The sequence below is a fragment of the Glycine soja genome, chromosome 4 (assembly GCF_004193775.1).
Source record: "Glycine soja cultivar W05 chromosome 4, ASM419377v2, whole genome shotgun sequence".
NCBI lineage: Eukaryota > Viridiplantae > Streptophyta > Magnoliopsida > Fabales > Fabaceae > Glycine > Glycine soja.
Window position 1 is genome coordinate 11257380 of NC_041005.1, and position 69183 is coordinate 11326562.

At 34.6% G+C, this 69183-nt stretch overlaps 4 protein-coding genes and 2 long non-coding RNA genes across 10 annotated transcripts; 5 read left to right on the forward strand and 1 right to left on the reverse strand.

Annotated features, from left to right (window-relative positions):
• The first annotated feature begins 6652 nt into the window (after positions 1–6652).
• LOC114409322 (mitochondrial import inner membrane translocase subunit TIM44-2) lies at positions 6653–18446 on the forward strand. The gene is made up of 14 exons (XM_028372737.1): positions 6653–6884; positions 6957–7057; positions 7264–7347; positions 7449–7524; positions 7954–7998; positions 8078–8482; positions 8565–8633; positions 8874–8938; positions 10392–10460; positions 10562–10634; positions 11488–11592; positions 12366–12437; positions 12546–12608; positions 18073–18446. The coding sequence occupies exons 1-14, from the start codon at positions 6822–6824 to the stop codon at positions 18202–18204; spliced, it is 1422 nt and encodes a 473-aa protein (XP_028228538.1). The 5' UTR covers positions 6653–6821; the 3' UTR covers positions 18205–18446.
• A 1321-nt stretch (positions 18447–19767) lies between these two features.
• On the forward strand, positions 19768–21342 carry LOC114408114. The gene is made up of 4 exons (XR_003665816.1): positions 19768–20070; positions 20168–20232; positions 20467–20525; positions 20906–21342. It is a non-coding gene; the product is annotated as an uncharacterized LOC114408114 (long non-coding RNA).
• Positions 21343–24622: 3280 nt separating this feature from the next.
• Positions 24623–26700, forward strand: LOC114408115. The gene is made up of 3 exons (XR_003665817.1): positions 24623–24991; positions 25934–26271; positions 26345–26700. It is a non-coding gene; the product is annotated as an uncharacterized LOC114408115 (long non-coding RNA).
• Positions 26701–28895: 2195 nt separating this feature from the next.
• Positions 28896–32318, forward strand: LOC114408116 (transcription factor MYB35-like). Of its 2 annotated transcripts, XM_028371225.1 has the most exons (7): positions 28896–29022; positions 29257–29506; positions 29728–30142; positions 30285–30414; positions 30887–31020; positions 31108–31163; positions 31989–32318. In XM_028371225.1, exons 3-7 carry the CDS (start codon positions 30106–30108, stop codon positions 32034–32036), a joined length of 405 nt encoding a protein of 134 aa, XP_028227026.1. In that variant the 5' UTR covers positions 28896–29022; positions 29257–29506; positions 29728–30105; the 3' UTR covers positions 32037–32318. The 2 variants fall into 2 exon arrangements, with proteins under 2 accessions (XP_028227026.1, XP_028227025.1); XM_028371224.1 differs by having other exon boundaries at positions 30887–31163.
• Positions 32319–35117: 2799 nt separating this feature from the next.
• Positions 35118–51064, forward strand: LOC114409323 (hydroxypyruvate reductase). Of its 4 annotated transcripts, none has more exons than XM_028372741.1 (11): positions 35118–35249; positions 35465–35554; positions 35791–35924; positions 36859–37003; positions 37149–37276; positions 38122–38193; positions 38838–38967; positions 39061–39167; positions 39616–39657; positions 50305–50517; positions 50725–51064. In XM_028372741.1, the coding sequence occupies exons 3-11, from the start codon at positions 35796–35798 to the stop codon at positions 50791–50793; spliced, it is 1035 nt and encodes a 344-aa protein (XP_028228542.1). In that variant the 5' UTR covers positions 35118–35249; positions 35465–35554; positions 35791–35795; the 3' UTR covers positions 50794–51064. The 4 variants fall into 4 exon arrangements, with proteins under 4 accessions (XP_028228542.1, XP_028228540.1, XP_028228539.1 ...); XM_028372739.1 differs by having other exon boundaries at positions 35119–35249; positions 35786–35924; XM_028372738.1 differs by lacking the exon at positions 35118–35249 and having other exon boundaries at positions 35396–35554; positions 35786–35924.
• A 7087-nt stretch (positions 51065–58151) lies between these two features.
• LOC114409324 lies at positions 58152–62516 on the reverse strand. Its single transcript, XM_028372742.1, has 5 exons — positions 62276–62516; positions 61735–61805; positions 60116–60221; positions 59017–59149; positions 58152–58575 (listed from the first exon to the last, which is right to left on the reverse strand). Exons 1-5 carry the CDS (start codon positions 62350–62352, stop codon positions 58411–58413), a joined length of 552 nt encoding a protein of 183 aa, XP_028228543.1. The 5' UTR covers positions 62353–62516; the 3' UTR covers positions 58152–58410.
• Positions 62517–69183: the final 6667 nt, after the last annotated feature.

Sequence of the window (69183 nt, forward strand, 5' to 3'; positions counted from 1 at the left end):
TGGGAATAGTTGACAAATTCCTTGAATATGCTCAAAAGCATATCAAAAGAAAGGTCAAGAAGGAGCTAAGGAGGAACCATGATATGTGATTGGACAAACGAAAAGAGCTCAAGAGCAGCCAATAGATCAAGAGTCTGGAGTAGCGTCTCAGTAAACTCAGGGGGAGTAAGCTTAAGCCAAGCCAAAACATTCTAAACCTAGCTAGCTTAGACTCAAACTTCCTACCAAAAGAAAAGATCCCATCCACCATCATTTGACCCTAAACCCTTAAACCAATCAAAGAAACCCAAGAAAGAACCATTATCTAACTTCAAACCTTCAGATCCTTAAATAACCTAAAAGAAGAAGGAACCAGACTCTATGTTTGAACCTAAATCATAGCCCCCACCAAAAAGACTAACCATAAAACTCTTTAGAGAAGGATGCTATACAGGAAGAAGTCTGCATCATTGCATATGTGGAAGTCATATCCATGGAAGAACATAAGAAGAAATTGGTTGAAGATGCAAACCTGAAGGCCTTGGCAGGAAAAGTTCTTTGAAGAAATTCAAGAAGATGTTATTTTGGAATCTCTAAAGATCCTATTTGTTGAGGAGGTGCAGATGAAAATAGTTGAAGAGGCAACCATGGTTGATATTGATGGTGAGCCATTGCCTGAGGAAGTAATTGTAGAGTCCAACCAGGCACAGTCTAAACTTAAAGCCAAGCAAGCTGAAATGGAAGGGCTTTAGAGGATTCAGTCTGTTGTTGAGCATGGAGCTAAATTATTCTTTGTAGATGTTGTTGTAAGACACACATGAGTTGAAGTGGCTTTCATCCCTAATGATTTGGACCTAACAAAAAAGGAAGCTCTTGAAGAAGTTATGGTCCAATCTATCATTGAAGTTTTTCTCTATGAGTCTGAGGACAACATCATTGAGATAAACCCTGGTGTTGAACCTGTTAGATTAAGGCCAGTGTCTAAAGCTGATGAAAGACAAGTCGACGTTGATTTGTTTGGAATAATGGATTAAGACAGAATCAAACATTTTGAAGCTATCTTTGGATCACCAACATCTGTTACTATCGCAGATGTACAGACTGGCTTGGAAAGAAGAAAAGTGTTGCAAGCCACTAAAGAACCTATCAGATTGACAAATCTCTTTTCTAAACTTGATTATCCTCTAATGAGGAAAGATCAGTAGCGAACCATTGAGTGGCTTCTTCCTTCAAGGTCTCTGCCTCCACTAGCACTTTCATAGGATGTTCCTACTGAACCTTATATGAATGTCAGATTCTACCCTGGCTTCTAAGGACATAGAGTGTTGGAATGGCAAACCTGCAACAAAGTCTGGAAAGACAAAGTCAACATTAGGACTCATGCTCTTGATCTAGAGATGCAAAAGTTAGAGTTGGAAAGGCTCAATCTTCTTAAGCTCTAGATGGAAGGGTTTTCCAGGTATTAATCCTTATTCTTATCAATATTGGGAAACACTACTTGAAGAAGAAGAGTATGCTCTTGGAGTCTATGGAGAAAAAGTCCACATCTTCAAGACGTTCTCGACAGGCTGTGGCGCCTAATCATAACAATCTAATCTTTCGGCATCTGCCTACAGACCACAAGATATACACCCATTGTGCTAGCGTCTAAAGAAGTAGAGAAGTTGAATATGATGACATGCCATTCTCTACTCCCCTAGATTTACAATAGCTGATGGGTCTTCTATGTAACTTCAATGTTGTTCTTCCATGGTATTGATTTAAGTCTGAAGTTACTTTCTAGAATAAAGAAATCTTATTGAAGGCTTCTAAAGAGAGTATGAACTTTCTAGACTATGAGCAATCAAATTATGGCCCTGAGTTGAGAATGAAGCTATATTCTTACAAATAAGAGATTAGATCAAGGCAAGCTTCCTTTCGTAGAATCCAAAGGCTCAACACTCACATGCCTTTCATATTGGGGGTAAGAATTCTTTTTCCTAACTACTTCAAAGACTCACTTTCAAATAGCAATTGACAAGCCTGTTCTGTATCAAAAGGCCAATTGCTACAAAGGCAATGAGTTGCTAATTGAAGACAATGGAGATGTTGAACTTGTTAGATTTGTTAGAGCTTGACTTGACCATCTGCTCAAACATGAGCTTGAAACTCTCAAACACGAGTTTGAGATCACAAATCTGGATGTATATGCCATGGGAAGTTTCCACAGGCTACAAGAATGTTGTTCTGGTTTGGGAGGAAAAGCCAGCTGTAGATGCCTATCACCATGAAGTTGGGCAATATTATCAGACTCTGAACCACACTTGCTTTACTCAAGAAACTCCCTTCAACATGCTTTACACATGGAAGAGGGAATTTTATGGTGAGTCTAATTGCACCTTATTTTTTTGTGGCGTATTTGCCCTTTTGTAGATTCTTCTTCACATACCATGTGGATCCTATCATTGAAGAAGTTGAATCTGGTGTTGAAGTTTCTTTTGACTCCATGGTTGTTCCAGTATATGATCCTCCACCCTTTCGTTCCTGTGTTTGTCTACTTGAAGTGGAACTAGTCAGAGCGAGGGAAGCCTTTGCTCAAGTCTTGAAGGATCGCGCTCATGTTGAGAAGGAAGTCCATAAATGGTCTTTGATTGGTGACTACTTCTACAAGAAAGCCATTGGATGGAAACCTCATTGTCCTCCAACACCACCTGGTAGCCCTATTCTTTCTTATGATAATGAGGACTCTGGTGATGAGTTTCTTAACGAAGAAGTTGCCAAACAAAAGGGGGCGAAAAAGTAAAAGATTGAATCTCGACATCATTTGAGGGGGAGTGACAAAGTCTAAAGAAAACATTAATTCAGGGGGAGTTCTTGTGGTTATTTCTGCCTTGAAATTTTATTTCGTACTTAGATCATATCTTCTTGATGTGAAATTCTTGATATAAATAAAATAAGATGCTTTTTGGTAATTATTTAAACTTTATCCCAAAGTCTTATGAAGTTGTGTGATCTGTTTATCTTATTTATCCTCTACATTTGATAAGATTGTCTAATGCTTTAATGATATATCTTATAATTTCTGCCTTTATCATTTTTAAATTTGTGTTTGTTTGACATCATAAAATAGGGGGAGATTGTTAAGTCAAAAAGACATTCTGTCTTAAAGACGAATCAAAACCCTTAATTATTTTGATTTGGTGTAAATAAATACAAAGGTTAAAAGTTGCATCTTATGCAAAATCAGCATTTGATATTTGTATTTGATGATTTATCGAAACATGTCTGAGATGTCTGCGTCTAATGTTTCAAACGATAGGAAAATAGACTCATGATCTGATATGACATTTAAGATGACATTTAAGACTTCATTTAATACTGTGTGCTTGAAATTTCTTTTGCAGAAAAATTCTCCTAAGATCCATCAAATCCTATGAAGAATAAATGAAGTCAAGGTTTGAAATTCCTCAATTGCCATCAAAAGAAGAGCTCTATTGTACCATACCTGCTTTGACATAAAGGAAGTGACTATCTATTGTAGTACTCAACACACAAACTTCGAAGAATGGACTCTCTGCATGAGGAAAGGGCATGCATTTAATGCCCCAACAGCCACATTCATTAGATGAAGATCAAGTGAAGAAATCTACCCTTTATGAGACAACGAACAATTAAAGATAAGACTTATATAAACCAAAAGCTTTGAAGAATTAGTGTATCAACCTTGCACGAAAAAACATTCATTATTATTTTCGCAAAAAACTTTCAGTATATTCTTGTAAAGTCAGGATACCTTGAACATATTGACATAAAAAGACAAAGTGTTAATTGTATATTTATCTATAAGACGATTCTAGATTTAGTCTCTGTGCAAACTCGAACTATAAATCTCTTCTGATTTGTTTAAAGCTAACAATAACTTGGTAGGACAAAGAATACTGGGTGTTAATCAAACTTGTGCAAAGCTTGATTTGTAGAGTCATAAGTGATTGTGAAGTCAAGATTTGAAATTCCTCAATTGCCATCAAAAGAAGAGCTCTATTGTACCAGACCTGCTTTGACATAAAGGAAGTGACTATCTATTGTAGTACTCAACACACAAACTTCGAAGAATGGACTCTCTGCATGAGGAAAGGGCATGCATTTAATGCCCCAACAGCCACATTCATTAGATGAAGATCAAGTGAAGAAATCTACCCTTTATGAGACAACGAACAATTAAAGATAAGGCTTATATAAACCAAAAGCTTTGAAGAATTAGTGTATCAACCTTGCACGAAAAAACATTCATTATTGTTTTCGCAAAAAACTTTCAGTATATTCTTGTAAAGTCAGGATACCTTGAACATATTGACATAAAAAGACAAAGTGTTAATTGTATATTTATCTATAAGACGATTCTAGATTTAGTCTCTGTGCAAACTCGAACTATAAATCTCTTCTGATTTGTTTAAAGCTAACAATAACTTGGTAGGACAAAGAATACTGGGTGTTAATCAAACTTGTGCAAAGCTTGATTTGTAGAGTCATAAGTGATTGTGAAGTCAAGATTTGAAATTCCTCAATTGCCATCAAAAGAAGAGCTCTATTGTACCAGACCTGCTTTGACATAAAGGAAGTGACTATCTATTGTAGTACTCAACACACAAACTTCGAAGAATGGACTCTCTGCATGAGGAAAGGGCATGCATTTAATGCCCCAACAGCCACATTCATTAGATGAAGATCAAGTGAAGAAATCTACCCTTTATGAGACAACGAACAATTAAAGATAAGACTTATATAAACCAAAAGCTTTGAAGAATTAGTGTATCAACCTTGCACGAAAAAACATTCATTATTATTTTCGCAAAAAAACTTTCAGTATATTCTTGTAAAGTCAGGATACCTTGAACATATTGACATAAAAAGACAAAGTGTTAATTGTATATTTATCTATAAGACGATTCTAGATTTAGTCTCTGTGCAAACTCGAACTATAAATCTCTTCTGATTTGTTTAAAGCTAACAATAACTTGGTAGGACAAAGAATACTGGGTGTTAATCAAACTTGTGCAAAGCTTGATTTGTAGAGTCATAAGTGATTGTGAAGTCAAGATTTGAAATTCCTCAATTGCCATCAAAAGAAGAGCTCTATTGTACCAGACCTGCTTTGACATAAAGGAAGTGACTATCTATTGTAGTACTCAACACACAAACTTCGAAGAATGGACTCTCTGCATGAGGAAAGGGCATGCATTTAATGCCCCAACAGCCACATTCATTAGATGAAGATCAAGTGAAGAAATCTACCCTTTATGAGACAACGAACAATTAAAGATAAGACTTATATAAACCAAAAGCTTTGAAGAATTAGTGTATCAACCTTGCACGAAAAAACATTCATTATTATTTTCGCAAAAAAACTTTCAGTATATTCTTGTAAAGTCAGGATACCTTGAACATATTGACATAAAAAGACAAAGTGTTAATTGTATATTTATCTATAAGACGATTCTAGATTTAGTCTCTGTGCAAACTCGAACTATAAATCTCTTCTGATTTGTTTAAAGCTAACAATAACTTGGTAGGACAAAGAATACTGGGTGTTAATCAAACTTGTGCAAAGCTTGATTTGTAGAGTCAGAAGTGGTCGTGACACAATACTTGTCACTTATGAGAAGTTAGTGGAATTTAATGTTTTGCCAAAAACTAAATGTAGTCTTAGTGGTAGAAATAAACCAATACAACTCTCTGAGTCTTATTTACTTTCCCTTTGCTTTCAATTGACCTAAGGTTTGAATTTGTTCTTAGTCTTTTGCAAACATCTTGTGCTTAACATGTTTGTTTTCCATCATTTGATTGTGTTTTTCAAAAGATCTATTATCTGTTTTTGCAAAGTTTCTTCACTAGACAAAAACTTAGATTGATTGTGAAAATGCTTTAAAAATTTCTAAAATCAGAATTCAACCTCCCTTTTTGTGATATTTACCTTTACACTGTGAATTATAATTTATGGATTTAGCAAATTACTATTATTATTATTATTTTATTGTTGCAATTTTCTTGATTACGAAGGTTGAATGGGAAATTCATAATGATTGTTCAACAACATGGTGTAAATACCTCTGGTTGGTTTGTTTTCTTTTGTTGTTCCAACCAACTCATTTTTTTTCTTTTGAATAAATACCTATTTTGGTTCTTGAAAGTGTGAGATTGTGACAAATTGATCCCTAAAAGATGTAAAATTCAAATTTAGTCTCTTAATATGTAAAATGTGCAACAAATTTGTCCTATAGTTAAATTTGTGAGATCATTTTGTGATTAACTTGCAATTAAGTTGTATCTTTTGAGGACCAATTTGATGTAAAGTTTAGGAATCAATTTGTAATTAAATTATTCGTAGGACTGTTTTGTCGTACTTTTTGTATATTTGGGACTAAATTTGAATTTTACATTTTAAGGGACCAATTTATCATGGTCTCACACTTTTAGGAACCAAAATGAGTATTTACTGTTTCTTTCATTATTCCATTGCAAGGGAAAGGAAGGGGGTAAGCAAAAATTATTTCTAGAAAGTTATAAGAATATATTAGAAGGATATTTAAGAGAAATGAAAAGAAGAAAGAAATGGGAGGTATATTCATTAGATAGGGGAGGTATATTTATCATTTGCAACCCTAAGCCCAGAGCGCAAGATACAAAGAGTAAGCAAGTACACTATTGATTCTCTTTCTTCTTGCAGCATAGCACAACACAGCAGTTACGCAAGGTCTTTATTTGTTCTTCCTCAAGCACCGGCAACGCAAACGGATGCATTACAAAAAATAAAATGAGATAAGAAATTAAAAGAAGACGACGTTCTCTCTTGGTTTTGATTCCCAATGGCAACGCGAAAGCTGATTCGTGATTTGTTACTCTCCAAACGATCCCTTCTTCACCACCAGGTTCCTTTTATTTCATTTCCTTTTTAACAACAAATTTTATCTCTCTTTTTATATTTATTCATTTATTTACAGGGTTGGAGTAGGAGTAGAAGGTTACCTTTGGTTTGGGAAGATAGGCGTAGATACAGTGTCTTCAATGAGTTCTCTAAGAACATTAAAGGCCAAGCTGTTAGGTATTCATTCCTCTCTCTCTCTCTAAGAAAATTTATTTGGAGATAACAAAATGAAAGAATAGACCTAACCTTTTGTATTTGGAGATAACAAAGCTTGAGCTTCTAACTGTTTATGGATTTCATGGCCTTGTATATTTTGTCTTGTTGATTCTTTCTGAAGGGTGTTACGTTATGCCCTATTTGTTTCTTGTCTTTGATGGTTGCAGAAACCAAGAATTCCAACAGTCTGTCAAGGAGCTGAAAGAAAAAGCAGATGAACTTAAAGGGGTAAAAGAAGAGCTGAAAGAAAGGTAAGTGTGTTACTGATTAATAGGCTGAGACATACCATTATATGTCAAGGCTGGCTCAACACTTCAATGGAGGGCCTAAGATGGTTAAGTGGATAATGCAGAACAAAGCAAAAAACTGAGAAGCTGTACAAACAAGTGGATGAAGCGTGGACAGAAGCTGAAGCTGCTGCAAAGAAGGTATAATCGAAGGTCATCTTCAATTTCTACTCTGGATTAGTAATGGAAATTAGTTATGAGAAAAGGGGGTAAAAAAGAACCTCACTTCTGATGCTCTGTAGTCTTATTGGAAAATGCTATATAAACAACTCTAAGGTGTTCATCACTGCATACCTAGAGTACAAAGTCATTGGAGAGCATGTGTAATTGTGTAGAAGAGTCTAATGCGACCTTACACTCTAGGTACCCATTTAATGGTATAAAAATGTTTTTTTTTTGTTAGGTAAAGTGATGCATACCTTGGATTGCTATTTATCTTTTCATTCTTCCCTTGTTTGTTTGTGCAGCTAAATGCAATTGTTATTAAAGTTGTTGATGGGAACATGGGATCCATATATCTATTTTGAATAAGCTGACATGCTTCCTGGAATTTAATTATACATTTTGCAGGTTTCTTACAATGTTAAAGAGAAGATTTCAGCTGCATCAGAGGAGGTCTGTTTATGATTTACAACTCTGTTGGTGAATATGATTGACCATTGATAGGTTATTGGCATTGCTCTTGTTAAATTAGGTGAAGGAAACTTTTGGGATAGGAAAGCAGGATTCTTCAGGATCAACTGATTCTTCAACAAAACAGGGTGCTGATGCAAATGGAGGAAATCAGACATCACGTGAGGAAGAGAAAAATCAGCAATCTGGGTCTAGTAAGGATGCTGATTCGTTGTTTGGCAAATTTAAATCAACTATTTCCTCTCCAAATGTTTCTGCTGCCTTCCAAAAATTAAAGGATGCAAAGTTAGTTGACATAACCAAAAAAGGTTATGACATAGTAAAAGAGGAGTTAAGTAGTACCCCGACTAAGAGAAAGCGAGTTCCTTTTGCATCAAGTGGTGAAACAAGTACAAGAACAGATCTTGTTGTTATGCCATCTAAACAATCTTGGTGGAGTAAGAAGTTTGATGAGTTCAGGGAGAAGGTAAACTTAGTTGCAGTTCTTTTTTAATTGGATTGTCGGGAAAAGCATTCCATTGAATTATCTTCTCTGCATTTTCATAAAGGTGAAAGGCCATCCAGTATCCAAGCGATTCCTTAAGTATAGTGACCCAGTGAAGACAAAGGGCCAGGAGGTATGTTCTACTCCCGACTCCACTCCTGAGGTTCTTTATTCTACTAAAATAATTATTCCTTTGACTGCACTTTGTTGTATAACAATATGATATATTGTGCAGCTTGCCTCAATTGCATTCATAAATATTAGTGTCCTATGTGATAATTCATGATTGTGAATGGAGGGAATATGTTACATATTTAACTTCTGAGTCACCTTTTGTTTGCATGCTATTTTATATATATATTGGAATTGACAGATAGTAGAGGACTTGCGGGAAAGATATGAGACCAGTGACAGCCCCATTATTCACAAAATACAGGAGTATGTCATTGAGTTTCTCTTTGCACTTATTCTTGTTCTTGGAAATTAGAACTACCAAATGATTGGTTACTGTTAATAGTTACACATGCTGCAATATTTGTCTGGTTATAGCATAGTTGTCAATACCGGCGTAACGGAGTGGAGTGGCCGACCCCAAAAGTGGGATAGCAGGATAGCGGATGGCGGGATGACCGCTTTTCTAATGTGTTTTTTTATACATGTTAAATAATTAATAATATGTATATATATAAGTTCAAAAACAGTAAAATAACTAAAAACATAGTTACTTAAACAAAAGTTACAAAACAAAAAGTTACATTCTCTTTCATGCACTCAATTATCACAAAAGTCCAAAAAAAAAAATCATTCATGATTGTATGATGATAGAGAGCTCATTTTATCATCTAATGTAACCAATTAAATACAAAAAAAGCTCCTGTCATTTTATCATCTAACGTAACCAATTAAAATGTATAAAAATTGAAACCAACAAAAATTGAAAAATTAAACAAAAGTTCCTATATTCATCGGAACTAAGTACAAAAAGATTAAATGAACCACGTACCCTAGAATGGTAATGACATACCCATTTCATCCCAGAAAACAAATAACACACCCATCGAAAAATAATAATAATAGTATAATACACAAATACTTCATTATTTTAAATGCTTCAACATTTCATATTTCTTTTTATCTTTTTTTATCACATTCTGTTTAGGTATCAACTAGCACATTGGATATTCATATAACATTTTTTAAAAAAAATAATAAAATCACACGCATTAATACAGCTAGCACTTCTCACTTGGCATCATTTCATTCAATTTTCACTTCTCATATTGCACGCCTTCCTCACCATACAAAAATTGAAACCAACAGCTCATGGCACCCACAGTCCCACACTGAAAAAAAGGGCAATTAAATAATTAGGAAAACAAAAAATATAGGAAACCTCAAGCAAGGTGGCGGCGCAGCTCTACAGTGTCACAGACTCGCGTGCTCCTGGGCGTGGAGGAGGTGGCGGCGCTCGCCGGTGTCGCAGCGTCACCGGCGTCGCAGCGTCGTTTGGGTCGCAGCCTCGCCGGGGTATCGCAGCAACGCTAGGTCTGGAGAGCAGCAAGGTTTTCGACTTCCAGCAACGCAAGCCCTGACCAGGTAATACCAAAACAAAAATATCAAAAATACCCTCACTTTCCCGCATTAAGTGAGGGCATTTTCGGAATTTCCATGGCTTCACTGTAGCGGCACAAAAATCTGGTCCAAATCCTGCGCCGCTCCGCCGCGATAGTGGCCGCTCCAACCGCGCCGCTATGTCTGTCCCCGTCGCGGATGGGTGCCGCGCCGCTCCGCTCTGCCGCGACGCCCACGATTGACAACATAGGGTTATAGTCTAAATAGTAGTAATGTAAGATGCAAATTTAAGTACTAATTTACCGCACTTCTTTTACAGTATCAATGACAGTATGTTTCAAGAGACAGATGCTGCAATTTCTTACAAGGAAATACGTCAACGGGATCCGTAGGCTTTCATGCCTTTTGTTTTTCTATCTTGGTCTTAGCATTTTATTGTTACTTTAATTGCTAACATCTTTTTTCTTTTATTTTGATTACATGGACCAGTTATTTTTCATTACCAGAATTTGTTGGGGAAGTACAGGAGGCAATAAAACCAGTGCTTAATGCTTACATCAAGGTATAATCATTCCATATTTGAATTTGGCATAAGTTTATAGCCATTAGCCAATACTTATTTAGTATCATGTTGTAACAAATGACACTTGTATCACTTATAATCGCTTTTACATCTCATTGTTAGTTAATCTGTTAGCACCTATCTTTCTTTTAGAACAAATCCTCAGCATCATCGCCAGTTGTAAGTTGTAACTGAAATGAATATTTTCATTCCAAGCCAAGTGTTTAATCTTTACCCTTCCAAAATAAGATAATAGGGTAAACTGGATGATGGTGATGTAAGGTTTGAGCAACAAATATGTATTACAGTTTGAGATCTAAGTTATAGATTATAGATAATTGGGCTATATATATTTTTAATTATAATGTTTGATTTGCTCAATTGATGACAAATTGTAATCATTAGGCAAGAGCCTTTTTTTTAATAATCATTTTGAAAAGGAAAACCTTCAATTAGGTTAAACTATTGGATTTAATGCTATGTTTAGTGAGAATCATTTAGTGAAAAAGAAGGGAAGTGTTGTCATCAAATATTGCTTAAGAAAGAAAACGGTCTGCCTGGTTGGATGTGGGGGGTCCATTAGCATGAAATGGTGGTTTGAGGATTTGGACTTCGGAGATTTGAAGTGTGTAGTTGCAGTCATTAGTTAAAGCTGGAGAAGTTGGCTAATGAAGTGGAAGAAGTTGACCAATTAAATTATAAGTTGTTAAAAAAATTGTTATGTGCATCACTTGTTAATACAAAACCTGATAGCAATGGACAAAGTACTATGTCTAAGATTTGCTCTAAATCTATTAGTTGGTTGAGCAGATGCATTTATGATTTATGAATCAGTTTTTAATTATATATACAGGGAGACGTTGAAACATTAAAGAAGTATTGTAGCCCTGAGCTGATTGAACGTTGTAAAGCAGAGCATAATGCTTACCAAAGTCATGGTATATTCTTTGATAACAAGGTGAGATTCACATTTTTTTGAATCTTTATTGTTTCTTTCTGTTCAATTACATTTTGTTTTGAATGAGGTTGATAGTACCATACCATATTGAGCATGTTAAAGTGTTCCCAAAAAATGTGTTTTCATTTTAACTCAACTTCTTGAGTTCTTGATAGTATATTTGATACGGTTAAGTGAAGAAAAAAAATTCATAAAATGAAATAACCTTGTATCTTCTTTGCTTGAACCAAAATTCAATCCTGATCAACTTGATAAAATATAACATAGGTAACATGGGTTCCGTCTTCCATGTGCAAATGATATAATATAGTTAGCTAATAGCTGTAGCTCAAAATAGAGTGGGAATGTGGGAGTATGGAACAAATATTTTCTATTAATGAAGAGAAACAGGACTGCTCCAAGTGCCATTTAGACAAGTGTAAAACATGTGGTTGTACACTTGTAGTTGTACTACCATTTACTTGTGTATCATGTGTCAAACTTTCACAAGTTATAGACTTGTTATTTTCCAAATGTTTTCTCATTTATCTCCTCTAACATGTGAATGAAATATGAAAGAAAGATTTTCTAAGGTTGGATCATAGTTTTACTCATAAATGATGCAATTCCATTTTACTTTTTTTCTCTCCGAATTTATCTTGGTTAAGCCAGTCTGACATCCTCTTGTGAATCTTACCCAATTATTTATACAGAAAAATATGATTAAGGTGCTTGTACCTACTAGGACTAGGCTATATAGTGTTTTTTATGTATTTAAATATTTAACTCTGCAGATTCTGCATGTATCTGATCTGGAAATAAGAGAGACCAAGATGATGGGCTCATCTCCAGTAATTATTGTAATGGTATGTAAATTATTAGTTCCAGAAGTTCATTGCTAATTTAGAAAATTTATTCTTATGCGGTAGAAATGAAAACTTACATGAATGATTTTGTTAAATGAATTTTCACAGTTTCAAACTCAGCAAATCTATTGTGTACGTGATAGGAATGGGGCAATTACAGAAGGAGGCAAGGTAAATGCTGCGTTTTTAATGGTTTATATTTTTTAATTGCTACAATGTGAAAATGTCATATCAGTAAAAATTTCATGTAGTTTTTAACGTCCTATTTGAGAGAGCGGGTGCCTCTTTATAGTGTTAACTTTCTAATTCCATTAGTTTGCAAATTTTGCCTTCCTTTCCCCTCAATAATCTCAATGTAATTTGTGCCCATTCGTTTCCATGTTGAGCTGTTGATGTTCTGTCACCAGCTCATGCATCTCCTATCTATTAGAAATTATGGAAGGCATGGATCAAGTAAAGATGAATGGTGTATGTATTTTTATTTTTCACATTTAAATAAATATATAGTTATATACTATGGAAATGTTAGAACTCACAGTCACAGTGGTATGAAAAGCAGAAATTCAATATAACAGTGTTATTTAATATGAAAGATAGCAGAAAGCTAGTACAGGAATTTAGAATGACAACCTGAGTGTGTGACTCCTTTTCCAGAGAAATATTTTCCTAAACAACCACCATTCCCCCCTACTCCTTTTTTCTCTCTCCTCACCTCCTTACATACTCCACCCCCTAACAGAATTTGTTAGAATCTCCTATGCCACTTTATGTAACTAACTCGCACTCCCTAATCCTATTTTCTTTCTCCTAGAATAAACTTTCCATATAATGGGCCTATGTGACTCCTCACCAATATGAATATCAGTATGAATATTAGTATTATTCACTGGTGTCCTATCATTACTCCCCCCTGAAGAAACAGCCTTGTCCTCAAGGCTAAGTGCTTGAAATTGACTTTTCAGCAATGCCTCATCTTCCCAGGTAGTATCCTCAGCTGCTCCGCCCTTCCATTTAACCAGCCACTATTTGACTGGCTGCTCTCCTTCAAATATCTCTCTTGAAGCCAACAACTCCTCAGGTTCTTCATTTTCCTCCAACTCCATCTCCAACCCTTCAGGTAAAGATGCCTCTGCAGAATAACTCCCAATTGCCTTCTTCAATTGAGATACATGAAAAACGGGGTGCACCCTAGCTTCGTCTGGCAGTTTCAGTTTATACGACAAGCCCCCACCCTCTCCAAAATTGGGAAAGGTTCAAAGAACCTCGGAGCCAATTTCTGGTTAATCCTCCTAGCTACAGTCATTTGTCTGTGAGGTTGGAGTTTCAAAAACACCCACTCTCCTACCTCGAATGATAGGTATCTTCGTTTCTTGTTAGCGTATTTCCTCATCAACTCTTGAGCATGAGTCAGGTGATGTTTCAACTATTGCAGTGCCTCATCTCTATCCATCAATTCTACTTCCACTGCTTCCACCCTGGTTTCTCCTTGCAAAACTCGAACCAATGTAGGAGGTTTTCTCCCATACACAGACTCAAAAGGAGTCACTCCAGTAGACACATGGAAGGTAGTATAGTACCACAATTCTGCCCACAACACCCAGAATGACCAATTCTTGGGCTGTTCAGATGCAAAACATCGCAAATAAGACTCTAAACACCTATTTACTTCCTCTGTCTGTCCATCCGTCTCGGGATGATACGAAGAGCTCATTTTTAGGACAGTACCCTGCAGTCGAAACAACTTCCAAAACAGGCTGACAAATAGAGGGTCTCGATCACTCATTATTCACTGCTTATCCCATGTAAACGCACTATTTCCTTTGTAAACACTTCAGCCACCTTTCTATCTGTATAGGGATGGCGCAAGGGTATGAAATGAGCATATTTGGATAACCTGTCAACCACCACAAATACTGCTTCAAATCCTTTAGACTTAGGGAGTCCCATGACAAAGTCTAAAGATATATCCTCCCAAATTTGAGCTGGAATTGGGAGTGGCTGCAGCAGACAAGCCGGTGATGATGCTGAATACTTTTGTCCTTGGCAAACGTCACAACTCTTCACAAAGTCCTGAATGGTAGTTTTCTTGCCTACCCAATATAAATTTCCTGCAACAATATAGGAATACAAGAAGATTTGGAGGACAGCACCAACCTATTCTAGTAGAATAACACTCCTTGTTGCAAGCTAAACATCGGCTGTGAAGCTGGATTCTCATGCAAGTCAGCTATCACCTGTTTTAAGAAAGGGTCTCGAAGAACTTCATGCTGTACTTGCTGCTCTTGCATCCAAATTGGAAATGAAGTGATGCTTTTCAAATCACCTTCTTCATATATGCGAGATAATGAATCAGCTGCTTTATTGTCCGGCCCAGGTTTGTAAATGACCTCAAATTGGTAACCCAAGAGTTTAGCTATCCAATTTTGTTGGTCAGCTGTAGTAATCCTTTGTTGCAACAAGTGTCGAAGGCTTTTTTTGATCTGAATACACCACAAATTTTCTACCCTGCAGGGGTCACCAGTGCTGCACTGCCAACACCAACACCATCAATTCCTTCTCATATGCTGACTTGCTTAAATTATTCTCGGACAAGGCCTTGCTGAAATATGCTATTGGTTTCCTGTTTTGCATCAACACAGCTCCTACCCCTCTTCCGGAAGCATCGCATTCAATTTCAAATGGTTGATTAAAATCTGGAAGTGTCAACACAGGTGCTTGAGTCATCACCCCTTTTAGCTCCTCAAAAGCTTTTAATGCTTCTGTTCCTCAATTAAATCCTTCTTTCTTTTCCTTAATTCCGTGAGTGGCTTAGCCCGCATTCCATACCCTGTAATAAATTTTCTATGGTATCCCGTCAAACCCAAAAAAGCCCGTACACCTTGACATTATGAAGTACAAGCCAACTCACAATACTCCTTATTTTTTCTGGATCCACAGCCTCACCTTTTTCTGAAATTACATGATCCAAGTACTCCACTTGCCTTCTACCAAAGGCATTTTTTCTTATTAACCACTAATTTGTTTTCTTGAAGCGCCTTCAGAACTTGTGTTAGATGCTCCATATGTTCCTTCCATCCTTTGCTAAACACTAGAATATCATCAAAAAACACCAATGCAGTTTTCCTTAGGAAAGGTTTGAACACTTGGTTCATGGTAGATTGGAAGGTAGCTGGGGGGGCATTGGTCAACCCAAACGGCATAACCATAAATTCATAATGCCCTTCATGTGTGCGAAAGGCAGTTTTATGCATGTCCTCCTCCTTCACCCGGATTTGATGATACCTTGACTTCAAATCCAAATTAGGGAAATATGTAGCACCATGTAGTTCATCCAAAAGTTCCTCTACCACCGGAATGGGGTATTTGTCAGGTATCGTTACCTTATTCAGCTCCCTATAGTCCACACGCATACGCCACAATGCATCTCTTTTTAACTAATATCATGGGACTAGAAAAAACACTGGAACTATGCCTAATAATTCCCTGCTCCAACATGTTCTGCACTTGTTTCTCAATCTCCCCTTTGTGATGGTAGGGATATCGGTATTGTCAAACCCAGTGCTGTTGCGACTTGAGGCGCGATGAAGTTGTGGCTTGCGCCACTGTCAGCCAACACCTAAACACAACACCCCTTACTTTTCCCTCCAATCACATTGTTGTGGGTCGTTTCATCGTCTTCATACCTTCGGTCAGCCCAAACACTCCCATAATATTACAATCTAGGGTTGCTTCATCTTCGTCGTCTCTTACTTCTATGGCTATCACCTCCCCTTCTGCGATAACCACTTCGTTGTTCCCCAGGATAACTAAGTGAAACTGTTTCTCTGTGCATTGGTGCAGTGGGTGAAATCGCTCTCCACATTGAAAACACAAACCGCAAACCTTACCATCCATCAATTCCGAGTATGGTAAATGTTTAATATCTCTGTTTCGAGGGTTGTTGCCCCTTCCTCCTTCATCTCTTTCTTTTTGCACCGAATTGGAGCTTGAATTAGGGTTCACATTGGATCCAGATTGCATTGTCTGAGTTGGGTCACTACTTAAAGGCCCTGACCTGAAAGTTCCTTTATATGGGCCTGAGTTATAATGTGACCCACTGTCGCTTCTTGCACCAGAAGGAAAATTTGACCTAACACCTCTTTTTCCACCCGATCCAGGATCCAATTCTCGACCTCCCCTCCATTGTATCACACTCCCACTGATATGTGGCATCAAAGAGCCACGCAACTTTGCCTCAACATCTTGCGCTATCCTCATCGCTTGAACACAATTTTTTGGGTTGAAAGTTCTCACTCGCAGTCAAATCTTTGACTTGAGGCCCCTCATGAAATACCTCAAATATTGTTCTGCGAGAAGATGACCCACCTGGGAGGAAACAAACTCAGTCTGTGATATACTTATCAACATCACCCACTTGCTGCAAATCCTTCAGTTCCTCTAATGGATTATCACTCTTCCTCCATATCGTTCAATCAACGACTTCTTCTGTTTAGACCATGTGAGTGCATCCTCAGTCTCACATAACAAGTTGAACCAGTGAATAGCCGAACCCTCCATACTGAGCTTCGCTAACCTCACTTTCATCTCCTCCGATGAACCATGCACCTCAAAATAGGTCTCAGCATGGGTAATCCATCCCACCAGGTCCTCCTTGTCAAATGGTGGAAGCTCCACCTTCTTCGCCGGCATTTTGTATTCTAACACCGATTCTGTACTGAACGATGGTGAGCGGGTCTCATCATTGACACAACAGTCTTGCAATTTGGCGAACTCCGTCATCAAGGAGCGACAAAACTCTTCCATGGACTGCGTCAAGGAGTTCTCCAGCGAATTCATTCTTGCCTCCAACACGTCAACTCTCTCCGTCATTTTTGGTGGCATAGAATCTCCTGAAGTATGCTAGTCGTGTCTCGTATGTATCCAGCAGGTCTCGTATGTATCCAGCAGGTCGGACCAATGTTAGAACTCACAATCAGCGGTATGAAAAGCAGAAATTCAATATAACAATGTTATTTAATATGAAAGATAGCAAAAAGCTAGTACATGAATTTAGAATGACAACCGGAGTCTGTGACTCCTTTTCCTGAGAAATATTCCCCTAAACAGCCACCATTCCCCCCACTATTTTTTTCTCTCTCCTCACCTCCTTACATACTCCACCCCCCAACAGAATTTGTTAGAATCTCCTATGCCACTTCATGTAACTAACTCGCACTCCCTAATCCTATTTTCTTTCTCCTAGAATAAACTTTCCATATAATGGGCCTATGTGACTCCTCACCAATATGAATATCAGTATTATTCACCGGTGTCCTATCAGGAAATGCTCGGTTTCATAGATGCACTATATATAAAATGGTTTGTTCTGTAAAGAGAGACATGCAAATGGCTTAATAATTACACCCCTTCTGGTTCATATCATGTCTCTATGCTCCCTGCTCTCTTATCTGAGGCTTTAGCTTTGATTTTTGTTCATGTTTTTTGTTGTCCTAATTTGAGTAGTAAATTTATAGTGTTGTCAATATACAAGTTGACGTACAACATAATCTGAGACTTGTCTAATAATACCGTTTTCATGAAGTGAATGCAACCTTGCTTGTCTGGTTTTAACAATGATTTTTTTTTTCTTTGCTAGGATACAATCCACACTGTATTCTATTTTTGGGCATTACAACAAATGGACCAAGAAGATCGTGGAGAAGATGGTATTTACCTAATGTGGAGACTCAGAGAGATGCAACAGCAAGGCATCCAAGCTCTCATCTAGATTTTGTCATGATTTTCAGGGATTTGTATAATTGAACCTTTATGTCATATACTACATTTACTGATTTCATTTCTTGGGGCAAAGTTGTATCCCGATGATACATCCTTTAATTTTTTTTATTACTAACTAGAAAAATAATTTGCACTTGAGTTCATTGATGTATGTTAGATGAGCTAGACAACGTTTTTATTCTGCTCTCAAGCCAGAAATGACAAATTGTTAATATAGTCACAAGTTATTTATTTATAATAGTAATTACTAGTATCCTTCCCGTACGGTAAGCATTTTTCTTTGTTTACCAAAAGGTTTGGATATGCCGATTAATATGTGCAAACATGGGTGCTAAATATATAATTTGCATGTAAAAAATCTAATGGTCAATGATGTAAGGATGTCACAGAAAGAGCCTCTATTGAACATCATCTATAATTGTATAATATTCGACTATTTGTATTTCAGTGGATTTTCCATTTTGATATCGTTTATCTGTAAACTACTGAAATATGCATTCAAAGACGTAAGGATAAATTCTAGGACAGATTCGCAAGTTCCTATCCTACCTATTGCAATAATTTATCAGATTTAAAAATAAATATTATGGAAGTGTAAAGTTGTTAAGCTCTACTGTTTTTTAATTACAATTTTCAAACACTTCTACATTTTACAATAGTTAAAATTTATTTTAAAATTCTTTATACATTTTAATATTTTAACATGAGATAAAAACATGAATTAACTATGTTTTAGTTTTTATTACAGAAACTATATTTCGTGATTATGACATTTAAAGATCAAGATGGTCTTGTTTTGAGTTCGTGTCAACAGGGGAATTGAAAAAGAAAAGGATGTTATGTAGCGTAAATTCCCTAGCTTATAATTCGAAGATGGATTAAAAGAAATTCAACGGAAGTTAATTTCAAGGTTAAAAATTAGTTTTGCACACCAATTATACAATGGGAAATAACTGGGGAGAGCTAATATGTAAATCACGAAGTCGGAAGGTTAAAAATTAGTTAGTCATGGTCATATTTTTTTTAATCATATTATTGGTATGAAATATTTATTAACTTTTATTATAATCTATATACTACTATCTATTTATACAAATAAGGCCCTGACTACCTTTTTCTCTATCCTGTTGACACCTGTCCATTGCCGGAGCTCTGTCATGTTGGCACCTGTCCAATTATAAACTTTCTTTTATGCTTCTTTGCTCATTGCTGTGTGTTGTCACCTGTCCAATAATAAACCCTCTTTTATGCTTCTTTGCTCTTCAGTCCGTGTGTTGTCACCTGTCCAATAAAAAACCCTCTTTTATGTTTCTTTGCTCATTGCCACGTGAAGGCTTCATCCTTTTCTAAAGGTTTGTGTTTTACAAGGCCCCTTTTCTCTTCTTTGTGCCGGCTGTTGCAATTCCTTATTTCCACAACCACAAGCCACATGTCACTTTCTAATTGCCGGATCTCACCTCTCCATTTAATTCTCTTTAATTCCAGAACTTTCTTCTCTCTCTTCCATTTCTGTTGCGTCCATCCAGATTCTCTTCCCCCCTGTTTCTCTTCCTCAACTTCTTCTCTTTTCTTCTCTATCAATATTCAGTTTCCCCTTTTTTCTCTTCCTCAACTTCTCCTTTTTTCTTCTCCGTTTTTGTTTTTCCTCCTTTATTCTTTTGCATCCATCCCGTTTTTGTTTCTCCTCCTTTATTCTTTTGCGTCCGTCCATATTTTGTTTCACGTCAATATTCTATTTTTTTTCCTTTTTTGTCTAATTTTTTGTACTTTGATTTTTAGGACAGTCTAACGACGGTGCTGAAGGTTACGAGGCTTTGCCCATGGAAGAGTTGGGATAGGCTACTAAAGAATAAAGGTATTGAAAAATAAAAGTTTCATTTTTATCTATTTTTTCTCATTTTTATGCCTAATATTTTGTGGTCTGATTTTTTGTGGTTTGATTTTTGGGACAGGCTAACGATGGTGTTGAAGGTTACGACGCTTTGCCCATGCAAGGGTTGCAACAATAGGACTTGAGGTTACTGTTCTTTTTCGTTTTTTTAAAAGAAAATTATTTCCTGTCATTTTTGCTACAAGAGTTGTTGCTGATTTCTTTTTGTTTCACTTCTAATTCTTTTTCGTTTTTTAAAATGCAGGTTCGTAGACACAAAAACTTAAATTTTTTGTGGTGTTCAGCCTTTATTTTGTTTTCTGACTTCTCCCAATATAAAAGTTTAAATTTTTTTGTGTTCTTTTGGCATGTTGTATGCAGAGAAGGTGAAAAAACACATTAAAGTTGCGATTTTTATCTCAAAAACTTCATGGGTTCAGGTTCGTAAACACAAAGACTTTAATTTTTGGGGGTGTTCTGCCTTTATTTTGTTTTCTACATGAGTACAGGTTCTGTGTTGAAGAACAAATGTGTCATTTTTTTCGTAATTTCCTTTTTTCAAAAAATTATCTTCTCCTATTTTTGCTATATTGCTGATTTCTTTTTGTTTCTCTTCTAATTCTTTTTTTTTAAATATCTTCTGTCATTTTTGCTACAAAGAGTTGTTGCTGATTTTTTACATCCTCTCCATCTTCCATTTTCATTCCTCTCCATTCCTCTTCATATTCATATTCCATTTTATTTCTATTTTTGTTTTGGTTCCATTTTCGTTTATCTCACTGTCTGTTCATTGTTTTTAATGAATTGCTATTGTATGCAGAGAAGGTGGAAGAAGACACTGAAGCTGCCATTTTTTACTCCAAAAAGCTTCCATTTTTATCTGATTTTTATGTTAAAAGGTTTGTCTCCTTTGTTTCTCTGTCTACATGTTCATTTTCTTTGTTTCTTTGTTTCTCCATCTTCCTTTTTCGTTCCTCTCCATTCATCTTCCTTCATATTCTGTTTTCTTTGTTTCTTTGTTTCTCTAACTTCCATTTGCGTTCGTCTTCATTCCTCTTCATATTCCGTTTTACTCCTATTTTTGTTTTAGTTCCATTTTTGTTTATCTCGTTGCATGTTATTTGTTTTTTATGAATCGTTATTGTATGTAGAGAAGGTGGAAGGAGACACTAAAACTGCCATTTTTAACTCCAAAAACCTTCGATTTTTATCTGATTTTTTATCTCAAACAGGATTCTTTTCTTTGTTTCTCTATCTACAAGTTCGTTTTCTTTATTTGTTTTCTTTATATTCCGTTTGACTTTTGTTTTCGTTTTGGTTCCATTTTTGTTTATGTCATTGCATGTTGATTGTTTTTCATGAATCAGTATTGTATGCAGACAAGGTTGAAAAAGACACTATACCTATCATTTTTACTTCAAATATTACACTAAGTAACATAATATTATCATTATCTTCATATCCTAATGGAATAGTCTCATTAATTTGAAGATCATGACCATTTTCATACTCCAACAAAATATTTAAAATTGATTGGCAAAAATTAATTGGCAAGTACCTATTAATGGAAAGGGTTTTTTCAATTTTCCTAACGTTTTTGTTTCATTTTTAAATTGACAGTATAATATTTAAAGCTGATTGCAAGCTCCTTTTACTTCCAAAATCACGAATTTGCTATAAATTAAAATAGAGAAAGAACAAAATGTGATAAACAAAATACTCTTCACTATATCTGTCTTTCCTTCATAAATCGGGTTTATAATAGTGGAATCAATTTTCGTAACTTCATTATTATCAAAACAAAAAGATCATATCATACTTTTAATGAAAAAAAATTCATACGAAAGTGAAATGAATAAAATTACTAATATTAAATAACTCAGTGTAACTAATATAAAAAATATGTTTTCAATTTACGTTTTTCAGCAAATTGTAAACAATAAAATGCATTACCTGGAAATCATAATGATTAAATTACAACTTTAAACTGTCAAAACAAAGTAACATAAAATTTTTTCCATCAATCAAAATGGGGTCATCATCACTCTATTTTTATATCCGACAATTAGAAAGCGATACGTGTGGCTTGGTGGTACTAGAAAAAAAAACATCAGCATGTGAGAAAGGTGTAAGCACTGAGCAAAATAAAAAAATAATAAATAAAATTACACGTGGATTGAAGTGAGAAAAGAAAGATTGGAGAATTTATTATTTTTTATTGGACAAAATTAATTGGCAAAAATTAATTGGCTAGTACCTATTAATGGAAAGATTTTTTCCAAATATTACACTATCAATTTTACCATATTATTCAAATCAACTTTAATTTTCTATTTATTTTTAAATTGGCAGTATAATATTTAAAGCTGATTGCAAGCTCCTTTTACTTCCAAAATCACGAATTTTCTATAAATTAAAATAGAGAAAGAACAAAATGTGATAAACAAAATACTCTTCACTATATGTGCCTTTCCTTCATAAATCGGGTTTATAATAGCGGAATCAATTTTCGTAACTTCGTTATTATCAAAATAAAAGGATCATATCATACTTTTAATGAAAGAAAAAAAATTTCATACGAAAGTGAAATGAATAAAATTACTAATATTAAATAACTCAGTGTAACTAATATAAAAAATGTGTTTTCAATTTACGTTTTTCAGCAAATTGTAAACAATAAAATGCATTACTTGTAAATCATAATGATTAAATTACAACTTTAAACTGTCAAAACAAAGTAACATAAAAATTTCTCCATCAATCAAAATGGGGTCATCATCACTCTATTTTTATATGCAACTTCTTTTCAGATATTACACTATCAATTATACCAAATGGACAATATAATATTTAAAGCTGATTGATATGAAAATCTTGACGGAGGCAAAAGAGATGGAGGAGAGAGAATTCGTTATTATCAAAACAAAAAGATCATATCATACTTTTAATGGAAAAACAAATTTCATACGAAAGTGAAATTAATAAAATTACTAATATTAAATAACTCAATGTAACTAATATAAAAAATATGTTTTCAATTTACGTTTTTCAGTAAATTGTAAACAATAAAATGCATTATCTGGAAATCATAATGATTAAATTACAACTTTAAACTGTCAAAACAAAGTAACATGAAAAATTTTCCATCAATCAAAATGGGGTCATCATCACTCTATTTTTATATCCGACAATTAGAAAGCGATACATGTGGCTTGGTGGTACTGGAAAAAAACATCAGCATGTGAGGAAGGTGTAAGCACTGAGCAAAATAAAAAAATAATAAATAAAATTACACGTGGATTAAAGTGAGAAAAGAAAGATTGGAGAGTTTATTATTTTTTATTGGAAAAAATTAATTGGCAAAAATTAATTGGCAAGTACCTATTAATGGAAAAGTTTTTTTCCAAATATTACACTATCAATTTTACCATATTATTCAAATCAGCTTTAATTTTCTATTTATTTTTGTCGTAATCATTGTCAATTTATTAACATTAACATTTAATTATTAAAGGTTCCATTTTTATCTATTTTTTTCCCATTTCTTTCTGTCTAATTTTGATTTGTTTTTGTTGTCAATGTTTTCTTTGTTTCTTTATTTTTTACAGTGCAAAAGCTTAAATGTTTTTAGTTTGCCTCTATTGCATGCACATCTGGTAGAATAACACACTACAGGTGCAGTTTTTATCTGGAAACTCCACGAGTCCAGGTTTGATTTTTTGGTTCATGATTAAAATTTCATATTCATCAAAAAGTTTTGGCTTTTGTCTTTTTTTGGGTTTTATGATTTTTCCCGCTTCAATCCAAGTGTTATGCCCGTGTTTGCTTTTATTTCTTTTCCTCTTCCCATTATTTTGCCCCTCCCTCCATGTGTCCTGCCCGGGTTTTCCCATCTCTTCTTTTCCCATTGCCATTCCATCCTCATTCTCACTTCGTTCACCCTTTTCCATTCCCATTCTCTTCTGATCCCTTTCTCTCACTCCTCATTTTTTCTAAAGAGAGAAAAGGTTGTAACAGACACAAAGAAAGAAGAGAAAGATCAGAAAAAAAAAGTGGTAACGTAATTTCATGAGAGAGATAAAGAGGAGACAAGGGAAAACGTAGTTGCAACACCTGGCACTGAGGAGGGATTTTTTTGGGAGATAAATGAATTATTAATTAATTACAAAAAGGAAATGCTGTTGGAGCTTCTACACCTTGCCTTGCATTTTCGGTTTGTATTTGTATCATAGGTTAATTTTTAAAAAAATGGTTTTTTACAGCCCAGAATCTTGGGTTTGTCTTATACGCTTTTTAAACATCTAAGGTTGCGATTTTTAAAACCAAATCTATGATTTTTATGCCTGCTTCCACCATTACATTACATTATTATTTATTTGAATTAGTTGTTAAAAACCATCTAATTTGGTAAAAAATCTTTGTTTCATACCAAAAAATTAGTCTTCTCAGATTATTTATTTATTTTATTATATATATAATATATAATATATAACATAATTACTTTGTTAACACCTGTCATATTAAATACATGCTGATTATTTTTTGCTCATATATTTCTTTCACTGCATTTTTATAAATATCAATATTGGTTGTGGACATTCAGTAAACAAAAAAAATAAAATAAAATTAGTCACAATGATTCAGATGACTCTCCACCTCCAATCTTGTCATACTCCATTGAATGCTCCACAATTCTCAAACCTCTCCGTATTCTGCCCCTTACACATTTTCACCAACCACTGTGTCACTTCAACATTTATTCTTTACAGGCCACTTCTTCAGCAGATATTCAATGTTCATTCCTTGAACAAAAAATACTAAAACAGCTCAGAGAATGCCTTCAGAGTTATCGACTGACTCAACCAAGACAAGCACCAATTCTGATTCATCAACAGCTACAAGCAAGGTGCATGTGAAACCAATTACTCGCTTACTCTCTCAAAATATTTTGAACATTGCTTATTCTTTGTTTTCCTGGATTTTTTCCATTTCTGCTCCGTACACTCTTTCTCTCCTGCATTTTTTCCATTTCTTATTCTCTTCTATTCCCGTTCTCACTCCATTCACTCTTTCACTCCATTCACATGAGTTTTTGTTTTGCTTCCTGCTGGCTTAGCTTTTTGTTTTGTATTTTACTTCCTTTTCATTCTCGGCCCCTTGCATGTAATTGTTTTTTTTTTGTTATTTAAATTTTTTATTTGGTTTTTATGTATATTGCTTTCGACTGTTCAACCTGAAAAAATGCGTGACCTTTGTCATACCTACCTTTTCTTTGTCTCCTGTTATTCTGATCTAGCTATGGAACCAAGCCTTCTTTCTTCCTTTATGTTTTGAATGCATGCACGGATATATTTTGACCCATTACTTTTGTCAACTGTTATAAAGATTGTTTTGTTTATTTTTTACCAACAGACAATGAATACACAATTTCCTTTGTTATTTGATTGTTAATCTACATTCCAGTCGAAAGATACTTTATGTCAGCATCCTGTTAAGTTTGGCATAAGTATCACCCTAAAAGTTTGATCCAAAAGATTAAAGGCACATTTACAGCAGTAAGAATGCTGCAAAATGAAACCTTTATGTCACAAACAATGTACATACAACTTTTTTTCATTTTAATATGTTGTTGTCATTCTCCACATATTTTAGACGTTCATATTTCAGTGCCATACTTGATTTTCATTTTTCCATTTCCTCTCACTGCAGATTGAATATCCAACTCACACTAATCCATTAATCCTATAGTTCACTGTAGTATTCCACAATGATATGGTAATGTTACATACTAATTGTTTTTATTCTTCATGTTGTTTCATATTTGCTTTCTTGCTATAATTATTTGCAGGGCATTATAGAAGTGCCCACTTTTTACCACCAACAATGGGCGCCAGAATACCCTGAGTTTGTCAACTTTAGATATGATGGAACAATATACCAAATTAGGCTAAGGCAACGTCGGGCAAAAGTCTACTTTGCGGAAGGGCTGAAAAATTCAGAAAAGATTTATCAATTTACGAATCTATGATCATTAAATTCTTGGCATGCAACAACAAATCCATGTTTGATCTTTATTTTGTTCCCTCACTGGAATGCCAAACTTGCGGAAGGCCAGAAGTTATGTCAAGACAACATATTTGGACACTTGAAATCACACAATCAATTCTTGGTGCACCAGGACCACTGGTAACAATGAAAACCTCTTCAATGTTGCTTATTAATTCATGCTTATATATCATGCTATTTTTTTCCCATGCAGAGACTCCCCAATTGTGCCATGACACATGTAAATGCCTGCGATCAACACATGACCATTCTCAGGAGATTTGGACCTCCATTACAGTGGAATGTTGTGGTGGTTGATGGTGGAGTTAGGTGCAGATATGTTGTCCAACCATGGTATCAATTCCTTGCTGATAATGATTTCTCCCATGGTGATGAAGTCTCCTTCTATTACAGGACCATTGATAAAATATAGGAAATTGTCATCCACCGAAGAAAGAATTGGGAGTATTAGAGTTAGCTTATGCACTTTGATTTTTCTATCTTTTTGTCTTTTATGAACATTTTGTCAATTACATGGTCTCTTTCTTATTTACTTATTTGACTTTGAACATCAGATATATTATAAATGTTTAATCTTTTTTATTTTGCATATTAGCTTAAATTTTATTTCTCTTTTACACATCAGTATTGGTTCATAAAAATATTTTTATTTTGTTTTCTGCTAGAGTTAAACGTCCTATGCATGGAGTATATTTCTGATGCAGTTGAGATGTATTCCACATAAATTTTGGCTTTCAAATTTTGTTTTGTCATATGACATTGCTAAGGAATGTATCAGTGAGTTTTGAGTTTTCATGATTTGAATTTGAATGAAATGAGTCTGTTTTATTTAATTTGTTATATTAGTAATTTATAACTGTTGTACTATGAATTTATTGTTTAGTAAACTGAACATTGTTGATGGAGGGATATTGTTGTCTACTCTGCTCATCTTACGCATTCCCTGCTATGCTCATCTTACACATTCCCTGCTATGCTCATCTCATATTTATTTGCTGCTTATTCCAGTGCTTATGTTTTACAGACCATGTAATATCCATGTTCTGTTTTCAGATTTACTTGATCAGAAAAAAAAACTTATCCCACCATGCTGTGACCTTTCAATATTTTTGCTTCTAATTATTGAACATTTTAGTTTTTTAAAGTTACGGGGAAAAGTTTTTTGTTTTTTCCTAACCTTTGTGTTTTGCATTTTCGTTTCCCACAAAATTACCCTTCTTCACTAAATAAGAAAGCCAATAGTAACATAAGCAATGGATTCTCTCATTCCCGTCCTGCATTTGGAAAACAACAACACAAAGTAAACAAAAAGAAATAAAATATACAAAAAATTAAAGATTAAACAAAAATTGTGGATTTTTAAAGATATAAAAACCAAATATTTATATTTTGCAATAAAGAGATCATAGTTGTGAATTTCTAAAAATAGAATAATCAAATGTTTTAATTATAAAATAAAGAGATCAAATTGTAGATTAAATAAAATTTAAAAAAAATTGCATTTAAGTTTACCAATTTTTAACTATTAAAATGCTATATGTTTAAATTAATTTAAGCTGCATATTTTTTTACATTCAAATTGCTAGAATAGTTTTTTAACTTTAAATTACAAAGAGCATTAACTTTGCGTCCCGTAATCATATACATAACTAAAATTGTTCTAAAACATTATTTTTTATAAATGATTATAATTTTTTTTTTGCTGAATTAGATTAAAATTTATTTAGGATAAGAAAAGGTTATTTTTAAATAATATTATTTATAGAGATTACAAAATTATTTAACATAACAACAAATTATTTTTATAGATTGAAACATTTTTTAAAACAAAGACTAGAACATTATTTTTTTATAAGTGTAAATTATCTTTTATAATGAAAATATTACTTTCATATGCCCACTAAATTTTTTTTAAAACAAACACTACAAAATTATTTTACAAAAAATTATTTTTTTTAAGTTTCAATTATCTTTTACAATGAAAATATTACTTTCATATGTCTATTAATTATGAAAATTTAGTCCCTCTTCACAATAAAATACATCTAAAATAAATTTTTTCCTGCAAAACTACAATATTTTTTAATTTATTTCCTATGTTTCTTTTATATAATTTAAATCAATTTTAAAATGTTTTCAACACAATCAACTCTTGATACAAATTATCTTTATGTTATATACAAACAGCACTCTGACAAATAGTATTTATGTCACTTACACTAAAATTATATAAACAACACTCTGACAAATATTATTTATGTCACTTACAGTCTAATGATACAAACAACACCCTGACAAATAGTATTTATTTCGCTTACAGTAAAATACCGACCCGTGCATCGCACAGGCACTCCATTAGTTTAATAAAAGAGAAGTCCCTGGAAAAGCCTATTGTGCCCCTATCTAGAATTGCGACACATGTCACTTTTTTCGGTTTTTTGATCATTTTGCCCCTTTAATTTTTTTGCACCTTTTTTTCTGTTGTCCCCGCCACGTGTCGCGTTGCATGTGCAGTTTCGAACATATGTCACTCTCTGATTGACAGATTTCAACTCCCCATTTAATTTCACTTAATAATTGAAACTCTCTTCTCTCTCCCCGTTTCTCTTTCTCTTCTTCAATCTTCTCCACGTTACTCTCCCTTCCTCAATCTTCTCTTTCTCTTCCTCAATCTTCTCCACGTTACTCTCTATTCCTCAATCTTCTCTTTCTCCGTCTTTCTCTTTCTCTTCCTCAATCTTCTCTCTTTTTCTTTTATCTTTTATCTTTCTATTTCTGAATCTTTTCCTTCAAATCTCTTTGAAGTTTTCGTGGTTCTCTGAATCATGGAGATGGAACAGTATCAATGATTATGCAGAATCTCTCTTTCAGGTTCATGATGCCTCTTCTCTATTATTATTATTATTATTATTATTATTATTATTATTATTATTATTATTATTATTATTATTCAGAGGCTTCATCGCTGAGAAGAGATGCGCTCCTCTAATGCTCTGCTTGGCGTGCGTTCTTTTTTATTCTTTTTATTTAACATTAGATCACTGTTATTTACGATTGAGTTTATGGATTGTCGTTTTGACGCATTTTGGTGTGTTTCGTGTGCAGATGGCACTCTGCTGGAACCTTTGACAAGGGCACAAAGACTAGTGGACCCTTCGGACATTGCTATTAGGCTTTTGGAGCCACTCAAGGCGGAGTTCCCTATTTTGAGCTACGCCGATTTCTACCCGGTGATGAGTTTTTTGTCTTTGGTGTTTGTGCGCTTAATGTTGTGTTTGTGTTGACACAGTTGGCTGGCGTTGTTGTCGTTGAGGTCACGGATGGACCTGAAGTTCCATTCCACCCTGGAAGAGAGGTATAATATCGCAAGTTTTTAGTTTTTATTTGATTTGATTATGCTTATTGTATATAATAATAATAATAATAATAATAATAATAATAATAATAATAATATTGGAATTGTACTACTTTATCCATGTATCACAAGATTCAAAGTGATCTACAATTCATCACATGATACAAAATTGGTTTTTCCTATGTCTAAGTTGGTTTTGATATTGATATTCTCTGCTGCAGCCAACCCAAATAGGAAACCAACTCAACATAACAACAATGGGAGAAGTTACATGTTTCCTTTTTCAAATACTAGCACTTCGGAGGCTTAACAACAACTATGCTCTCAACTTTGCAGTTGATAGATACACATGCAACATTTGTTAATGCAAATACCATTCAACTACCTGTGTATATGATCATACTTGATACTACAGAGAAATTATTTCTTTTGGATAGGCAATAATGGTTGTTATGACTACCATTAAGAGTATATTGTTGTCACTGTTATTTTTTTTGTTTGTTATTTTCATGCAATTTAGGTGGAAATGGAACTTACCAAATAGTTTGGTCAGAAACAAATTAAGTATGTGAGAGTATGTACCATCAATATAGTCGCCAATGTGGCTTTCAATTTTTCTTCTTCTCTGTTTTCAAGGTTTGGTTTAACTTCTACATCAATATGTAGGAACCATATATTCAATGTTTAATTATACACATGCACAGATTATACCTAAATCATATATGAATCCATTGTAATTGGTTTTACTTTGTTGTTGTTGTTGTTATTAATTTGTCAGGTCTTGCGAGATGTGGAAAGAGTTGCAGATTAAGGTGGCTGAATTACCTAAGGCCAAACCTCAAAAGAGGAAACTACACCAAGGAAGAGGAGGAAACTATTATCAAGCTGCACCGACATCTAGGTAACAGGTGCGAAAATCTTTTCCCAGCTAGAATTACCGCTACACAAGCTTGAAAAGAGTTATGAAATTGTAAATCCTATTTTTTAATTTTAAGGGAGTTTAGTGGAAATTAAATAAGAGGGAGAGAGGGAAATAAAAAAAGTGATAAATGTAATAAACAATGTGATACAAAGTAAAGAGAGAATGAGATTGAAAAAGAAAATCAAAGTATAAATAAAATGAAAAAAAAAGTAAGTGCATATATATTTATAATAATTTTTGAGCTTGAAACCAACCAAATTGTTGTTAAAGAGTGAAAGCAGCAGGCTCAAATGCTCTTTCATAACTAAAACTACCAAACATATTTACTTAATTATAAGATAAAAAATAGTTGTGGTTGACCCTTCAGAACTTCCAAAGCAAACTTATCAAGGTTTAGCAATTCTTATCTACCAAACGAATTAGCAGTTTTTATATGTTTTGGCTATTCCTTTTATTAGGTATGCAACGGAGCATAGATGTGGAGTAGTTGTTAAAGGACCAAATCTGAGTGGAAATATATCAGGAACAGAGCCATTGAAGGACAACCACATACTTTTGAAAGCAGAAGCTTTAGATGATTCCCATGAACCAAGTAACATTGTTGTTGTTGTTAATGAGTTGTCCAAGGAAATAACAAAAAATTTGGTTTCTCATCCTGTGAATGCTAAATGTACTGCAGAAGGGAAGAGCATAGCAAATGTAGTCCTTTTAAGAGGTTGTGGCATTCAAATTGAGGTCTGTTCTTTCAGTTTATTTCATAATTGATACATTATCTTTCAAGCAGTTAACTGATGCTTAAAGGAAAAACCAAACTGTGATACTTCATAACCCATTTATGTATTCTACTACTTCAAAGGAAAGCACATCAAATATGTAGCAATCATTAGAAATAAAATAATATAGAATTGTATGTTTTGCAGTTTTGAGTTTCCCATCTTTTTAGCATGATAGTATGTTGCTTTTTTAATTTTTAATATTGTTGACTTTCAAAAGGAGGTGACTGAGATTTTGAGTTTGGCCACAGAAGTGGTTTTTTTGTAACTTCAGCATTCTCTATATAGTCCCAAAATACTTGGATAAAAAGTTAAATGGCAGTTGGTCTGTCAAAAGATGATATTGAATCCAGGAAAAGTAAAATGGGCATACAAAAATTAAGCATTCCTAGACTCTTAGAATATGAGACCACAACACAATATTAGAGTTAACTCTTGCATCTTTTTTTCTTAGAATGTTGCTCCTTCATTTCTCTTTCTTTTTACCCTGTTCTAGCCTTCTAGGTTATATTTATTTATAAATCTTTGGATTACTTAATTTTGATGAGACCTTATATGGTATTACAGGAAATAGGTACATACCATTTTATGTGAGTTCGTTGCCCTGCTTGATATTGTTGGTTCTGCTTCTCCAGCATAGATATGATTTATTTGTTAAGAATGTAGTGGATTTAAACTTTCCAATTCAAAGTTAGTTTTCAAGTTTATGATTGGGTGAATGAAGTTGTAATTTTGAATAGGAAACTATAGAATTTAGAAGCATTATGTTGGTTGCTTTGTTATGCAGAGAATCACTGAGGGACAGAACAAAGTGGTAATTACTGATAAAATGTAGGCTAGGCTTCTATCTTCAACAAATCTGCCCAGCTTTACGATTGCTAAGACCGTCTCTGAAGAAAAAAGGGAAGAAGAAGCAAACGGTCATGTCCCTGAGTAAGGACATTGTTCAAATAACCATTTGGCTTAGAAAGAAGTCAACAACCTTTTTCATCCTGCTATATATGTACATGTTTATTGTATTCATTTTATCTTATATCTATTAGAAGCTTTGTTTGTCCTAGTAATCTGGCTTTGACCTTTGTCACAATTTACCTATATGACAAAGTTTTTGTGTAGCAGTTTAGGTTGAGTTACTCCATTATCAATAATCTAATTGATCGAATACATGTTTTTAGTTCATTAAACTGCTTGATTATCTTGAGTTTCACGTGAACCGTAGATTGTTTACAACTATATCTGTTGATTGTTAACACTTTTCCACTTCGCGCATGTTAATTAATTCTGCAAAAGTGTTAGCTATAGTATGTTGTTATCTTACTGACATTTAATTTTCACTACTTATAAGTTTGCTTTAATCAACGTTCTACACATGAAATTTTAGTTATGTGCCAACCTTTTTTGTTTTGTTATTAGACGTTGAACAAATTTTCATGTATAGCATTGGCTGGGATGTCTACTGAGTATCTTATATATGGATTTTTTAAAGGAGGTTTAGACGACATAAGAAAGGTTTATGCAACTTTTTACTTACTTTCTTAGTGACAACATTTGGAAAGCTCACATGGTATTGCCATTATTATTATATGATGTACGTGCTTCTTTTTCTTTTTCTTTCACTGCGGCTTGGTATCTAATTTTTTTTTTAAAAAAAATTCAACCTTCCATAAATAATAGTTACATTATATTAAGTATGCTCCTTGCTCATAGTGCAACATAAAAGTATAACCTCTTGAGTTTTTTTTTTAAAAAGAAAAGTATAACCTCTTGAGTTTTTTTTAAAGGAAAAGTATAACCTCTTGAGTATTTTTTAAAAGGAAAAGTATAACCTCAAATTTATTTAACTAATTTAGTTCACCTATTTTTAAAATGAAGCAGATTTAGTTTTATGGTGTTTTTGTATCTAGAATTCTAAATTCTATTTTTCTATTTAAAATCTTCACAGATTCAATTGATTATTATCAATCTATTTTTCAGAATAGTTACAAATTAAAATTTAAATACAAAGCAAATTTGACCAAAATTGAGTTACATTAATTTTACCTCACTTTCAAAATGGTTTTACATCAATTTTTTTAAAAAGGAAATTTCAAGACATCTTTGATTGTGTTTTTGTTTTTTTGATCTATTTTATGCAATAATTTTTTAAAAATAGAGATGTTTTGATTTTTTTAGTTTTTTAGTCACCATAACATTGCATTAGTATAAAATATTAATCAATTTTATTAATGACTAATTTTTTATAAAGGCATATATTTATTACTACTAAATAAGTTATTTATACTAATACAACTTAGTTTTATTTATTAATATTATCTTATTCATATATACTAATAATATTAACTATTAAATACTAAAAAACAATAAATATATAATAATACTAAAATAAATATAATATTTAAAGTTAGAAACTTGGATAGTGAAGTAATCCCATCAAAGTCATGGAATAATGTACAAGAAAGAATGAGACAGGACTATCTACACATAGAAATTCCTATGATTTGTGCTCCAAAATGTGGTTTCAATTGAGTTCTGATCCTTAACATCTATCCAGCTATTAAGTAAGAGGAACACACTCAAGCTCAACCTCCAACTCACCCCTCTCAATATTTTGTAGCCTATATGAGATTTCCTGTTTGATCTTCCCTTCATCAAGAGATATGATACCATCTCTAATAAGGGTGTTGTCGTTGCTTGCTACAAATTTCCCAAGTTGCAATATATTTAATGTTTAATATTTAATTGATTTGTGTTTCAACCTTATGGATTTATCTCTTCTTTCTTCATTCTTATTAATTTGTGTTCCATTTTCTTCTTTACAATTGCAGTCATGCTATTCTCATATTTCTTCATTCGTTATTCGCTTTTGTGATCTCTTCTCTCCACCATGAGTAGGTCAGGACAACCACGAGATTTGAAGACGTTAGTGTTCCTCTCATTTATAACTTGAATTTTTTTTTAAAAAAAATTCATGCTCTATTACACTCACTGCGTATTGATCTGCAATTGTCTGATTTCTGTTTGTTGTAAACATTTATATTATAAATGTTAAAATTATTTTTATTATTTGTTCAATTCTTTGGTTTTTGAAATAGGTAGCGACAATTCCTAGAGAGAGAAAGAACCAAGAAAAAGAGATTGGAGAAGAAGATAACAAACTCCAATAAAAACATTATTATTATTATTATTATTATTATTATTATTATTATTATTATTATTATTATTATTATTATTATTATTATTATTATTATTATTTAGTTATAGTTATTTGTTTCATGTTTTTCCTTCCTTACTGATTTTTCCCCGGTTTTTTTTTTCCTTTCTGATTTTCCCGCTTGCAAGGTGATCCATGAAAAAACATCCGGCCGACAAGTTTCTTTCTTTGTGCTTTGTTTTATGCATGTTTATTATTATTATTATTATTATTATTATTATTATTTTGATGGAAAGTTCAAGCTATTTGAGAGGTACTTTAACTTCAAATTTCATGCTATTCTGCTATAGATTTATCTCTTCTTTTTTCATTCTTATTAATTCGTGTTTCATTTTCTTCTTTAAAATTGCAGTCATGCTATTCTCATATTTCTTCGTTTGTTATTCGCTTTTGTGATCTCTTCTCTCTATCATGAGTAGATCAGGGCAACCACGAGATTTGAAGACGTTAGTGTTCCTCTCTTTTTTTCACAGAAAATAAATTGGTAATTAAAAGACAAAAGGATTGGGTCTACCTTTTGTAGTTTACAATTTTTGAGAAATGTTTTTGAATGATGTACTTTGAACAATTAGTTAATTATAAATATTAATTTTCTTCATAATTTACTTTTGAATTTAATTTTAAGCCTATATTGCAATTAAAAAAAGCTTACAAGGTAACTTCAGGGTTCTAGAAACGTTTGTGCATATTCAGTTCTTGATATGACTCTCTTCTCATCTATCTCGCCGTTCCTGTAGGATATATCTCAGTCTCCACTGTCACATTTACCTCTTAGATTCACATTTCCTTCTTCCTTTTTGCATTTCTCTATCTTCACTGCAACACACTAACCTTCAGGTATTTCCTTCTTCCTTTTTGTTTGTTTTTGGGAAAGTTCCATTTGTTTACCAAATACTCAAAATAAAAAACTTATTAAAAAAAATCGAAGTTAATACCACCACCGATGACTTGAACCACAATCATATAAATAAATAAACATAGTATAATTAATTGATCGTCGATGGTAGTAGTATGTTGAGGGGGCTGTTTGTGTTTGGTGGCACGTGCTGCAGGAGATTGACGTTGGCACGACAGTCCACGCAGAAACAGAAACAGTGGTGGGATCATCTTCATCATCATCTTCGCTCCAAAAACCTTCATTGGTACGTACGTTCTTCAAACCCATCCTCGTCATTTTTCTTTCTCTTTCTTCTTCCTTACTGAAATCTCAATTTACCCACACAACACACATAATCATCATTGAAATTGAAATTCATCCAAGGATTTTGGAATCAAATTTACTAGCATAGATGCTCTATTGGAAATGACTCTGTTGCAGTGTTTGAGTTTCATTCTTGCTTCTAATTAAATTCGTTATTTTTTCAATGTTGTAGGGCAGGTCTCATGGAGAGTAATGGGAACTCGGTGAAGGATGCTGAGAAACAAATCACCCGTGTTTTGTTTTGTGGACCCCGTTTCCCTGCTTCTCATGAATATACAATTGAGTATTTGCAAAATCATTCACATATCAAGGTAAAATGGAATCAATACTACATGCTCTTCATATCCAACTTGCAAATTAAATTACTCAAGTTTGTTTGAGATAGCTCCTTGTCTTTGGTGAACATGTATGTACTGTAGTTTGCTGATGAAATGTCCTTCCTTTTCTATGCGCTTGGTCAAGTCAGGCTGAATTGGATTGAGACATTTTTTTTTTTTTATAAACAAGGATTGAGACAAATATTGATTGCTTTTTTATTTTTGTCACATTAGAATTTAATTGCCAATTCTACTATGGCATGCAATTCCCACTAGCTTTGTATTTCAAGGTGAAAAACCATTTGCAGCCAACAGGTCTCTTCCATCTTGGTAGATCTGTCACCTCCAAGTTTCATTCTTTTCCAAGGCTCTCATCTCTTCCGTTATTGTCTCTCTCCATTTAGGAATATTCAAGACCTCTGGAATAGTCTTGGCGTTTTTGTACTATCAAGGTTAGAGCTTTAGAGGTAAAAGCATGACATCTTGAAGACAGGACATTATAAAACAAACTGAGATAGGATGGAGAGTACATTGCTTAATTTCCTTTCTAAGAGCAATGGGTAGTAGATTAATTTTTGGTGACTTAGGTTGCCTGAATTGAGTGGTGATTAATGAACACTTGGAGTTATCACTTGGTGTGTGTTTTGGGGGTGATAGTATCCTTGTACTTTGACTTTTACTTTGGCTTTGTTGAATAAACAAGTCTCCTTAGCATTCTATTTTCTCAAAAACTTGTGCTTGTGTTTTTACACTATCTGTTTTATATAATTCTAACTCTTCTCTGTGAAGTTACTTGTGGTTTAAGTTAGCTGCTAATACAATTTCTAGCTAGTACTAGCTTCACTGTTATACAATCTTTGTATTACAGTGAGCAAAATGTTCCCATTAATTTTAGTTTAGCTTAATAAGCTGCCTATTGCATTTGTAGGTTGATGTTCTCCCTTTAGAAGATGTGCCAAAGGATATTGCCAACTATCATGTCTGCATAGTAAAAAACATGAGGCTAGATTCAGAAATAATTTCTCGTGCAGTTCAGATGCAGCTTATAATGCAGTATGGTGTTGGGCTGGAAGGTACTGTGATTACTGTCACCTGAGCTTTAGAGTGGAATTTCAGGATGCTTCATTATTTCCATATTTATTATTGAAGTAATTTTGCATTTTTATTTTTTCTTTCCTCATCAATTATAAATTGATAAATTATGAATTTTCCTCCAAGGTGTTGATATTGATGCTGCAACAAAGCATGGAATCAAAGTTGCTAGGATACCAGGTGATGTTTCGGGAAATTCAGCTTCATGTGCTGAAATGGCCATATATCTAATGCTGGGTCTCCTCCGTAAGCAAGTATGATATCTTCAATTTGAAATACAAAATGTTCCTTATTTCTAAATGAAGTGGCACATCTAAATGAGGTGGCAAGAAGGAAAAATAACCTTGTCATAACACCTAGGTTAATGATGCTTAAGAATATGTGCTTTGGTTATGCTTTTGTGATGGAGATGCTTTAGTGTTCTGATCTCAAATCACTTGTCCAAAGTAAATGGGGTATGTGATTTCAATCTGTTTTCTACTATACACTTACTATAAGTCAAGATATCATATCATCGAAATAAACTACTAGAAAGGGGCACAAGAGACATGTCATGACCTGCATGACAAAACTAGGAGCATTAATCAAACCAAAGGGCATAACTAACCCACATACAAACCATCTTTAGTTTTAAATGCAGCTTTTTTGCTCATCACTGAAACTTAATCCAACTATGCTGGGCAATATGTAAAACCATTTTTTTTACCTTAAAAAGAAAGTCCGTAAAAACAACCAGGCCCTATATCATATATATATCATATCCTCAAGCCTAGGTATGGGAAAACTATACTTTATTGGATTAGCCAGGGTTGAGCAATTGGTGGCTTCTTGTAATCTTCATTGATCATAGTGAATTTTCTTTGTTTCATTCATGGGTGGGGCCTATAGTTTAAAATAGGTTGAATGATATCAAACTCTGCCTATTTCTGTTCTCTTTTCTGTTACTCATTTGTGCACTTGGTTACAGAAAACATACTGTGCTTTGGATTTTTGTGCATTTGTTTCAACTTGCTTAGTTTATGTACAGTGTGAATTTTACATCCAAATATTAACATTGAGTGCTGTTCAATTTTTGAACGAAAAAATAATGTTCATGCAGAATGAACTGCAAGTTTCCATACAACAAAAGAAGCTTGGAGAGCCAATTACCGAAACTTTACTTGGGAAAACTGTGAGTATATTGATTCTTCTCGGGAAACAAATAAATTCTGCACTCCTCACCACTTTTTATTCTTGTTCCCTATGTTGTGGGTCATTGTTTTTGTAATGGTTAGATGCACAAGGATTTGTTGTATACCTCAATATAAATAGATCTTAGCCTATTCGTGAAATATATTTGACATGTGGCCTGGAGGCTTAAAAAACTATTATGGATAACATGTATTTAGATAGCTTCTTTTTTCTTTTCTGGGAGTCGATAAATTGATTGAATTAAGTTTCATTTTGATAAACTTCAGTTTAGGTGTAACTAGTCAGAGTCCTTCCTAGAACCTCCCCCCCCCCCCCCCCCCACCCCGAGAGCATTGCTTACATTTGATATGTAATAAGCAATAAGGAATGACAGCTTTTCATTATCCGTAGTCATACACAGTTTCATAGCCAAATGCTTTTGTACTACACATAAATAGAGGTGATAAAGTTATGTTAAACAGTATAAGGGTAAAAAAACCCATGAAGAGAGTATATTTTCTCCCTTTACATCTGTTTTTGTACTACACATAAATAGAGGTGACAAAGTGTAATTTTTGCACGTGGATGTGTTTGCAATAATTGAATATGTTGTTTATGGAAAATTAATTTTTAACAATAATGTAGATATTCATTTTGGGCTTTGGGAACATTGGAATGGATTTAGCAAAGCGATTGCAACCCTTTGGTGTAAAAGTTATTGCTACAAAGCGGAGCTGGGCTTCATATGCACAACATGCTAGCAAATTAAGCAGAAGTATTTTCCTCCCCAGTTGTTGTGGACTATCACTTGTAAACAAGCCTAATTTGTTCTTTGAGTTCTTAACATGTTCTTTATTATTGGTTGAAGATGATGCTGAAGATCTTGTTGATGTGAAGGGTAGTCATGAAGATATATATGAGTTTGCAAGGAAGGCTGACATTGTTGTTTGCTGCCTAACATTAAACAGAGAAACGGTTGGGCCTTTTGTAATCCTTCATTTAATTATTTTTGGTGAACTTCCATTCTTTTTGTTACTTTTAGCTACTTTGGTTCCCCATTTGATTTTGACAGTAAGTTTAAAATAATGGTAGATCCGTAGATGCTGATACAGATGTTGACAAATGGGTAAATAAACAAACATTTATTTGTATATTTTTTGTCCTATCTTTATTCTCCCAATTTTGGTTTAGATATTTTTTTTTTTTTTTAGAAAGTCTTATTTCTTTTTCCTTAGCAGTAATCAATATACTGATGCAGAATCTAAGTTGATTAATAGGATGAATCTGTTTGTGCTTAAAAGCTTTAATGAGATGTAGTTTTTTATTTTATTTTATTTTTTAAAATGCATTCTGTAAACTAAGCATAATATGTATGGACTTTTTTTCTTTATGTAATTGTTGACTTTGATATGATTTTTGTCAGGTTGGTATAATAAACAATAAGTTTATATCTTCTATGAAAAAGGTTTGTTTACTTTCTCAGAAGAACTTCTCTGATTTACTTATTTATCTTTTCATGGCTGATAGGCTCATAAGTCATAATGCATGTACAAGATATTAGGAGTTATGACATGTGTAAATGTCTTAATATTTTTGGTATATATTGGGCAAGAATCATTGATACCTCAATATGAAATATTTTCAAATTGACACTATTGAATATGATAGAACTGGACTAGAAACAGAGAAAAGGAATGTGTGTATTATTATTATGGTGCCTCCAACACCCAAGACAGAATACAAATGAGTTTTGAGGCCATCCTCCACTTCCCAATTCTCTCTAACCTCCAACTAATTTCCCTCAATTGACTATTTAGAGTTTCTTAACTAACTAACTAGCAGTTAGTTATCCTAGCTTTCCTAACTAACTGACAGCTGCTAAGGATCTTAGCTCGTCCAAGGATATCTCATAACATACACCTTTCCCCCCATCTATCAATTACCCCCACCCCCACCCCCCCTCCCCATTCAAGATGGACCTTGTCCTCAAGGTCAAGTTGAGGAAAAACAGTCTGCATTTCATCAACAAGTTTCCCGCTATCTTCATGGTGGGGTAAGTCTTGCCATTTGATGAGAACTTTTTGCCATCTTCTGAAATTCTACTCTGCATTACTTTTCTGGTTGGACCTGTTCCAAATTCTCATTCATGGCTGTTGGTAATGGTTGAGGGGAACAAGTGGGCTTAATCGCTTTCTTGAGCTGAAATATATGAAACATCGGATGTATCTTGCTACCTTTTGGGAGTTCTAGTTTATAAGCGACCTCTCCTATTGGTTAAGGGTCCATAAAATCGTGGACTCAGCTTCTCATTTGGCTTTCTTGCTAGAGACTTCATTCTATAAGGTTGCAGTTTCAAAAAGACCCAATCTCCTTCCTGAAAAATTAGCTCCCGTCTATGATTATTCGCATATCTTTTCATCTGATCTTGAGCCTTGAGCAGGTTGTTCCTCAGTTCCTGCAATAATTCATCTCTGTCCTTACTCAATTGATTTACCTCTTCCAATCTGGAAGGAATGTCAGCTCCTTTAACTAATAGTGGGGGTTCCTGTCCATACAAAGCTTTAAAAGGAGACATTTTGGTAGAGATATTGAAGTTGGTATTAAACCAGAATTCTGCCCAGGCCAAGTGGTTAGGCCACTGTTTTGGTTTGGTTCCAGTCAAACACCTCAAATAAGCTTCTAAGCATCGATTAGCTACTTTAGTCTGCCCATCTGTTTGAGGATGATAGGCAGTGCTCATCTTCAATTGGGTTGCTGCTCGCTTGAACAATTCCCTCCAAAAGAGACTCATGAAGAGTCTGTCTCTGTCAGATACTATTGAGGCATGAAAACCATGCAGTCTCACCACTTCTTTTATGAATAACTCAGCTACTTCCTTAGCTGTATAAGTGTGACTTAATGCAAAAAAATTAGTATACTTCGTCAGCCTATCCACCACCAATTAGTCATTGCTACCAGTTTGCTTGGGTCAGCTTCTACCCCTCTTCTTGAGATGATATGCCCCAAATATTCCAGAGAATTCTGGCCTAAGTTACATTTTTTTTCTGTTCACCTTCCAATCATGTAGCTGCAACACTTGTAATATTGCCCTCAAATGCATGTTGTGATCCTCCAAACTGTGACTGTACCAGGATATCATCAAAGAAGACCAATGCAAATTGTCACAGAAAAGGTCGAAGCACCTCATTCATGAGTGCCTGGAAGGTGGATGGTGCATTGGTTAACCCGAATGTCATAGCCAAGAATTCATAGTGACCCTCATGTGTCCTAAAAGCTATTTTCTGGACACCCTCTTTCATTCGGATCTGGTGATAACCAGAGCACAAATCCAGCTGTGAAAACCATTCAGCTCCTCCAATTTCATCTAATAATTCCTCTATAATGGGTATAGTGAATTTATCAGGCACAATAATATTGTTGAGTGCTCTATAGTTCACACAGAATCTCCAACTCCCATCTTTTTTCTTGACTAAAATGATAGGACTAGCATAAGGGCTAGTGCTTGTTCTAATAATTCCAGCAGTCAACATATCTCTTATTAGCTTCTCAATCTCATCCTTCTGATAATGCGGATATTTGTAGGGTCTTAAATTTGGTATCTTAGTTCCTTGCTGGATAGTTATGGCGATCTCTTTCCCTATGTGGTGGTAACCCCTGAGGTTCCTGAAAAACCTGTTCAAACTGTGTCAGCACCTGTACCACTGGATCAGGAATTGCTTCTTCACTCTTCGACCCCTCTACCAGTTTTAATTCCACCATAAATCCCTGGTCAAATTCCAGCATGGTACCCCTGATCATCTTCATGATGATGGAAGCCTTTATCAATTCTGCTTCAGCCTTCAATATGATCTTTCTATTCTGCACCTTAACAGCTAATGTTAATTTCTCAAAGTTTGCCTCAACCTCACCCAAACCAGCCAACCATTCCACTCCTAACACCAAGTCAGCACCCCCCAACTCAAACAAATAACAATTTTGTGTGAACTGTAAATCTTGCAACTCAATAGGTAAAGATTTACACATTTCTTCACATCTAATCTTGTGTCCATCTCCTACTTCTACAAAATAAGGGTTTGTAGAGGTTACCTCTAACTCTAGCTCCTTTCTTAACTTCACCAATATGAAGTTATGAGTGGCTCCACAGTCAATCAGCACAATCACCCTTATGTTTCTAATTTTTCCCCACAATTTATGAGATTTCTTGGTGGTAAACCCTTCAATACTATGCAGAGACAATTGGTGAAATCCCTCTACCTCTTCTTCCCTATCCTCCCATTGATTTTTCTTAGGGTCTCCTTCCTCTTCTTCTTTCATAATCATTCTCAAATTTAGAAGGAATAATATTTTATTTTCTCATATAGAATTATGAGGTCATTGGACCTATATGTACATGAGTCTGCTGGCTATTTTAGGAAATATGGACAGCTAATTCTAGGGAGACAAATCCCTATAATTATGGGATTTATTCTAAATACATAATCCTAGTATTAATAGCAATATACAGCTGTGATAAAGAATAAAAATACAATTAGGGATAAAATATAAACTTTCCTAAAATATAGACTAACTAACACAATTTTGACACTCCCCCTCAAGCTGGTGAATAAATGTTCTCCATTCCCAGCTTGGATATAATTCTTTCAAAGTTGATACAATTCAGTCCCTTGGTGAGTATATCTGCAAGTTGATTTTGAGTGGACACATATGGAGTGCAAATCAAGCCATTGTCTAGCTTTTCTTTGATAAAATGTCTATCCACCTCAATATGTTTGGTTTTATCATGTTGCACTAGATTGTGGGCTATACTAATTGCAGATTTATTGTCACAATATAACCTCATAGGTTCATCCCACCTTATCTTTAAGTCTTCCAATATAATCTTCAGCCATAGAAGTTCACATATCCCTTGGGCCATTGCTCGAAATTCTGCTTCAGCACTTGATCTAGCTACTACACTTTGTTTTTTGCTCTTCCAAGTCACCAAGTTTCCACCAAGGAAAGTGCAGTATCCAGTAGTTGATCCAAAACTGACCTAGCATAATCTGCATCTGTATATGCTTCAAGACTTACACTCTTGTTTCATTTGAACAAAATCCCTTTTCCTGGAGTCCCTTTTAAATATTGAACAATTCTAAGGGTAGCTTGTAAATGTGCTTCCTTTGGTTGGTGCATAAATTGGCTGACTAAGCTTACAACAAAAGCAATGTCTGACCTAGTATGGGATAAGTAAATAGGTCTGTGTACAAGTCTCTGATACATTTCCTTGTCCACGGAAATATCCTCCTCTGCACTTCCTAACTTTATGTTTGGATCAACTGGAGTACTTGCAGGTCTGTAAGCTTTTTTACCTGTTTCTTTAAGCAAGTCAGTGATGTATTTTTGTTTACATATGAAGATTCCTTTCTTAGAATGTACCACTTCAATTCCCAAAAAATATTTAAGTCTCCCTAATGTCTTAATCTCAAATTCTGTGACAAGGCATTGACTTAACTCTTGCTGCTCCCTTTTGTCATCCCCACTTACTATAATATCATCTACATACACCAGTAATACTGTTACTTTCCCTGAAACTGAATGTTTGATAAATAAAGTGTGATCACCTTGGCTCTGTTTATAGCCCAAACTTGTCATAACTTTGGTGAATCTTCCAAACCATGCTCTCGGGGATTGTTTCAGTCCATATAAAGCCTTTTTTAGCTTGCAAACAATTCCAGTAGCAACCTGTCTATCATAACCAGGGGGTAACTCCATGTATATTTCTTCTTCAAGATCTCCATGTAGGAATGCATTCTTCACGTCAAACTGCTGCAGGTCCCAATCATGGTTTGCTGCTAATGACAATATTACTCTGATCGTGTTCATCTTAGCAACTAGGGCAAATGTTTCCAAGTAATCCACTCCATATGTCTGAGTGAATCCTTTGGCCAATAACCTTGCCTTGTAACGTTCAATGGTCCCATCAGCTCGATACTTTATGGTGTATACCCATTTGCACCCAACTGGTTTTTTTTTTCAGTTGGCAAAGTGGCAAGTTCCCAGGTCTTGTTCTTGTTTAACGCCTCCATTTCCACATCCATGGCTTGTTTCCATTTCCTGTCAGATAATGCTTCAGATACAGAGGAAGGTGTGGGTGTAGTGTTTAGGTTTGTGAGAAAGGTTTTATGAGTAGGAGAGAATTTTTTAAAGGATAGGAAACTTGATAGAGAATAAAGTGGTTGTTGGGTGCATGTTCTAGTTCCTTTTCTAAGGGCAATGGGAAGGTCAAGGTTTTGGTTCACCTATACTTCTGAAATTTCAGCAACAAACTCATTAGAATTATTTATAGGATTAGAAGATGTTACCTCATGTAATGATGGTGGATCAGATTCTTGGACATGGATAGAATCTAGAATGGCCTTTTCTCTCCTTGAATATACCAGATTTTTCCCAAATTTCCCACCATTAGTCTCAGGTTGAGATGCAGGTCCTGCTGTTGAATCAGGGGATTGTTCTGCTGAATCTGGACTTCTTTCAGTTTCAGGTACAGCAACGCTAGTTGTCCCAATTTCAGGTCCAAATGTCATATTCAGAAGCATTAGAGGCTCATCTTCCTCTATTACATTGTCCCCCTGAAGATGAGGTTGCTTGAAGTAGCTTTCTTGTTTGTTGAAGGTGACATCCCTTGACACATAGAATCTTCTTGATGGAGGGTGAAAGCATTTGTATCCCTTTTGTGTGGTTGAGTACCCCAAGAATACACACTTGACAGTCCTAGGATCCAATTTTTCCCTTTCATTACTATGAACATGTACAAAGGATACACACCCAAATATTCTAGGTTGGACTTTATTTGTAGGGTCCAAGTGTGGGTAGAATGAGGATAGAACTTGCATGGGAATTTTTGATTCTAAGATTTTTGAGGGTAACCTATTGACTTAGTAGGTGGAAGTAAGGAGGGATTCCCCCCAAAATTTTTTAGGGACATGATTTTGAAAAAACAAGGCTCTGGTTTGGTTTAGTAAGTACCCATTTTTCCTTTTTGCAATCCCATTCTGTTGGGGTGTGTTAACACATGAAGACTCATGGATTATCCCTTTCTTTTGACAAAAAGAGTTGAGCACAAGATTAAAGTAGTCCCTGACATTGTCAGACCTAATTCTCTTAATGTTGACTCCAAATTGGTTTTTAATCATTGAGACAAACTGAATAAAAACAGAGCTAACTTCAGATTTCAGTTTTAATAAGAAAACCCAAGTCACCCGAGTACAATCATCTATGAAGGTTAAAAACCATTTAGCACCCGAGATATTAGGGACGTTAGCAGGACCCCATACATCAGTATAAACAAGAGAAAAAGGGAAAGAACTCATCTTATTACTAATGGAAAAAGATACACACTTGTGTTTAGCAAGCTCACACACTTCACAATGCAGACTCCCCCATTTAAATTCTTAAACAAGGAAGGAAATATCGCTTTTACAACTTGAAATGAAGGATGTCCCATCTGGCAATGGTATGGTTGAATTTTCTCTTTGTTAGTCATGGTGGATTCAGAGATGAGAGAGTGACTCTTGGTAGGCATATTAGGATCCTTTATGTAGTACAGGCCATTCCATTCTCTAGCATGTCCAATCATCCTCCCCAAGTTCTTGTCCTGTAATATACAAGAATTGATATAAAAAACAACATTACATGAAAGATCTTTTGTGAGTTTTTGTATAGAAATCAGATTGGTGGACAGCTTAGGAACATGAAGGACATTTTTCAATGTTATGGATGGGCTTATTTGGACCTCTCCTTGTCCTGCTGCAGTTATAAGGGTTCCATCTGCCGTGGAAATTTTCTTGTTGCTAGGACATGGAGAATATGTGGAGAAGTATTTGGGTAGAGGGGTCATGTGGTCTGTGGCTCCAAAATCTAATATCCAGTAGTGGGTAAATGGTGTATCTGAAACATTAAGTCCAAAAGAAAATGGAAACTTACCAGAATATGTTAAGGAGCACGTACCTGTGGGCTTTTCCAGTTTACTAAGGAAGGATCTTACCCTTTCTATCTCTTCATGATTTAGCTGAACAACCTCTTCGCTATGTCCAACATTAGCAGTGTGTGCTTGCCTTTGTCCTCCCCCTTTTTTAGGATCTCCTTTCTGTCCCCATTCTCGACTTGGGGGTTTTTCATGCAATTTCCAGCACTTCTCCCTTGTGTGGTGTGGCTTGTTGTAGTAGGTAAACCAAACTTCCTCATGTTTTTTCTCCATATTGGAAAATCCGTTTTTCTTCTGGTTAACAACCATGGTTGTTCCTCCTTCAGCTATCATTGTTGAGCTTTCAACAGTTGGGGTTTCCAGCATCAATTCTCACCTGCTTTCTTCACTCCGGATGATGACTATCACTTCATTAAGTCCTGGGACTTTCTCTTTTTCCAGAATTTGAATTTGGACCTGGACATATTCAGAATTCAGGCCTACCAAAAAGTCATAAACTCTATATTGTTCAATGTACTCCTTAAGGATTGCTGAGTCTTCTAAACACCTTGCTTTTATGACTCGATAGTGATCCAATTCCATCCATAGGGATATGAGTTGATTGGCATATTCTATGACTGATTTGTTTACCTATTTGGCTCCCAAGGTTTTCACCTTTACATCATATATTTGTGCAGCATCCTTGGCCTTAGAATAGGCTTGTTCTACTGCCTCCCAAATTTCCTTTGCTGATTTAAGGAACATACAGGTATCACTGATTTCTGGGACCATTAAATTCCACAGCCATTCCATGATCATGGAGTCTTCTTCATCCCATGATTTGAAATTGGCATCCTTTTCATCAGGGGCATTATCAGTCAGGTGACTGTCCTTTTGTTTTCCCTTCAATATGGTCCTAATGAGTTGAGACCATTTAAGATAATTTTTTCCAGTTAACCGATAAGCAGAATGAATATTCTGCCATTCTCTAGCAATCTGGAATTTGTCCCTTATTTCAGGAATAGGATCCGCAATTTCAGCCATGGGTGAGATCAAGGCTGCGATGAGTAATGAAGGCAGCAATGAAGGCTGCGATAGGTTTCAAGGTTGCGCAGCAATGAGGGCTGTGACTTAGGATTTCAGGCACGGTCAGAGGCTCCTAAGGATCAGGAGCTCTGATACCATCTCAAATTTAGAAGGAATAATATTTTATTTTCTCATATAAAATTATGAGGTCATTGGACCTATATGTACATGAGTCTGGTGGCTATTTTAGGAAATATGGACAACTAATTCTACGGAGACAAATCCCTATAATTATGGGATTTATTCTAAATACATAATCCTAGTATTAATAGCAATATACAGTTGTGATAAAAAATAAAAATACAATCAGGGATAAAATATAAACTTTCCTAAAATATACACTAAGTAACATGATTTTGACAATCATCAATCTGAATTGTTTATTCTTACACACGAGTAGGATAATACTTCTCTTCACAAGTGAAACATTCTCCTTTCCTCTCATCTTTTCATTTACTTCTGCGGTGACAAATTACAGAAGGTTCTTCTACCTTGCCATCCATTGGATCTTGTTTTAGCAGCATTAGTAGGATCAACTACCTTACTATTTGCTGGTTGCCAATCCCTTACAAATCTTTGATCCGAATAACTGGGTTTCTGAAAATTATACCCCTTACTATTACTCATGGGTAACTTCCCTAAGACTCGATTCTTATCTTCCACCCTACGAGCCTTGACCATAGATTCCATCAAATTTTTTGGTTCATGAAGCCTTACCTCAGTGCTGATTTCTTCTTTTAGCCCCTTGAGAAACACCTCCACCAGAAACGATTCCTCCTACCCCTTCACCTTTCCGACGTACTTCTCGAATTGGCCTGTGAATTCTTGCATTGTTTCTTCCTGTTTCAGCGGCTGCAATGCCTGAAAAGGATTCCCTAGGTTAGACACTTGAAACCTTTGGGAGATTGCAATCTTGAACCCTTCCCAAGAATGGTTTGGGTTTCAAGATTCCCATCATTGGAACCACCCTAGAGCTTCTCCGTCCATGGCAACCATTACTGCTTCAAGCTTATCCTCTTCACTTATGGCTTGCAATCCAAAATACCTTTCTATCTTTGTTAACCAGCCCATCGGATCTTCTCCCTCGAATATTGGTATTTCAAGAGTTCTCCACCGATTGCCGCCATGCGCAGTGTTCCCCTTATTCCCTCCTATCGAATCGTCCGCGTGAACGTTCGATTTTGGAGATTTTTTCTCCCATGCCGCTGCTAATCGTTGTATCATCTCTTCTATTGAACTCAGTCGCGACTCCACCGCTTTGCGATTCTCCTCTATCGCCTTCTCCATGGCTTCCATGTGTGTCTCCATTTTCGCATTCGCCTTCATCACCATTAACTGTTCCAAAGCTCCTAGATCGACACTCTGATACCAGTTGATAGAACTGAACCAGAAACAGAGAAAAAGAATGTGTGTATTATTATTATGGTGCCTCCAACACCCTAGACAGAATACAAATGAGTTTCGAGGTCTCACCTCCCTCCACTTCCTAATTCTCTCTAACCTCCAACTAATTTTCCTCAATTGACTATTTATAGTTTCTTAGCTAACTAATAGTTAGTTATAAGTAACTAACAATTAGTTATCCTAGCTGTCCTAACTAACAGACAGCTACTAAGGCTCTTAGCTCTTCCAAGGATATCTCCTAACATACACCTTTCCCCATCTATCAGAATAATTTATGGATTATGATAGAATGAACTTTTCACGTAAGCCACTGTTGGATTAAAAGTGCTTATCATGGAAATCATGCTCTGTTAGGTCCCAGCAGAATGCACACAAATCGTGGAACGTATATTCTTGTAGGCACAAAGATTCCAAGGAGAGACGGGTGGTTAGTGGTGGCCCAATCCTGAGTTATCTAGGAGTCCGGTTAATCCTTTGTTAGGTAGATAGATAAGAGGGAAACTGTACCAAGAGTTGAGATTGTAACTTAGCTATTGCTCAGTTGGAAGAGGTGACCCATGGAAGGAGATACCTTTCCTTGTTATCTGAATTCTGCAATAATCCTTTGTTCCTTCATTGTCTATTTCTCTCTTTAATGATCTTTTGAGTAAACCCCCATTCGAATCCCTGACACTTGATGGAAACTAAAGTAAAGAACTTTAATGAATGTCTCTTTGCATAGTTAGGCACTGAAGTGAGGATTTTGTAAAGTCAAGAACTAAAGTGACCAATACTTACAATTTCAAAGACTAAAATGAGAGTTTACTTATCATTTTTGTGGAAATTATTATTCTCTTTATCTGAGTTGCTAACTTGCTCATAAAAATTTTGGTAAATTATAAATGGTTTTATACTTTTTTTGAATTCCATAACAATAGTATGCAATATAATAGTAGGTCTTACGCAAATGGCAATGGATCCTGACATATTTGCACACGTAAGAACAATATAAGATTATGGCGAGTACCTGTTTTGATTGTGTTGATTGTTTAATGATTCATGCGTTAGTACTTTGAGAACTATCTCCCCTGAAAATGGAACTCACCAAAGTGGATGTTCTAGTTGAAGCCATTAGGGTTGGATTTAGAAAGCACGTACGAAACACAAAGGAGATGAGAACAGACTTCTTCAGTGTCAATTTATCAAAACCTATCAAAATTTTGAGACTAGTCAGCACAGAATCTACATGTTAATCCAACAAGAAGCACATAACAATCAATTGTTCTTGTCGGGGATTGTTTGATGTGGATTGTAACAGAAGAATCTTTTGACTGAGAGAAGGGCAATGAATGCTATCTTGAGAGGATGCACAATTGGAAGATATGGTTGAAAAAGTGAATAATTATTTCATATAGGCTTAAATAATGGAAGAGATTATTGCAGATCCTGATCAGTTTTGGGAAGGGACTTATCACTTATACGAGTGCTTTTTGCTGGCTGTTCTTACCATTTTCTTTTTGTCTGACACAGATGTGAAGTCATTGCAATTCTATTATTGAGTTTTCCTGCTAACGCCACATCATTTGTAGTAAAAACAGAAAAACAACACATATAACATTAATGTAAATATCTTTTGGCTTAATTTGCTTGTTAGTTTTAACTTTTGATGAATTTCTGTGATTATACAATTGTATATTTCAGGGTGGCCTTCTGGTGAATGTTGCTAGAGGTGGTCTTGTAGACTATGAGGCTGTGATCAACCACCTTGAATCAGGTCATTTAGGAGGGTTAGGCACTGATGTTGCTTGGACTGAGCCATTTAACCCTGATGATCAGATATTTAAATTTAAGAATGTTATCATGACTCCTCATGTTGCAGGCGTTACAGAGCATTCTTATAGATCCATGGCTAAGGTGCGTGTGGCTATTTCACATTTGCCCTTCCTCTGGAACTATCTGGATCCATAAAAAGTCATTTTCCCTATGCTTAATTTGCTTTTGTACTTTATTTTTCCTAATCATTTGCTACTGTTAAGTTTATTGAATTCTAGATTAAAAGAAAAGAGAGGGCAAAGAAACTCGTGAAATCTGATATTTTTCTTGCCTGTTGTTCTACTGCAGGCTGTTGGTGATGTCGTTCTTCAACTTCATGCCGGGCTTCCTTTGACAGGGATAGAGTTAGTTAACTGAATTAGTGCCAACAATTCATTCCAGTATCTTCAACTAAATGACTTTTATAATTCAAGATGAATTTTCTGAGGTGCAAAAACACTTAATATTTTGTAAAGAAAATTTAGATGAGGCAATGCTTATGTGTTGCCCATTTGTTATTCTATGGTTGTGGTGAACCAATTGTTCTTTAGTAGCGGGTTGTGTTACAGTATGCGATTTTATGAATTTTCTAGTTCTATTTTGCCACTATTTATATACACGGACAAATATATATGTGTAGGCTGCCATATTTCCTGTGATCATAATGACATAATGTTAGGGGGGAGTTGCTATTGGTCCCTACCACTATTTAAATTTTTTAAAATTATCCTTTCCCAAAATGTACAACGGAATTATGATTCCACTACATTAGGGGGTGCAAAAACCATTGTACAACAGAATCGTAATTCTGTTGTATTTTTTTTTCACACCCTTGCTAGTGTAGTAGAATCGCGATTTTGTTATGCATTCGGGTTTGTGGAAAAAGTGGAGGGGGGAGGTGTGGGGGTAAATACAACATGTACAACAAAAGTATAATTATGTTGCACAGTATACAACGGAATCACACTTCTGTTGTGATTTTTTTTTCCTTAAAAAATGTACAATAGAACTATGATTTCGGTGTACACTATGCAATGAAATTAAACTTTTATTGTACATAGTTAGATTCAGTTATACATAATGTATAACGGAATCATATTTTCGTTATACATTTTTTTGTACTTTTAATTGTTTGATAGATAGCTTTCACAGACAAAAATGACTCATGTATTAAATCAAATTTCATAGAAATGTCTACTACATATTGAGGTACACATTCATAAAATTAATGGGATACACATTCAATGTTTGCCCTGAACAAAATGTATACTACATATTTCAATCCTTAGAAAGATCCACTACATATTGAGATCCTCTAAGTGAATGAAATTGTATTGAGTTGAAAGCCTTCATGTGTTGACTAAAAGATCTTTGCCATGAACGAGCTTTGAGTATGCAGTATCTTCTTCATTGTAGTACAACAAAGACAAGGGACAATTAACCTTTAAAAAAGCTACATTATTATACAAAAGATGAAGTTAGTGAATAAATCAACATTAGCTTATGTAAAGACAAATATCACAAACAGGGGGGTTGAATTGTGATTTTAAAAATTTTTGAAGTCTTTTCGCAATCAAACAAATTTTTTGTTTGAAAGAAAAACTTTGTAAAAAATATAACAGATTTTTGAAAATATAGTCAGACGATAGAAGAACGATTTCACAAAGTACAAGAGACTTTCAAATGTCTAAAAGAAAATTCAAACCCTAGGTCAGTTAAAGCAGAAAGAAAGCAAGTAAAGATTAGATGCAAAGAATTTATTTGTTCGTCTTTACCATTGAGACTATGTTCAGTTCTTAACAAACTACCAAGTTCTACTAACTTCTAATGAGTTACAAATATTATAGCATGATCACTTCTGGCTTTACAAATCAAGTTCTACCCCAAGCTTGACGAATAATCAATATTCTTTGTCCTATCAAGCCATTGTTGGCTCTAAACAAATTGGAAGAGATTTTTTGTTTGTGTTTGCACAATGACTAAATCTATGATCAATCTTAAAGAAAGATTTTACATGAATATGCAAAAATATTTTCTACAAAAAGAATAATCAATGTTTGCGTGCAAGGTTCGTAACCTTGTTCTTCAAAGCTTTTGGTATTTATATCATTCATCTTCAAGTATTCGTTGTCTCACAACAAGTAGATTTCTTCACTTGTTCTTCATTTCATGGATGTGGTTGTTGGACCATTTAATGTTAGCATTAAATGCATATCCTTTCTTCATGCAGATAGTCCACTCTAGTTGGCTTTTGTGTTGAGTACTTCATCAGAAAGTCACTTCCTATCGATTAGAGTAGGCTTGCATAGTAGAGTGTGCCTTTTGATGGAGTTTGGCACTTTCATATCTTGGGCTTCATTTATTCTTCATAGGATTTTGACAAATCCTAGGAGAATGTCTTTGCAAAATGAATCTCAGACATAGAGTATTTAATGAATACTTAAATACAAACTCTTAAATGTTGTATCAGATCATGACTTATGCTAGTTATCGTCTAATCCTTGAGACGCAGACTCATGAAGCATAATTTTACAACGCATAAGATGTAACTTTTATCATTTTTATTTATGTTCATCTAATCAAAATAATTAGGAATATTCATTCATCGTAATACACAAATGTCTTTTGACATAATAACTTACAAAGGTAAATGGTATCTTTAGGGAATAATTGTAACGTCTAGAAAATTGTACTAACTTAAAATCGATGTTTAATGTATTTCTCGTGTTATTTGATTATGTGATTGATTTGTATGAGTTGAGGTATTGTGTGAATTAGCCATGTGTGATTTGCTTGATGTTGGTGTTGAGTTATGTAGAGTTTTATTGACTTAGGTTGAAATGATGAGATTTCAAGTTTTACCTTTCAAAATAACACTTTTGGACATCTCGCTTAGCGAGAAAAGCTCACTAAGTGAAACTCCAACCCAAGAGGAATTACGCTTAGCACGAAATGTCGCGCTCAATACCGAAAGTGGATTTCCCTTCAGCCAGATGAGCTCGCTAAGTGAGATATGCAGATTATAAATATGTTCTTCAACGTGACAAATGCAGTTTCATGTCCCCCTCTCTCAAAACTCCGCCCAAACAACCCTAGAAACTCCTCCTCCACCACCCACGACCATCGGTGGCCACCACGAGCCACCGTTGCTTGCAGTCAGACCCCTACATGAAGAGAAACACATTAATTAGAGCGAAATCCTCAGAATGCACCTCAAGGATTCAGTTGGGAACAAGTTCCTAATTCTTTCTTTTATAGTTTCTCTAAAGTAATCTTGACTTTTATGTCTTTCTCTTAGTTAGTTTAAGCTTTCCTTAGTGTCCATTGTGTTTTGGGTACGATAATAGGATGTGTTTACACTTCCTTTGAAAAACCCTTAAAAAATGAAACATTGTTGAAGTTACCTTTTTATAAAATTGATGTTATTTTTGTGACCTTCGTTGAACCCCGGTCACATTGGTGTGGTCAGAATTTTAAAATGAAGTCTCTTTGTAGTAGAACCCGAAATACCCCTTATCTTTTTTCTTTTTTTTTGATAGGGATAATTGACCCCAAATGTTATTATTAACCTTGTTTTTGAAATCTATACTAAATTCTCTTCAATTTGGTATATAGAACTCTGTGTTTGGACTAACGAATAGGAACGAGAGAGGACTCTCAGTGATGCAGAGAAAAGCTGACAAAGAGCTCACGATAGGTGAAGGGAATTTATTATAATTTATGACTTTCATACCATATTTGGGGTCAGGGAACCCAATTATGGGAATGTATGTTTGTCCCTATGCATGCTGGTTTTCAAGAAAAATAATGTTTTCGACTAATGGCATGCAATACATCAACTATTGATAAATGATAGTATCGTTTTATTATACTTATGTTTTTTGAAGACCTGAGAATGTGAATCTCATGCATGAAATTTATATATATGTATCTGTGGGATGTGATTACTGATGAAGTTGTTATCGATGATAATGTTGATATGAGGTGATGTTGTTATAGATGATAATATTGATAAAGAATGATGTTGTTATAGATGATAATATTGATAAAAATGATGTTGTTATTGGTGATAATATTGATATGAGAATGATGATGTTATTGATGATAATGTGACATGAAGTGATGTTGTTATTGATGATAATATTGAAATGAGATGATGTTGATGTTGGTAATGTCATTGAGATGAGATGGTGTTGTTGATGATAATGTCATTGAGATAAGATGAAGTTGATGTTGAAAATGACATTGAGATGAGATGATAATAATGTCATTGAAATGAGATGAGATGAGGATGATATTGAAAATGACATTGAGATGAAATAATGTTGATGTTGATAATGACATTAAGATAAGATGTTGTTGATGTTGAAAATGTCATTGTGATGATGTATGTTGTGTATGTACATGGGGGGCTCCGTGACAATGATGGATATTCTTGGTGGGAGAAATAGAGTGGTTAAAGAGTTTTAAGCATCTCTGGAGAGGGATGACTAGAATCTTTAATTATCCACAATGAGAGCGTTGATGGTGCCCATGCTTCATACTTCATATTGCATGAAAATAGTATAAACTTTATCAGTAAGTACTTGTATTTTCTCACGAGGGAAAATAATTGTACTTAAGGGCATGTCACTCAGTTTGGAACTCCCTTGAGACTCAAGCTAATCACCATGGGGGGGAGGGGTTGCCTGTGCATGACAGGATGACTTCGACACCTGCTGTCTAGTTTTTCTAAGTGGGAGTGTCACGTGAACATGCTTAGACTATTTCCTGGCAAATGGTACCACATTGCATTTGAGGGTTGAGGTCAAGTGCACGTATCATGCTGAGCATGATTGATTCGAATTATGGAAAGCTGATGACTACTTGTTGAGTGTTTGTTGGACAAATGGACATTTGTGTATGATTATAATATTTATTAATATTTTCTTGCTAATCATGGTCCTTTGATTTTCGTGTTTATTCATTTTATAATAAACTCACCCTTGCAATTTTTGTATCGTCTGGTTGATACTTGTGATGATCGCGAACTTTCGTTCGTGGAGCAGATGGACAACAATAGATTACGTGGAGTGAGATTCTTTTGTTGGAGCCATCAAGTTGATGTGATGACGTTGAAATTATTTTGGGAGAGAGTTGTATTGTATAATTCTTTTTGAATTAAGGATGTAAATTACAGATTTAATTATATGTATGAACTAATTTGTCTTCCATCATGTGAATGATGTGTACCAAGTTAATATATATATATATATATATATATATATATATATATATATATATACCTGTTTAAGTATTTGTACATTGTTTGGTGAATGTATATCAGAAAAAATTTACTCTTGTTGTATAAGCAAATTAAAAGAGTTTTCATTTAAAAAATTGAAATTTACGTGATTTAGAGTAGTCATATTGTAGCGATGAGGTGGGTCATTACAATAATATATACCTGCACAAAGTGATTTCCATTGATAAATCCAATTGAAATGAGATGGGGTTTTGCTAGCACGAGACTCCTAAGTGAAAAAAAGGTCAAACTTTGCATCCTAGATAAATGGACCAATATAACATTATATTGACTAGCATAGACATAATCCATGTCGAGAATGGTCATCCACTTCTCAACGGGTACTAGGTCATCTTTGACATACAAAGAGATTATTAATTTCAACAGTCTCTCTTCTAAACCAAATAATTGAAAAATCACGAAAATTAGGTTGCAGTTGAATATTAGTGTCATCACCACCCACATTTTCATCTTTATCATTCCCCGTACCAGTATCGTTAGGTTACTTGAAAACAATTGTTTGTTGCATAATTTGCAGCGAAATGTTAATTTCATTGTGTAACCAAAAATTCGAAAAAAAAATGGAATTGGGATTTTAGGTGGGGTGAGGAAGGATATTTTGGTATTTGCTCTTGAATGGTAACGGGCCTAGAGCAATTTTGTAGGGGCCAATAATAGCTCCCTTCTTAGCAAAAGTATATGAGATTTGTCAACATATACCCATTTTGTTTTTTGGAATGAGTAAGTTAGCCAACCTTTTACTAACATATATCCACTTATTTCTTAGGAGTATGTTAGTATGCTGTAACTACAAATTTCTTGTAAGTTAAAATATATTTAAGATGTAACTTATTCCTTCTAAAAAAGCTAAGCGGATGTAAGCAAATTAATATATATATATATATATATATATATATATATATATATATAAAATGTTTTTTTAACTATGATTTTAGTTCCTAAATTTTTTAACTTTTATATTTTGGTCCTTTAGAAAACTGAGATGCTTAAACATTTTTTCCATCTAATATTTTGGTCTTTCTATCCAAATTGACCGTTAACGGCTTATGTGATGTTATTTATAATATTATTTTATTTTATAATAATTTTTTCCGGTTAAAAGTCACCAAAAATTACATAGATAAAGTATTTTTAAAAGATTAACATTTTGTGGCGACTATAAGACGCCGCAAAATACTAGAACCTGAAAAAGTAAAATTGTTGATTCAACAATAGACCCATACGTAATGCCCCAATCCAGGCAACACATCAGAACCATTCATCTCTTCCTCTAAATCACCATCTCAACCTCAAAGCCGCATTCAGCGTCACAAATTTCAGATCTGGTTTCGTATGTACGAGCCCTTCAGCCGTGCGACCCAAAGCAGTGAGACCGGGGACATTGGTGGAGATATAAATGAGTGGGCATTGAGTTGTAGCCAAAGATCTAGCAGCCATGGGAGATCTAGACGGTGCCGGAGACAACGACGGTGGAAGTGGTTGACGCTACTGCGAGTTAGTTCTGCCATTGAAACCCCTTTTTCTCTCCCTCATTCATCGGTCCACGTCATGAACCTGGTGACAGTGTAGGACGAGCACATCATAGAGTCGTACAGGTTCCACTTCGGCAACAACACGAGCCGAGGCAGGTCCTCGTAGAAGATTTGCTATGAATTCCGGTTGACAATCACTTTTGCGTCGCTGGTTTGTTGGGTTTCATGGAAAGTTACAGAAAAAGTAAAAAGTTTGGAGATTAAAAATATAATTTATCTTTTTTTTTATGAATTTTCAAGTGAATGTTAAAAAATCAAGTTAATAGATCTAACTATATATCTTGTTTTTTTTAATATATATTTGTAAAGAACAATATAGTGTAAAATTATTCAAAACACATTATACAGGTAAGTAAAATTGTTAAATTAAAATAACATTGAGAAATACTAAAAGAACTGTTTCTGGAGAAAAACATTTTTAAGAATATGTATTTTGCTTTAACATCTTTCAAAGCATTGTACTAGTTATATCTAACAGAATAAAATAAAATCAAATATATATTTTTTCTTTTACAGAAAAATTTAAAAAACCGAACCCTGTACAGGTGAGAGAACCTAATAATACAGACTCCAAATTAAGACTTTGTTTGAGCTTAATTTGCGAGAATAGCAATTTTTAATATAAGAAATCACTTCTCAAACTTTAAGCCGATTGATCAATATTTAAAAATAAAAAAAAAGAATCTGAAAAATAATGTTTTTCTTTCTTTCTTTTTTGATGAGCTATTTTTCTCAACATGCAGCTTCTGAAAAATAGTTGTTGTAGATGAAGGAGAACCTTCACGAAAAAATAGTGATTTTGTGGAACATGAACAAAGCATCCTGCTGAGAGTCTAAGAACGTTATGCCAGATATTGATGAAAGCAACAAAATATCGACTGCATTATTGGCACTTATAATTTAGCCTATTTGAAAAATTTGATATCCATGTTCCTTATGATCTTCAAATGTCCCATGGCCAATAACATTATACTATTTTTTGTAATAACATCACATCACATAGCATGCTTTACAAATAGGATACGTCAATCTCAGCATTATAAACAGTGACAAGTTTTTGTTGATTATGTACAATTTGTGTCACGCAAGAATATAGGAATCAATGATTGATCACTGTGACAAAGCAGATTTTGAGACTATGATATCGTTGCTACTTTGTCAAACATCCCTTACCTTCAGCTTTACTTCTGAGTGTGGATTGAGCGGCTTCTTTGGACTTAAAGGAACACTTGAGAAATTATGAACTAAAATTTTGAAGCATGGTAAAAGAACTATGTATAGAGTTCCCAAAATAAATGGTGATGCAACCAGCCACCCTAATAACTGCAAAAGATTGAAAAAACAAGAAATTTTCAAAATCGATAATTACACATTTTGGAAAGGACATCATCAAGCATGGACACTTCTAAAAGCAAAGTGATTCAGGCAGCAAGACATTAGTGAGGATTAGAAACTTGAAGTAATTCAAGCATATAATAAAATGTGAGATCCTATACAAGGAAACTACCCTTCCCACCCAAAGGGAAATTTAAAAGGTTTCTGCGTTACTAGGTAAATAAAGCACAGAAAATTTTTCTGTTTGTATCACAAAGAAGACTTGAGTGGTCAAAGTCAATTCCATTGTGCATAACTATTATCTAATACTTAATTCAAATAAGCTCATAAGAAAACACTTGTATATACATAAATAATGTCTGTTTCATGTAGATATCTCTATATTTAAGACAATTCCACAAGAAACTATCATGGGACAATGGCACCTACCGCATGGGCCACACTTAATAAGACTTCACGTGAAGCTTGGCCAGTAAGAACTTTCTTTAAAGCATCAGATGTTAAAGGGAAATGAGATCCACCAGAGATAACCTCACCAAGGCGTAGAAAGGGTACAACCAGACTGAAATGCCAAATAAAAGCAAACATCAATGTACAAACAAGAATAAAATCAATTATGTGCATGTTTGAAAAAAATTCGCATCAAGTTCGGATTGAAGAAACATATTGTTGCTTCTGTGTCATTTTAATGTTTTGATGTGGTTTTCTTGCCTTAACATGGATCAATGTGTTTCCAAACATGCTCTATGAAACAAAACAATATTCATCTGGGAATGAGAGTGTTGGGAAGTCCCATATTGCCTGCCTCAATTCTAAGGATGCAACTTACATATTTGTTGAGCAACTTCACTTAGTATCAATTGATTTTAAGCTGAAATCTAATAGAGAGAACCTATGTGTCCAACACATAACGTAATGGGGGTTATAATTAAGAAGATTTGTACACTTTCATTGTTTTTAAGGGCTCTCTACACATTTACTTCTCTACAGAACAATTTTAATACAAAGTGAATTTCCTATTAGGAACCCTTTCTCTGAAAATAAAAGCATGTTTCTGTATTACCATGATTTACACCATATATATAGTCCAACCCTTCGTAACTTTTATCTCTTAGGATGCAACAACTAGACCATATTCCACTAGGATGCTATATGGATCGATCAACACCGTTGGCCTCTGCAGAAAACAAAACTTTCAATAAAACTAGAGTAAAATCGTTTTTAATAGGTTTATCATTAAGTTTTGTTAGGTTTTCCTAATTGGACAATCTTTTCATTTGATTCACTTATCACAAGAACCTCTCTTTGTCCTCCTAGGATGCAATTAGATTTGAAAATAATTGTTTTCCATGAGAAATTAGCGTAAGATAAAAGAGCCCCTTCTAACAAAATTTAAAGTCATAAAGAAGTTGTTTACAATATATTTTCATAAAATATCTTGATTGTAACATGACTAACAAAATAAAAGTACAATGATTCACCATTGAGAAGGAAAGTAGATGTAATGACAGCACGGAATGTATATTACCTCAACTCTATGGGAGTAGCAATAAAGTTTGCAAGCATCACAGTTGGAGCATGGCAAAATGATCCAAGCAATGCAATAGCCATTCCGCAGAGGAACACAGTGACACCTATTTGAAAAACATTAGCATGTCTAACAAATTATAGAAGAACTGCCCCATTTCATGCCATTATAATTTGTCAGATATCTAATTAACAGCATATTTTCTTCTTTGGATCGTTTTGTGATGCATTTGCTAGGTTGAATCAGTTTATACTTAATTATGCAATTGCTTCTCAATCTTGAAATCAGATACAGTTTTGGGATTATGTTAGTCAAATCTGCATTTTCCATGAGTTGCATCTCTAGAGTTAATGGAAAGACATAGTTTTGGAAACTAGAGAGAGAGAGACACTAAACTTATGCTAGATGGCTACCAATACTGAACTGTGGTTATCTAGAGGTTGTATGGAAGGACTAATTAATTTAAAATTGATTTTTCAAACCTCATGGCAAAGAGATGAATCATATTAGAGAGCCAACTGAAATCCTATCACAGTCATTAACCTGGATGAGTGGCTACTTACCTTTTCTGTCGGAAACCACTTATAAATATTCTGACAAAGAAAACCAGTACTTTATGCAACAACCAAATTTCATTTTTTAGGAAAGACCAAAAATTTCAACTTATCAACATATTTATCATTAGGAATTAATTGTTCTAAAATATCCTCCTTCACCATGTTAACAATTATTATATATTATGATAACCAATGTAATGTTCAACCATGTTAATCAAACTGGAAAGAAATTGTGCACATTTTTTTTAATTTAGTGGATACAACTTTGTTGTGTATGTGGTGTCAGTATCAATGGTTATTAAGTTTTATATTTGATCAAATCATCTTAATCTCTGTTTGGTTAATACACTGGGGCAATATATACTGGATGACATGATATAAAATTGTTTTATTTTGCTTAATCAGAATCTTGAATGTACTTGTTAAGAAAAGTTATTTATGAAAGAAAAAAAAAGGTTGTAATAAAGAATACGTAGTCTCCATCTGTCAATTGAAAATATGCTGACATCCAGCACCAACACTCAAATATTCCATGCCCGACCAAGTTGGTCATTTCTACTTTCATTTTTCACTAATTCAAAAGTTAGTGCAGCATGAAGTTTCTCCTTAGTTGGTTCTATATCTAACATATCGAATGTCATCACCCCTCTAAGATGCCTAGTGAGTTAGAAAACAAATAGCCTAATCACAAATCTGAAGCCATTTATCTTGTCAGCAATTAGGACCAAATATATAATAGGCATTCTACATACTACATGGAAACATTCTACATTTATTCCCCCACCCCACCTCCCCAAATTTATATTACAGTATGCCAATCACAGTTCCTTCAATTCTTCATTTTAACAGGGAGAGGGATCTCCACTCCGCTATTGTGACACATCTAACATTTTAAATAAGTAGGAAAATCATTTAAATCTGTAAAGTTGCTATCCTATTCAATCACCATGTGTGCAAGCAATAAGATTTTAGTTACAAGCATGATTTTGAGTGGTCAGTGGTATAATAAACACATCCAACATAAATGAAAATACAACTCCAGGTGGGTTAATTACAGCATACCACATATAGGAAATAGTCCCAATGTAATACCAAGAGCAGCAGAGAAAGCCAACTGGTTTGGTTCAGTTCCTCTGAAAAAAAAGTACCAAAAATCATCAAACTACAGCTGTATTCAAAGATTTCCAAAGGCTAAACTAGACAACAATTTTAGTTCCATAAAAGCATGTGATATTCATTTTTCAGCATAAAACACATTCTCACATGGCTTCCCAAAAGATAGACAAAAAGAATTTAATTAAAGAAGCAACAACCTTATATGAAAACATAGCCAAGCATCAACAAGAGGCCACTCACAATTGTTCTTTTTCAATAAGATATACCCAGGAAATTATATTTCCAGGCCTAATTTGTTTTAGAGAGGGAGTAATTAAAATGAAGAGCAAATTATATCATATATCACATACAACCATTGCATTGGAAAACCAATTTTTTTTTAAATAAATAAATTGAAGATGGATCAAATCACATGTAGCAGTGACTCAGAAAAATGAATTGTAGATCAGGGAAAGAGAGGGGAAAAAGCGAAAAGCTTGAAGAGTACCTTCGGATAATGGAGAGAAGGGGATCAGTGATCTTCTTTTGGACCCAACTGGTTATTCTCACATTCCCATTTACCATCTTCGTCCAAAGCTTCAAAATTTAACTTCCAACTACGAAGGGTGTTCCACTAAATTGAGACCTAGATGTTCCCAAATCAAAGAATAAGGGTTCTTTCTCTCACCACAAGAAACCCCAGCTCCAATCCAAGGGAAAAAAAATAATCGTAAAACTAATTATATGTGAGAAAAAATAACCCCAGCTCAATATCTTAATTAATTTATTTATTAATTGCTTATGGGAAACAGAGATGATAAGAATATTCTGTTGGGTTGGGAATTGCATGTCAGAGAGGTTTTTTTTTTTTTTTCAAAATACATCTTCTCACTTCTATGTTATCCTAAAATACACATGTTTTTTGAAATTTTTTTAATATATAAACATGCAAAATATGTTTTGAAATTTTTTTAATATATAAACATGCAAAATATGTTATAAGGTAATAGCGCATACTTCCCGTAAAGCCCATATAATGCATGGACCAAATAACCAAAAGTTTTGACAGCTAGGCATATGATTCTTTCCATTTTCCATGAATCATCTCCAATACTCTTTCCTTTGCTAACCATGTCTTTTTTGTAGGATAGGATATAATTCATGAACGTTTTGATCTCTGCAATCAACGCCTAGATGGAGATGGTTGAATTTGTTTTGACCATTGGTTGGATGATATGTGCTATGACGTATTTTTCTAGTTGTCGATGATCTTGTCCTCGTTGAACAGCATGCACCTAAGCTCCATGTACAACCATTTTCATGTGATTTACACATGAAGTTTTGTCAAAATAAATTGTTCTGCAATCAAAATGATTTCTGATGTTGTATTCTTTGACTACTCGAATGCATTGTGCTTTTTCATCGAAGGTTATGTCAACCTTGAGTGCACCGGTTGGTGGTTATACATTATGTTGTTGCTGAAGGAAATGGTGGCGATCAATGTAGTGTGATAGGTGGTCAAGGTTCATGTCGACTGGACACCTAGGTTGGTGATATTGCAACGGAGGTGACAGAGGTGTCATTGGTCTGCCAACACCCTCGTCATCGCTTTGGTCATTATTTTGGTGATTGATGTGATCAAAGAATTGTTGATCCTCATCCTCACTAAAACCATCGTTAGCGATGAGATGTTCATTTCGGTTTTGATGTTTGTGTTTGTGGCTGTTGTGAGGGTGATTTAAAAGGGATGAAGGATGGTTTTGTTGGTCAAAGGAAGTTTCTTGGACATCAAGAAAAGAATCATTTTTGGATAATAGTTGTCTGTATGAAATATAAATGTCAAATGCCTCTTGTGTTTCAAGGTTGTTGTATGAAGACACTGGATCATTGAGGTTTAGGTTATTATACGGTCATTGTTGTGGAGGAGGTAGTTGTAGTTATAGACATGACGGTTGTGGAGACGATGGTTGTGGTTGAGAAATAAGGTCAGTAACAACATGAAATTCAGCAGAATTTAATTGTGGATTATGGAGAATTGTTTCCATCGTGCCTCTGAGATCATCATTGTCGAGTAATTGTGCTGAAATATAACGTGTCTGACCCTGATAAAATGAAATAGGGACACAAAATAACAATCGAGCAACTTTTGCAATTGCTCGAGTAAGGAGACAATTGTTAATTTTCCGAATCAATTATGCTAACGTAATAGAACGACTGACGTAAATAAATATTGGGTTTGCACATGTGTACACTGATCCCTGAACTGGGTCATTTGCAATGTGACCATTATTGTAAATGACAGTCACAATTTCTTTAGGTGGAGCCATGGTGGTGTTTGTGGGATATGAGTGGAAATAATGTGAGTGTTACAAATAGAATTTTGTTTTGTGAATTATTGCGTGTGATATGTTGTCAAATGGTGAGATTACATATAGGGTGAGAAAGTTTAGTATGAGAGTTAGGTGGAAAAGTTAGGTAGGAAAGTTAGGTGGGAGGGTTAGGTGGCAAAGTTAGTTACGAGGGTTAAGTAGGAGGGATATGTGGCAAAGTTAGGTAGGAGAGTTAGGTGAGAGGCATAGATAGGATATTCAATACATGTGAGGGAATATTGTGCAGCTGTGGAACAATGTACACATGTGAGTAAACAGTGTACAACACTACACATTAATGGACATGATAGAATGTTTGTTGCATCATGAGTGTTGACCGCGGTGTTCTGCATCGTGCGCCGAGCTCACGTGGATTGTTAAGAACCACCTTAATAGGGTAAACTTACGCATGTGAGTGAACAATGTGCAACACTATACATTAATGGGGTTGTTGGTGCATGTGAGGGTTAGGTACGACATTGCTCCGTATCTCTAAAATCATGTATGTGTAGGCTATTATTATTGAAGTAAATTGAAAATAATAACTTCAAAGCAAGCAACAACTACAACTACATAATAAAGACTGAGAAAAACTTAAATGCAATACAACAACAAAATATATTAAATTATTCATTCTAATTTCAGGGAATTGTCTAGCTTTTGCTCCATGTCGGCCCAACTTAGGTCATTAACTTGAGTAGGTGATAATGAATTATGAACATCAACTTTAAGTTTCATGCATATTACACTTGTCATATTCACAAATGTATGAAACATGCACATTCGAGTTAACATGCTTTCGAATCTCGAGGCATTAAAATGAGACAAATTAAAAAATGTGCTTTGGAATCTCGACGCCTTACAATGAGATAAAGTGTAATGTTGAGCCCATGCGGATTGTTGAGAACCATGTTAATGCGATAAACATAAACATGTGAGTAAAAAATGTGCAATACCACACATTAATGGGGTTCTCGGTACATGTGAAGTTTAGGTACAACACTGTTTCACATCTCTGAAATCATGCATGCGTAGGCTATTATTATTGAAGTAAATTGAAAAAAACAACTTCAAAGCATGGAACAACTACAAAAACATAGTAAAGATTGAGAAAAACTTAAACGTAATACAACAACAAAATATGTTAAATTATTCATTCTAATTTCAAGGAATTGTGTAGCTTATGTTTCATTGATTCAACAGTAACGATTTTGTCTTGTCACCATTGATATAAACGTATGCACAAATCTTTGGTGATATGGTACGTTTATATATACAATTGATCATGGGTCCATGATTCACGTGAATTGGAATCTCGATGCATGACATTAGCACAATCGTGTTAACGTGCTTTGAAATCTCGAGGCCTTACAATGAGATGAATTATAAATGTGCTTTGGAATCTCGAGGCCTTACAATGAGATAAAGTGTATTGTGCTTTGGAATCTCAACACAATTTATATGATAAATAGATGGGAGGTGCATGATAATACCACATTTTCATCACCTAACTTCAAATTTTATATCATTTTTACTCGATTTACCATTTGGCATCGTTGTCATGGCTCATAAACCTCTATTGCGTCATCAACGCATTCACTGTTCACGTACCATGATTAACGACTTAATCACTTCATATTACCATACAATACCTGAACCAGAACCACAAATTATACCATTATTATCGTCTACTGGGTTCCAACATTTGCCCTAATCAAACAGTGCAAAATTGATCCTGCATTGATCACTGCATTGGTTGAACGATGGATGCCTGAAATACACACCTTTCACCTTCCATGGGGTAAGTGCACCATCATACTCGAAGATGTTGCACTGCATCTAGGCATTAGAGTCGATGGTCGTGTTGTGACTGAACCTAACTTCTTACATTGGGATAAGTTATGCGACAAGTTACTAGGGGAGGTCCCTCCAAAAAATGCACGTAAGAAAGCTGCACTGAAGAACCAACAATACACCAACAACAATGCAGGTGTAGAGCTTACATAATGTACATGATTGGCGGTGCTTTAATTCCTGAAAAATCTGGAAATAGAGTTCATCTAATGTATTTGAACCTTTTACATGATTTGAACAACATAAAGAAAAAAATATAGTTGGGGTTCGGCTTGTTTAGCAAACCTTTACAGAGAACTATGTTGGGCATCATATGAGGTTGGTAAAGTTGTGGGTGATTGTGCCATACTATTGCAGTCATGAGCTTGGTACCGCATGCCTTTTATTGCACCAAGAGTCACACGACCTGAAACAACTTATCCACTGGCTAAAAGGTTATTTACATATTACAATGAATACTGATTTTGTATGTTACATTTCAGATGAAGTGGTGGTAGATTAGAATATAGGGCCACACCTTATGATGACTTGGTCGGATATAGATCTCATATAGATCATATGGAGAGTCATGAGGTATATTACTATCATGAACTGGACCATCAATATGTACATATTAACATTTACTAATGTTGCATTGTTAGCATATATTTCAGTTTTCTTGGGTCCCATATAGAGGATTTGAAGAACACCTACCGAGACATGCATACAGAGACATGGAGATTTGGTCTGCTTGTACTGCAATTATTTGTTTTCTGATTGTGGAATGACATCAAACAAATCGGGTCAAGCTACAATTTGGACTACAACAAGATATCCTTGTTGATCCCATGAATCTTGATCGACTTCACCAAATTGATATGCGAGACAATCATTACAGTGACTTGATGGAATATCATGCGGAGTGGATTAATATATGGAAAAACAAACGCAATGATATTTTAACTAAGCAATGGGTTGAAGGAATAGTGACACATACACCAACATACATGGAATGGTATAAGAAAAACACTATTTTGTTGTCTGTTGCACAACAACTAAATGATCTGCGCACAACAATTACCCATAATGTTGCAAGGACAAGTGTTGGACAAACACATTTTGAAATTTCATATCCTCAGTCAATGTATTGTATTCCTTCACCTGTTTATCAAACTTTTGGCCAAATTGGCGAGTCAGTCAGCAGAACCAGTCATAAATGGATGACCAATTTATTTGGTGTCGATTTGAATACACCAAATTTTGCGGTATCATATTTAGCTTCTTTACAATAGTTCGATACACCACATTCGTTTGGAGAACAAAGACAAAGTTCTTCAGCTGCAGCATCCCACACTGAATATACTGACATAGAGCAACAACATCATCATGACGTGGAAGAACTAGTCATACAGGACAAAAGAAATCCGCGACGTAATTGACGTCCACCATCCTATTGGACTGGTCATAGTCTTGGTCATTGAAGTATAAAATGTTGTGATAATAGGATCAAATATGTTTAAGTACCCTTGTAACGGTTTCGACCCTTGCAACTAGGCTTAAGTGTCTATGTTTTGCATTTTTTTAAAATTATGTCCAACACCTTAATGATATTCATGACACACTTTTTCCATAGTTTGAGCGTCAAAGAATAAAAAAATATATATTGTGCACCAGTTCCATGGACAACCACCTTAAAATAAGAGCACAAAATCGAAAAAACTATGATTTGGACACTCTGAAAATTATAATGGACGTCTACTACATCAGTTACCAGGGAAAAATCAAAGTCCAAATTGATAACACTCTACAATTTGCACATGTCTCTAAAAAATTAAATGTCTCACCAGCAAAACTGACATGAGATGGACAACTCAAAATTTCTTTTTTCACTCTGAAAATTATAATGGACATCTGCTACATCAGTTACCAGGGATAAATCACAGTCCAAATTGACAATACTTTGCAATTTGCACACATCTTCAAAAAATTAAATGTCTCACCAAAAACACTTTGCAATTTACACATTGTGGACCCTTGCAAATATGCTTAAGTGCTCATTTACCTGTTCATCTCAATGTTCAGTTAAGTAGTGACTCACCTAACTATAAGCAAATTCTATAAATACCACTACAGATCAAGACATTCGTAACATTTTCAAATTTTCATCTCAATCCCTATCACAATGTATCACCCAACTATATATGTTTGTGTTTACTACAATGGTCAAATCTGCAACATTAATGAGGGTACAACCTTCGTTAGTAACAACACAAAAAATTTCATGGTCAACAAGGCCATAGCCTTTACACAATTACTTGAACTTATTCACCAAAAACTAGACATTGAACCACAACAACACATCCAACATCTCCACTTTCGGTGCCCTATATTTGAGTCAGGACAACGTTATATGTACACATCTTTTATTCTGTGAGATGATGCTGATGTTTGACAAATGTTTAAGATTTTTTACAACAACCTATCACTACCATTTGTGGAGTTATTTTCCATAATTTGTTACATTAATAACCCACCAAGCAACCAACATGGCTCAACCTCCAATATTGAGGACTTATTAGATGAATACGAGACTTGTTGGGTCAAAAACCATGGTAGTGATACTAACTCCTCTTACGGGCCCGAAGGAAGTACCATGTCTCCATCTCACGAAACAATATTCAAACGGGATTGGTAATCTAGGGATGATTCATGTCTTAGTTATTTCTGCTTTGAGGTTTTCATGTAGTGTCTTATGTCCGTGTTCAATGGTCACTTTATGTAATAAAATAAATTTTTTGTAATTTACACTAGACTATTTCAAAACATTAAATGTCTCACCAGTAAAATTGACATAAAATGGACAACTCATAATCTATTTTTTCACTTTGAAAATTATAATGGACGTCTGTTGCATTAGTTACAATGGAAAAATCACAGTCGAAATTGACAACGTAGCAATTTGCACACGCCTTTAAAAAATAAAATGCCTCACAAGCAAAACTGATATAAAATGGACAGCTCATAATCTTCTTTTTCACTCTGAAAATTATAATAGACGTCTGCTGCATTAGTTACAATGGAAAAATCACAGTCGAATATGACAACACTTTGCAATTTGCACACACCTCTAAAAAATAAAATGTCTCACCAGCAAAACTGACATAAAATGGACAACTCATAATCTCCTTTTTCACTCTGAAAATTATAAGGGACG

Bases quoted from the DNA above. Each gene is read 5' to 3' on its own strand.
- LOC114409322 (XM_028372737.1), top strand. From the start codon at position 6,822: ATGGCAACGCGAAAGCTGATTCGTGATTTGTTACTCTCCAAACGATCC. The intron at 7,058-7,263 runs GTATTCATTCCT...TGATGGTTGCAG, and splicing joins ATTAAAGGCCAAGCTGTTAG to AAACCAAGAATTCCAACAGT. The intron at 7,999-8,077 runs GTCTGTTTATGA...TTGTTAAATTAG, and splicing joins TTTCAGCTGCATCAGAGGAG to GTGAAGGAAACTTTTGGGAT.
- LOC114408116 (XM_028371224.1), top strand. From the start codon at position 30,106: ATGTGGCTTTCAATTTTTCTTCTTCTCTGTTTTCAAG. The intron at 30,143-30,284 runs GTTTGGTTTAAC...TTAATTTGTCAG, and splicing joins TCTTCTTCTCTGTTTTCAAG to GTCTTGCGAGATGTGGAAAG. The intron at 31,164-31,988 runs GTCTGTTCTTTC...TTTGTTATGCAG, and splicing joins GTTGTGGCATTCAAATTGAG to AGAATCACTGAGGGACAGAA.
- LOC114409323 (XM_028372738.1), top strand. From the start codon at position 35,424: ATGTTGAGGGGGCTGTTTGTGTTTGGTGGCACGTGCTGCAGGAGATTG. The intron at 35,925-36,858 runs GTAAAATGGAAT...TTGCATTTGTAG, and splicing joins AAAATCATTCACATATCAAG to GTTGATGTTCTCCCTTTAGA. The intron at 38,968-39,060 runs GTATTTTCCTCC...TATTGGTTGAAG, and splicing joins TGCTAGCAAATTAAGCAGAA to ATGATGCTGAAGATCTTGTT.
- LOC114409324 (XM_028372742.1), bottom strand. From the start codon at position 62,352: ATGGTAAATGGGAATGTGAGAATAACCAGTTGGGTCCAAAAGAAGATC. The intron at 61,806-62,275 runs GTACTCTTCAAG...CTTTTTTTTCAG, and splicing joins CTTCTCTCCATTATCCGAAG to AGGAACTGAACCAAACCAGT. The intron at 58,576-59,016 runs GTAGGTGCCATT...AATCTTTTGCAG, and splicing joins TATTAAGTGTGGCCCATGCG to TTATTAGGGTGGCTGGTTGC.